General features: G+C 44.1%; 9 protein-coding genes and 1 non-coding gene across 12 annotated transcripts in view; 5 read left to right on the top strand and 5 right to left on the bottom strand.

The window, feature by feature from the left end:
• LOC105696242 (facilitated trehalose transporter Tret1) overlaps window positions 1–2,420 on the top strand; it is a 6,152-nt gene extending 3,732 nt beyond the window's left edge. The window contains exon 2 of the mRNA XM_012418569.2: window positions 411–2,420. Coding sequence (XP_012273992.1) covers window positions 411–1,753 — 1,343 coding nt within the window. The 3' untranslated portion in view covers window positions 1,754–2,420. The remainder of the gene's footprint in view (window positions 1–410) is intronic.
• Window positions 2,421–19,468: 17,048 nt separating this feature from the next.
• LOC105696333 (retinol-binding protein pinta) lies at window positions 19,469–23,525 on the bottom strand. 2 transcript variants are annotated; one of them, XM_012418738.2, is made up of 7 exons: window positions 23,398–23,525; window positions 21,257–21,638; window positions 20,640–20,792; window positions 20,304–20,412; window positions 20,091–20,201; window positions 19,900–20,002; window positions 19,659–19,810 (listed from the first exon to the last, which is right to left on the bottom strand). In XM_012418738.2, the coding sequence occupies exons 2-7, from the start codon at window positions 21,553–21,555 to the stop codon at window positions 19,659–19,661; spliced, it is 927 nt and encodes a 308-aa protein (XP_012274161.1). In that variant the 5' UTR covers window positions 21,556–21,638; window positions 23,398–23,525. The 2 variants fall into 2 exon arrangements, with proteins under 2 accessions (XP_023290810.1, XP_012274161.1); XM_023435042.1 differs by lacking the exon at window positions 23,398–23,525 and having other exon boundaries at window positions 19,469–19,810; window positions 21,257–21,555.
• An 822-nt stretch (window positions 23,526–24,347) lies between these two features.
• On the bottom strand, window positions 24,348–29,081 carry LOC105695633 (phosrestin-2). Its single transcript, XM_012417380.1, has 3 exons — window positions 28,938–29,081; window positions 26,161–27,897; window positions 24,348–25,944 (listed from the first exon to the last, which is right to left on the bottom strand). Exons 2-3 carry the CDS (start codon window positions 27,133–27,135, stop codon window positions 25,774–25,776), a joined length of 1,146 nt encoding a protein of 381 aa, XP_012272803.1. The 5' UTR covers window positions 27,136–27,897; window positions 28,938–29,081; the 3' UTR covers window positions 24,348–25,773.
• Trnaa-agc lies at window positions 28,316–28,388 on the bottom strand. Its single transcript has one exon. It is a non-coding gene; the product is annotated as a tRNA-Ala (tRNA).
• A 1,759-nt stretch (window positions 29,082–30,840) lies between the features above and the next one.
• Window positions 30,841–44,187, top strand: LOC105695640. Its single transcript, XM_012417393.2, has 2 exons — window positions 30,841–34,782; window positions 41,930–44,187. The coding sequence occupies exons 1-2, from the start codon at window positions 34,503–34,505 to the stop codon at window positions 42,298–42,300; spliced, it is 651 nt and encodes a 216-aa protein (XP_012272816.1). The 5' UTR covers window positions 30,841–34,502; the 3' UTR covers window positions 42,301–44,187.
• A 3,394-nt stretch (window positions 44,188–47,581) lies between these two features.
• Window positions 47,582–50,849, top strand: LOC105695839 (THAP domain-containing protein 5-like). Its single transcript, XM_012417815.2, has 4 exons — window positions 47,582–47,818; window positions 47,895–47,974; window positions 48,211–49,158; window positions 49,599–50,849. Exons 2-4 carry the CDS (start codon window positions 47,895–47,897, stop codon window positions 50,218–50,220), a joined length of 1,650 nt encoding a protein of 549 aa, XP_012273238.1. The 5' UTR covers window positions 47,582–47,818; the 3' UTR covers window positions 50,221–50,849.
• LOC105695833 (conserved oligomeric Golgi complex subunit 8) lies at window positions 50,835–53,892 on the bottom strand. The gene is made up of 10 exons (XM_012417801.2): window positions 53,686–53,892; window positions 53,485–53,556; window positions 53,292–53,416; window positions 52,939–53,214; window positions 52,640–52,853; window positions 52,399–52,559; window positions 52,036–52,311; window positions 51,670–51,858; window positions 51,426–51,581; window positions 50,835–51,290 (listed from the first exon to the last, which is right to left on the bottom strand). The coding sequence occupies exons 1-10, from the start codon at window positions 53,738–53,740 to the stop codon at window positions 50,943–50,945; spliced, it is 1,872 nt and encodes a 623-aa protein (XP_012273224.1). The 5' UTR covers window positions 53,741–53,892; the 3' UTR covers window positions 50,835–50,942.
• A 122-nt stretch (window positions 53,893–54,014) lies between these two features.
• LOC105695855 (alpha-ketoglutarate-dependent dioxygenase alkB homolog 7, mitochondrial) lies at window positions 54,015–55,240 on the top strand. The gene is made up of 4 exons (XM_012417839.2): window positions 54,015–54,448; window positions 54,520–54,693; window positions 54,752–54,879; window positions 54,942–55,240. The coding sequence occupies exons 1-4, from the start codon at window positions 54,200–54,202 to the stop codon at window positions 55,072–55,074; spliced, it is 684 nt and encodes a 227-aa protein (XP_012273262.1). The 5' UTR covers window positions 54,015–54,199; the 3' UTR covers window positions 55,075–55,240.
• Window positions 55,166–57,733, bottom strand: LOC105695846 (transcription elongation factor S-II-like). Its single transcript, XM_012417827.2, has 4 exons — window positions 57,543–57,733; window positions 56,830–57,007; window positions 56,363–56,727; window positions 55,166–56,249 (listed from the first exon to the last, which is right to left on the bottom strand). Exons 1-4 carry the CDS (start codon window positions 57,609–57,611, stop codon window positions 55,914–55,916), a joined length of 948 nt encoding a protein of 315 aa, XP_012273250.1. The 5' UTR covers window positions 57,612–57,733; the 3' UTR covers window positions 55,166–55,913.
• A 369-nt stretch (window positions 57,734–58,102) lies between these two features.
• On the top strand, window positions 58,103–65,894 carry LOC105696263 (putative Polycomb group protein ASXL3). Of its 2 annotated transcripts, none has more exons than XM_012418625.1 (8): window positions 58,103–58,732; window positions 58,910–59,169; window positions 59,391–61,298; window positions 61,981–62,262; window positions 62,636–62,758; window positions 63,054–63,977; window positions 64,302–64,541; window positions 65,134–65,894. In XM_012418625.1, the coding sequence occupies exons 1-8, from the start codon at window positions 58,474–58,476 to the stop codon at window positions 65,554–65,556; spliced, it is 4,419 nt and encodes a 1,472-aa protein (XP_012274048.1). In that variant the 5' UTR covers window positions 58,103–58,473; the 3' UTR covers window positions 65,557–65,894. The 2 variants fall into 2 exon arrangements, with proteins under 2 accessions (XP_012274048.1, XP_012274041.1); XM_012418618.1 differs by having other exon boundaries at window positions 63,051–63,977.
• The last annotated feature ends 2,408 nt before the right edge of the window (window positions 65,895–68,302 follow it).

Genomic DNA, 68,302 nt, shown 5'->3' with positions numbered 1-68,302 from the left:
TCCATGTATAAAAAATCTGTCGCTTGAGATATTCAGCAAAGATTACGAAGAAATATTTAGAAATTATTCTATGCTACTAGGGTCACAACGAGAACTGAAAAATATAATTTCCTTAAATAAAAAAAATTAAGGGGTGAGCCACCCCTCACAGGCCTTACTTCGGATGGTGGTTTCACCCCCTTAAAGTGTTTAAAGGCAGATAAAAAAAAACACGTGTCCCTTAGTTTTTAGTCTGCTATAACATATTATAAAAGAAATGAAATCGGAGAGATCGTTTTTAGTCTGCTATAACATATTATAAAAGAAATGAAATCGGAGAGATCTTTCATATCACCGACTTTCATGTCGAAGTTCATACAGGATGGACCGTTTCGATGAATTAATTCGAGTCGATGTCTTCGATGTTGCAGCTTGTATCGGAGTGATGTCCTGCGGTGGTCACCTGGGCTGGACATCGCCATCCTTGCCGTACCTGATGGGTCCAGACTCTATTTTCCCAGTGACCGTGGGTCAAGGTGCCTGGATAGCATCCTTGTACACGTTAGGGGGAATCTTCGGGTCCCTCTTATCACCTCTATGCGTGGACCGATTAGGGCGAAAGATCAGCCTGCTGGCATTCGCCCTGCCCCAACTGGCCGGTTGGGGTCTGGTGATAGCAGCGAGGAACGTGCCCATCCTCTACGTGGCCAGATTCGTCGCTGGGGTTGGCCACGGAGGGATCTACAACGTGGCAGTGATCTACCTAGGTGAGATCGCCGACAAAAGCATCAGAGGTGCCCTAGGAACGTTCCTGAAGATGTCCACGAACGTGGGGAGTCTGTTCGAGACTTCCGTGGGCGCATATCTGCCCTACTGGCAGCTGAACCTGGTGTCCTTATCGGTGCCTCTGGCCTTCATCGCCACCTTCGCCTTCATGCCGGAAACCCCGTACTTCTACCTCCTCCGGGGACGAGACGAGGAGGCAGAGAAGTCATTGATGACCCTCAGAAGAGCCAAGAACCCGGACTCCGTGAAGAAGGACATCCTGGCGATGAAGGAGGCGGTGACGGATGGCCAGAAGTCCGGCAGAAATCCACTTTTGGAGCTGGTCAGCACGAGAGGGAACAGGAGGGCTTTGGTCATCTTGTTGGGACTGAAGGTTACCCAGCAGTTTTCCGGGCACATGGCGATCGTTGCTTACACCCAGGAGATCTTCAGCCATAGCGGATCCTCTTTGGATGCTGGACAAGCGGTGGTGCTTCTGGGAGTCGCTCAGCTGATCGCTGGAGTGGTCGCTGCTGGTCTGGTCGACCGTTTAGGAAGAAGGATCCTGTTGCTGGTGTCCGGGCTTGCTGCTGCTTTTTCGTTGTCACTCGTTGGGCTCTTCTTTTTCCTGAAGTACCATCAGGAGTCGGACGTGTCATCCATCACCTGGCTGCCCATTACCGCTCTCATCATGTACGAGATCATGGTTGCTCTTGGGATAGGAACCCTCCCCTACGTCTTGCTGGGTGAACTCTTCCCGACTAATGTAAAGGGAGCTGCCGTGGCTTGTGGCATCATCGTCGGATCCATTTTCGCTTTCATGGTCAGCCTTAGCTATCAGAAGGTCAGCTCCATTTTTGGGATACACACGTCTTTCTGGATGTACGCCGTGTGTTGTGCGGCAGGGACCGTCTTTGTCTATTGGATCACCCCGGAAACCAAGGGCAAGACTTTGGAAGAGATCCAGAAGGAGTTGAACCCTCCCAAAAAGGCGGAACTTGATCCTTGAACTGCGGAATTGTGCCGGCAGGTGTTATCTCGCTGATGGGGTTGGAAGAGCTGGGGCAAAGAATGGAGCAAGGATTCCTTTGGTGCCCTTATGGAGAGACCATGCTACCTGGGTGACCATCACCAGGATTGGTCGGGATCAACGGATCGCTTTAGGATCTGGACACGAGATTTGGGAGGATCGAGGTCGTGTCCTTAGAGACTTCTCTGGATCTGGATCAGTTCTGCACTCGTGATAGACGATCGTAGGTCAGTTCAGGACCTAGGGGGAGCGGGCAGGACTTTGTTTCGCATTGGCTGGGAAATCAGTCTTTGTCGGAAGACGTTATTAGTTGGATGAGGTTTTTCTAGAGTCCTTGTAACGTCTCGAGATATGAAGGACTCGCTCAGAAACGGCGATTCTAACTATTACTGCCTCGATCTTGACCAGGATCATGGCAGTTCCTATTATCCTTGACTCTGTCAAGATGACGGAACCTGTCACTTGAACCAGGACGTCGTATTGATTAACGATGTCCCCTATCAGGTCCACCAGGAACCAGCCTTCAGGACTCAAGGATCTGTGATACTCAATAGAGGCAATCGGTGAATCTCCCGGGAGATCTATAGACACGTTTCTGCCTCCGACTTTTTCCGGATTTCGGAGAGATTAATAAATAACTAAATGATTACCGCTACTTATTTATTACACTGTACATAAATAATAATCCTTGGAATTAACAGAATACTATCTTTGGTACCATTCGAAGAAACTTTTCTTTGGTTCAACGAATGGTCGTCGCCATTCATCTCGGATAATACTTATTATTAATTTTGCTCATAATACCGTAGTCAGGGGATGAGATCGAGGTGGACTACCCTCCTAGGAAGGTAAAAAAAGTCCTCGGGAATCCTGGGGAAATATCAGGTTTGTAGTTATTGGTCGGGCGTTATTCTTCGACGAGTACCCGCGGGTACTCGCTTCGTCCGCGGCGATGGAATTACTTGCCAGCGCGAGGAGTAATAATTCCGGCATTGAGGTATTTTCGGCACGTAAAATATAGACCGAGCCCGAAGGCGAAGACGAGGGCGAAGCGTCCTGTGAGACAATAGAATCAGGAATGCCGACAGCGTCGAACCAGATAATCTCATCGAGATCGCCTTCTCAGCCGCCAACGCGGGATCGAACTTGAAGCGGATGGAATCGGATCCGGACACCTCGAACAAGTTCGGGACAGAATTGCGCGATTCGTGATGTGGAGGAAAGAAATAATTTTGTTATGTAGCGAGGAAAAAAAAAATTTCGCTACGTAGCGAGGAAAAAAATAACTTCGCTATGTAGCGAGGAAAAAAAATAATTTCGCTACGTAGCGAGGAAAACAAATAATTTCGCTACGTAACGTGGAAAAAAATAATTTTGCAACGTAGCGAGGAAAGAAATAATTTCGCTATATCGCGAGGAAAAAAAAAATTTCGCTACGTAGCGAGGAAAAAAATAACTTCGCTATGTAGCGAGGAAAAAAAAATAATTTCGCTACGTAACGTGGAAAAAAATAATTTTGCAACGTAGCGAGGAAAAAAATAATTTCGCTACGTAACGTGGAAGAAAATAATTTTGCAACGTAGCGAGGAAAAAAATAATTTCGCTACACAGCGAAATGGTTATTAAATGTCGATCGACAAAATGCATCACCTTAAGTTCAGGGCTAATGAATTAAGGCGATGTCAAAGTGCCGCCGAGGTAGCCGCTATGAAAAGTGCTCTTACATTCACTTCCTCCGACGTTCTCGAAAGATTTTGCGCATATTGGGCATTAACAAGCCCCTGACGACGCATTCTTTATCGAGAACCGGTAGAGCGGGATTTTTACAGTGCAGTGACAAAGTCATCGCCAAGCTTGGCCCCGGCAATCAATTAAACGCTTTCGGCACGGGTCGGGGTCAATTAGTATATTAAAGCGCCGCGAGATGGCGCAACCGTCGATTCGAAACTCTCGCGGAAAATACCAGAGAGTGAACGTCGAACGTCTGGCAAACGCCGGGCGAAAGAAAGGTAAGAAAAAGGAGGGACAAAAATGGGAATTACGCACGAGCAGAAAATTCATAACGCGGTGTACCGTGACACCGATTTTCTGTGGATAACGGCTGTTACTACCTCGCCAGTATCCATCTCGCTTTCCCCGTGTACTCCGTTAAAGGCGGCCATCTTGTCTTGAGAAAAATAATCCCGTCAAACATTCAGAGATAATCTGCAAAGTGTACAGAACTTTATCCGTAGAAATAAAGAGCGACATCTTACTTCCGTTTCAAATACGGCGCACCACGGAGAATGATGCAATTCTTAAACTGATTGCCGCAAACTTCTATAGTGTATCGTCATGGACGTGGTTCACGTCAGCGGGAATCAGGAATAGAATTTAAAAAGACGTGAATTCCCGTCTGCACTCGCGAATGTGTAATCGAAATCCCCCGGTAAAAGGAAATCCGGCCGCAAGATGGCGCGACTAACCGAGGATCCACTTAACTCGATAAATCCGGCAAAAGGCTCGCTTCGGCGTTAAGTTAATCCCCGCAATATCGCGTACCGTGTCTCGTAAGAGATGGCGGGGAAAATTTGAGGACCGGGCCAGTTAATCCGTCGTAGGGGCCATCAAAGGGCAGCGCGTCCTTCTTACGGCCGGCGGAAAAGAAAATGGCGTCCTTACGGCGTCGTTTGGACTTCTTAGGCGAGCAAATAGCCGGTTCACCGCGAACTCCCACTCCTGAGGGGTCAAGCCAAAGTTAAGCCCGGTAAGACCGTTATACGAGCCAGGGAAACGAGGAGGTCTATATAATATAGTTTTGTAGCCACGGACGTATGGTCGCCACCTCGTAAAACTGCATGGAATTAAAGATGGCCGCGAGGTGGCCCGTAAAGGCGCGTTCGTAAAGCGCGCCTCGAGGCAACGTGTCGAACCACCTCAAAGGAGGAAAAATATCTTTCGATGCTTTTATTAAGATGACACGAAAGGGTCATTCCATGCCTTTAAAACGTCTAGAGGTATTTATAAAACTTTCCTTCACATTTATAACCTCACCACGTGATCATGGAGGCCCTAAGAAAAATCCCGGTGCTCGTGAAATTTCATTTTTCAACAAATATATTTCTTTCTTTAGACTAGTCCAGAATCAAAATCACATTTTTTTGTGAAAAATCAAATTTCACGAGCATCGCGTTCTTCCTTAGGGCCTCCATAATCACGTGATAAGTTTCGAATGATTCGGTACACCCAGTTTTGAGAAAATTTTTATCAATATTCTGACGTTATATATACATGTTGTATATATGTATATTACTATATATATATATATATAATATAATATGGTATATATATATAGCCCCACTTTTGACGGTGACTTCCGGGATTTCTTGTCAGATGGCGCTTTTAGGAAGCTCGGTGGTATCTATAAGTGGCGGAACATTTTACGGGCATGGTTTGATTACCGAGAGCCAGTGAATGGTGACAGGCCTATTACCGAATGCTAATATAAGAACCAACCCCAAGATGGACTCGCTCCTCCACCCCGCAGAGACCGAGGGGATGCTCGACGATCGTCGAGCTCGTGCACCCTTCCTCTCCCGTGGAGTAATTATATGTTCGGGGGGAAAAAGGCACCAACCACCGAGAAGGCATGCCATTTCGTATGCATGAACAGCGAAACTTATGAATGAGATCTCCCCTGTTCAACCCGAGGAGTTTCGTTGTAACGCTTGCGGGAGAATTTCCCAAGGATCTCGACAAGACTTGAAATATCCAAATTTTGGATTTATTCCTGTATATAGCGAATATGTAACGAAAACGTATTTCATTTATCTGTGAAATTCGTGATAAGAAGTTATCAGCGACTTGAAATATAAAAATTTTGAATTTATTCTTGTATATGACATATATGTAACGTCCATCGGATTTCACTTCACCTTAAGGGGATATGAAAACGGCATCCGAAAGCTCAATCGTTCATAAAACTGGGTGTCTCAAATCGTTTCGTACTTTAAAACGTGAATATGGAGAACCTAAGGTAGGTCCTAAAACTCGGGAAATTTAATTTTTTATACCCTACTTTTAAAATGCCTAAATTTGAAAAGAATTGAAATTTCATGAGTTTCAGGACCTTCCTTGTAGTCTCCCTATTCACGTTGTTAAGTTTCAAACTATTCGGTAAATCGAGCTGGGAGAAAAGTTGAATAAATAAGACTTCTTCGACGCCACTTTGACATCGCCTTAAGAGTGACGACGCGCAATGGCCGTGCCAAACAGTACTTTTGCTCGCTCACGTTTTCACTCGGCTCTAGAAGCGGATCCTCCCCTGGCAGACAATGTCTAGATGTTTGAATAACGTTAAGACGGCAAAAAGGAAGGCAGAAATAGGTATTCGGAGAGTCCATTCAGCCCCGGGTAGTCTACTCCCTGTTATCCGTCTCCGGGGATGATGTATGGCCGTCAGCGGGTTATTAGCGATATTTGGAGCAACCACGGAGGCGAGGGAATTGTTCCCCTAGGAATGGCATATTTCCGGAAGTTCTGCAATTCCGCACTATGTTGCGAGTCCCGAGGGATGGACGACTCCGATATCATCGAGAGTCCGAGGAAATTTCTTCAGGGAGGATATTAATTAATATTAAGGTGATATGAAAGTGCCCCCGTTTATGAGACTTTTCCCCGGATTAGGTACACCTGAGAGTTTGAGACTTCGGCAGGTAATTATGGGGATTCCAAGGAAGAACGGTACCGCCATGAAATTACACTTAAGAAAAGGGACTCTTTTTTTTTTTTTCAAGAGTCGCGAAGTAAAAAATGTATTCTTATTACATGTTCATAAGTTAAGAAATATAATTTCTCAATGTGTGTACAAATTATTGAAACTAAATATGCCATTGAGATTTTCCAGAAATATTTCAAATATCTTCGAATGAAATCTGCGAGAAACGCCCTTGCTTTTGGATATTATCTTTACGTCGGCCAAAGCGAGGTCCCCGAATTTAATAAAAAAAAATATGTATATCCCTAAAAGCAACGTCCTACAAAGAATTGCCGCACTTCGCACCAACGGTGGAGCCTAAGAACACATCCCTTGTCCCTCCACCCTCTTGGATCCACTTCCTCCTTCTACGGCCGGGTGATAACTTCGTTGTCGGTTGCCTTTTGACGTCATTTTTAGGCCCCGCCACGAAATGCGTGGGATCTGTTTGAGAAGTACTTCGGAGGTACCGAGAAGACGGGGAAAAATGGGAGAAAGGCCCTTTTCTTAAAACCTAATTACCTCCTGGAGTAGGGAATTAATTGCGCTTCGCCTTTCGGCCCTCGATGTGTATATCCGACCTCGAAGAGAAATATCCAGGAATTGGAAAATCGGGGGGAATCCGGTTAACCCCGCGATTAACCTCGATTAAATCGATACTCGATCGATCTGACCGCTCGTGCGGGCGGGAATTATACTTTCAGATGAGACCCCTGTGAATTTCCGACTATACGGAAATTTGCCCATGCCTGTGGCATCGGGAAGTGGTTTCGTTTCCTGGTGCCCCAAGGATGGTCCTACTTGATTACACGTGTCCCCTGATTTCTACATCTGTTATCGACTCCACTTGTACAATGTTGCAGCTCCTGCATTTCCTTCCACATTAATTTACACACGATTGTGGGACAATTGGAACACTTCGCCAGGAGATTCAACATGTTGCAACTACTATACACTTTAATGTTGCAACTACTATACACTTTAATGTTGCAACTACTATACACTTTATTATCAACATCGACTCGACTTGTACAATGTTGCAGCTCCTGCATTTCCTTCCACATTAATTTACACACGATTGTGGAACAATTGGAACACTCCGCCAGGAGATGCAACATCAATTTTGTGTTTCTTATCGCTACTGTCGTTCGATCATACCCTAGGAAAATGTTGCAACTACTATACACTTTATTATCGGTGTTATTTATTTTTATTTTTTTTTAATCAACGGTATGAGTCTACATTTTATATATATTTCTCTTGGAAATTGACATCAGAGAAAGGGAGAGATAAATTGTGCAAAGGTTCACCGATGCAGAGAGGATAACGAATAGGAAGAGGCCGAGACGGGGAAATGTTAATTGGGGGCAGGAAAATAGGAGAAATAGTTGGAGGGTCAGCAGATTGGTCATCCCTAGCCGACTCAATCAACTAAATTGACAAACTTCCGAAGTAAACCCACGTCCTGCCCGACTTCTATCAGTCTAGCCAGGACGGCGGAAAAATATCAAAGAGCTTATCAGGGGGACATACCTTACGTGATTCGATTAATTAAATAAAATGTGATAATCATTCTGAATATGAAAATACGACGGTCGTAGTGAAGAATCGCTTTGGACAGCTCCCTGAAGAATTGGGGAGAGGATTCAACTTTCAGCCATTCCGATAACGTTATCGCCGATTATCGGAAGAAGAAAGGGCTCGTCTTTTGCCAAATGGAGGCGAATGCTCTCCTTCTTTGACGTTTCCCGTAATTTCTCCTGGGAAAGAGCGAGTCGAGGCGTTCCCTTCGCGATCTTCAAACGTCTTTCCATTGACGCTACGAAAAGCGAGGCTTCGTGGTAACATTCGAAGATACGTTTCCCTAGATCGCGAGAATTTCCCGAGGAAAATGGTAAGCGAGGCAATTTTGGCCGCACAATTTTCCCCCATCGACGATCCCAAAATCTCCTTTATTCGACCACTTTCATCGCGATCCATTTTATTCCAACCCTAACCCTCATTTTGACAAACATTAATTTCACATTATGTTAACTTGCAAGTTGGAATTATTAGACTTTTCCCTCGAGGCCGAAAAACTCCCATTCGGATAGTTTCCTCTTTTTCATTTTCTTTTTTTTTTTCTTCGGCATCCTTGAAGTCGGATCGCATTTTTAATATTAATTTTAAATAACCCAAATTCATTCCGATTTTCATTTTTCCTTCTCGGAGTGGCTTTGAATGGTGTGAAAATTATTTCAATTAATTTCTAACGATCGATTCTCGGGGTAGAGATGTACAATTTCAGCGGTGAAGTCACCTTTACCGTTGAGGTTAACTAGTCAATTGTCAATGCAGTTATCGTTATCACGTCCATTAATTCTCTTATCGATGCAACGGTTGATTGCATAAATAATCTAACGAGGAATCGTATAAGCTTTACGACTCGAGCGATCAATTTGTTTCTAATTTCGAGCTCGGCTAATCCGCACCTGTAGCTATAGCTGGTAATCGATTTCAATTAATCCGATCAATTGCGCAACGCGTTACGAAATCGGTGCTGGAACTATTACGAGTATAAGATTTAGTTAATATCCACCTCGGATGATTAAATCTGGTCTGTCTAGCCGTCACAGTTGATTCCATTGATTCGATCATCGATGAGACATTTCCGAGGCAGTCCAAAAGCTAAAGTGTATTGTGCCACTTCTGAAGGAATTAAAGACTTCGCCGTCATTACCGTAATTACCATCGTTCATTCTTACACGGGTACTCTATACTCATTAGAAACATTTTCCAGCCACGGCCAAAAATGTTGCACGTCGCTAAATTGCAACTTTTGACTTCCTCTTATTGGCACAACAACATTTGGAAAGCGAAGCCAAAAGTGGAGTGCGGACTTGGAGGTATGGATATGAATATAATTATTGTCATAATTTCATCCTAATTCCTGCTTTGAAACCTTTGATGCCATTTCCCTTGCGACATTATCCCCAAACTAAAGGAAAAGAGATCAATTTAATGTCCCCAGGTGAGCGGGAAAAATTAATTTCTGATTTTAATGGCGAAATTAATTAATTACCGCGAGGTCTCTGATCCTGGTTTGGTTTCGGGTTAACAATAATTTGTTGCAACCTTTTTCAGTCCCGTCGGGAGTTCGCACGGAGATGCCGTAACTTGGATTAGCGATTAATACGTAATCCCGATCCTGGATCGCGAAGAATTTCGCAGAGGAGACGTGGAGCAATTTTATTCCCCAGATGCCTAGGGAGAAAGCCAACCAGAACGGCCATTGACTCTTCCCGTCTAGGGAATCCAGTTTTTTCGAGAAACCTCGCGTGAAAGTAATCCCCATTGTATCGGAATCTGCCTTCATGGTGAAAGGAGTAATTCCCGTCGATAATGATCGTCCTTTTTTCCCCGATTATGCAGAATCCCTTGAAGGCACTTCCGGAAGACTCGGAAGTTCATTTATCCGAGTTAATTAAAAATGTCGCAATTCTCTTCATATTTCCGGAGTGAGAAATAATAATTCATGTATGAAAAATTATAATTATGTATCAAAACCAGGAGTAAACTCTATTTATCCTGTCCTAACAATCCAGAAAAACTGGAACCAGGATATGAGTAAAAAACGACCTCCATCTTTCTGGTCCCATATAACTCGCTTATTAATTTATTTTCGACTTATGTATTTTTACCACGCAAAATGAGAAATTATGAGAATGTCCTAACATCGAGATATTTCTCTGGTACGATGACATTTTCCTTTCCTCGCCTTCTTTCCGCCTATATAGTGTAAACAAAGGATGACTTCGGAAAATCCGTCATCTTTTGGTCATCTTGCCTGGGTCAAAAAAAAAATGAAGAGGTCATCCTGCGGGAATTCCCACCCCTTCGTTGAAATGGCCCAACTAATTACCGAATCATCCCCTGGGATCAGCCATCCCGAATAATTCCTCTTTGAAGACGCGTGCCAGGTCGAACGCGTGATACGGATACTTTTCCGTGATTAGGGGAGCACCAGGGTGGAGGGACCTTCCCGACATTGTCCCGAAGGAGGCGAAGAGGGTGCCGACGCGAAGAGGGGGTGCGACGATGAGTCGTCCCGGGCGGACATTTGCATTCTTATTCGATGGACCCTCATTTGACACGAGATCTTATCCGTCAGGCTCATCCGCGCCCTTGCCGAGCATTTTCACCTTTATGACGAGCCTTCTATCAACCGAGAAATCCCTTAGGTTCTCTCGCAACCCTTAATGCCTCTATATCTAGGTGCACTTTCGAAGGCGGGACACGTCGCGTTGGCCGAGCTTAAAGGAACGACTCCTAGCGATCCTTTCCGATTTCCCCACTTTTGCCGGATTCATTCCGCCACCGAGAGGGTATAGGAAATATCGGATCAATTCGTCGAAGGGCTTGGCGAGTCCACAATAATCCGCGGAATGGCTTCCGGGACGCAATTATACAAAAACGCGAGTTACCGCCCCTAAGCTTAAGGGGATGCGAAAGCTCAATCGTTCGTGAACGCTTTTCTACGAATAGAGGGGACTGAATCCTTTCAAACTCTACAACGTGAATATAGAAACTATGAGGAAGGTCCTGAAACTCTTGAAATTTCATTATTCATCATTCATTCATTGTTAATAAAAAAAAGTTTAGGAAATACCTATAAACAAGTATTTTAACCATTCGAACGTTTCATATATAGAATGACCCTTTCATAAAATTCATTATAAATATTTTAACGTTTCATATGCAATATATCGTATATAGAATGACCCTTTCCTATCACCTTAACGTACTCGTAATTAGCTGACATTTCTAAATAAAATAATTTCTTCGGATCCTCGCAGGAGTACTCATAGGCGAAATGTTTAAGTGCGTTTAATACCCTTTCATAAAATTCATAATAAATATTTTAACGTTTCATATGCAATGTATCGTATATAGAATGACCCTTTCCTATCACCTTGACGTGCTCGTAATCAGCTGACATTTCTAAATAAAATAATTTCTTCGGATCCTCGCAGGAGTACTCATAGGCAAAACGTTTAAGTAGGTTTGACTGGAAGGGATCTGCAAGTGATTGGGTAGACTCAGGGGTTGGCCCGAGCTAAAGCGGAACGTCGGAGCTCGCGAGGAGCGGAATAAATCACGTTCATTTAATTTGCCGGCGGCGCCAATAAGTTCTCTATAGATGCGGAGGCAGAAAGAGAGGAGGTCGGTCAGAGGGCCGGGGGCGAGGGGGCGAGATCGGGAGCAAATAATAAAGTTCCCCGGGTGAAACACGAAGAAACACCGCACTCTTTTCAACCTCTGATTTATGCGTTTGGCAAGCGATTCCGGAGAGGTTGACGACCACCCTTTCCGACCGTCTGACCGTTCCCGCTCTTTCCACTAATCTTTACGTTAAATATTCCCCGGCTTTCCGCAGGCCCTTGGTCTCCTTCCAAAGTCTTTGGCAGGAAACCCGCGAAGATCCACGGTACCGGAAAAAAAAATATATATCTAGACCCTGGATTAAACTATCGTTAAAATGAATCGATGGAAATGTGGAACTCAGGGGGAAAATAGGGACCACTTGAGGAAGAGGCTCCCTGGACCTTATTCCTGAGGTCGTACGATCTGCGTTAACGTGCGAAATCGAAAGTTTCGTGCACGACTTTCAAATATTAATAAATGGAGCGACTTCGCAACGATGCAATATTTTTTACGCATATTATTCATATGGGAAAAAAAAATTCCTACTAATGAAACAATCCTAGTCTCGTGCAGGACTTTCAAATGTTGACAAATGGAGCGACTTCGCAATAGTGCAAAATATTTTATGTATATTATTTATATGCGAAAAAAAATTCCTACGAACGAAACACATTCCTAGTTTCGTGCACGATTTCCAAATATTAATAAATGGAGCGACTTCGCAAGAGCGTACAATTTTTTATGCATATTATTTATATGCGAAAAAAAATTCCTACGAACAAAACATTCCTACAATTTCGTGCACGACTTCCAAATATTAATAAATGGGGCCATTTCGAAACAGTGCAAAATTTTTTACGCATATTATTTATATGCGAAAAAAAAATTCCTATGAACTGGAGAATCGAGTTCCTGGTATCTGGTCTTTGTGAGAAGGAGCTTCGATTAGTATCGGGGATCCCGATCGGGGTTCCTGGTCTGGGGAGACGGTTCCCCAGGGACGCGGCAGGAGCCCCGTAAGGGAGCAAGAAAAGGGGAGGAAGATGGCCGCCATGGTAGTGCGCAATAATAATAAATAAGGTGTATCACTTAGGGCGTCTTTGAGTCCCCGCAGATGGCGAGTATTAGATATCGGGTTGCCATAATGTTTCCTTGCGGGGCCCGCGCCGTTCCAGGGTGCACTACCCTAAGCACGGTATGTACCGCCTGTACTCTATGGGGGATGCAATGGCATAACTTGTCAGTCCAGGGGGTTCGGCGGCCACGTCCGTAATGTCCCCCTGGAATATTTCCTCCTGTAATGCCTTCTACGGTCTCCTTCGGGATATTTTCCCGATGGCCCGTAAACGTCTCGGCGACGTCTTTCGCGATTTCTTCCTTGACATTTCATGAAACATTAAGGTGAGACGAAACGCTCATTCTATACATGAAATGTCAAAACATTGATGAAACTTTTTCCTCGATTGAAACTGCAGTACATCATGAGACATCTTTCCAAGACATTTCTTTTACTCATCCCTGATTAGAACCAAGAACCATTTAAAAATACAGTACATCATTAAACGTCATTTTCCAACAAATTTTTATTTTTACTCATGTGTTTTCGATATTTCACTCATTTTGAAAGTCTCTAATCGAAAATGAAGATTCTCGAGAGGGAGAATTCTTTTTCCGCGTGCGGCAGGGGGTTGGTGAGTTTCCTCCGATGAGGGAGGAATTCGATCGGAAATCTGAGGAAAACGGAGATTCCGGGAGGGCGGCTTAATTAATTCATTTATGGTAGCGTTTGCGCCTTCATTCGGGGGAGGGTGGAAGTTGGGCATAAATTTTCCCCGTGGCGGCGCTTTTCCCGGAGCCGTTATTTTTCCGGGGGTGGGACCGAGGAACGCAACGCGGAATGTCGGCGTTTCGACGATTTGCGAGCCCGTCGGTGAACACGACTCGGGAACGGATTACAAGGGACGTGCCCAGAAGTTAATATAACTTTTGTCATAACCCCGGAGTTTAGCTGGGCGCGACATAAAAAAAGAGCGGCCTCGCCCCGTAAAGCCGAGCGGGACGTTAACGAAATTCGCGCCGCGAAAAACGCGGGAATGGACTTTGCCAGTGTTAAAAGGCGAGAAAACCGCCGGGGGGGGGGTGAAAACCACCCCCGTTATGCGTGCACCCCTCCGGGCACGCACCCCCCGAATTATAAACCCTGACGGAATTCCGACGTGGAAGAATTCTAATATCTCCCAGGAAAAACGAGGTATCCCCTCACCCCCCTAAGAAAAAGAACCGGCAGAGAAAATATTAAAAATGAGTTAACCTCTAAATAGGGCGAGAAATCGTTATCCGAGCAGTTTACCTTGATAAGGACAGCCTGGAAGAAAAAAAAAGAGGTTGTAGTACCCAGGGTAACGTAATAAAAGGGGTTACTTCTAGTACATCTGGTACTTCTGGAAGATGCATCCTAATACCCAGTACTCGAGAACAGTCGAGCATTTTCGTTGGCGATAGGCGAAGCCCTTGAATAAAAAATGAAAGCGACCGAGACGGGGCCGGAATCCGGAATGGAAAGCCACGGAAAAGGGACACCTTTCCCCGAGACTTTCCGGGCGAATATGAGGCCAAACTCCCGGAGGAGGTGGCCGGGAAAGACGAATGTTCGTATTGTATCCTCTTTTATTTCGCGATCCCGTCACGTCTCGCCCTTATGTCCAGCAAATCTCGAAAGTCGGACGGATTTGGCCGGTGGTCCGGTCACGGCCGGAAGCCGGCCTCTGGGAGGAGGGAAGTGGTTGCTCGGCAGTCCGCCCGGGTGCGCCACCGGCGCGCTCTCGACGCCCGAGAAAGGAAGTTTTCCCGGGGAAAAGAAAAACCAGGGACGCCGTATAAAATATTCCCCCAGCGTGGGGCGCATCAAGCCTTGCACACGGAAATCTCGTCCGGCACATCGTCAACGGCGTCATTTATCATTCTTTAAAGGTGCCCCCTCATTTCCTTACGCGTGGGCCCGATCTAATCGTTTCTTCTCTTATTTTTCCTTCTTTTTCTGCCCACGTGGAAAACTATTATTTCCTTACAATTACTATAGTTGGAATATCGCAGAAGTGAAACCACACAAATGGGCGACATTTGTTAATAATAATAATTATTATATATATATAGATTTACTCATGCGCAGTTTTGATGATAGGTGGGTGTCGTCGATATCTCGGACGGCTGGGGTGCGCACTCTTGTTTTCCGCCCTCTTGGAGTTCTCGGATTCTGCTTAAGGTGTCAATAACCGGGACGTTTACCCCGCGATACGTATATATATATATGTCTGTATATACGGCTATATCTATATAGCCGGATCCCATGCACCGGGTGCTCGAGAAGTAATAAAGAACGGCAGGACCCGTCATTACCGGCATCCAGACAAATGAGGTCCCGGCGTGACCAGGATGTCGACACAGCGGAAGACGAATGCTCGACGTCAAAGGGAGAATCGAAAACTTATTCAAATGGGGGACTCCCGCGAGAGGGATGACTCGATAGGAGCAGCACGGAAAGGGAGAGAGAGAGGGAGAGAAAGGTCGAAAACTTATTCCGGGAGGACGGTAAATAATGTATTACGAGTTTCCTCGCCCAGACGGATTCCGCGAGCGGAACCAACGCGGAGGATGAAATCCCCTACGGGGCATCAGCGGAATGCCGCTTTATCCGAGCCCGATATCAAAGGTCCTCGAAAGTCATCGGGAGAAAATGGCGCGTGATTGGTCGGATAAAAGAACCGGGATAAAAGAAGTAAGGTATAAAGTGTTTAATGGCAGATAAGAAGAAACACGTGTCGCTTAGATTTTCGTCCACTATAACATATTATAAAAGAAATGAAATCGGAGAGATACCTTCATTAGAGATACCCCATTAAAGTCCCAAATTCTTGGTGGTGACCTTCCTGCTCGCGGGCCAGCTAGAGACTGCCTCTTTTCCTGCGCCGCCGCTCGATGGCGCCACTGGTAGCCGTCTTAAATTCTAACGACTTACACTCGAAATAACGGAAGATTTTTCGTGCGAATCTATTCCTACGCGGTAGGGAATTGGAATGAACTTGTGAATCGGGTCCTAGGGTAGTGTGGCGGTCGGTCGAAGGACAAATTCCACGGTAAGGCAAGGAGGAAGCTCCTCTGGAAGTTATTCCGGTCTTTTCCGAGGTAGGGGGGGGCTGGAGAATTCCCGGGCGGAAATTCACATTTTCCCGCGCGGCGGGTGTAGGACTTAACCTCGAAATTAGTCTCCGTGAGATCAAAGTAAAGTGACGCAAGATGGCGGCGGGCGGGCGGACGTGCGCGGAATGGCCGCCGCATGCAAATGCCGCTCGCGGCCGTTAGCTAATGTGTCAGCGCGACCGTTGAGAAAGGAGAGAGACGAGGCGAGGCGACGAAGGGAGGTGAGAGAGAGACAGATGCCAAATTCAGTTCTGATTATTATACCACGGTCGGATTAAAATAATAGTACGATCCGGTACTGGGGAAAAAATAATCCTACTATTTAAAAGCCTCGGATATTAAAATATTTCAACCCAAATTTTGTTTAATTAACGAAAGGAAATAGGGAATTACACATTGAGCAATTAATAATACTCAGCGGAATATTAATGTCGAGGAGTTTATATTCCATTACCCAACTGGACGAATGTAAATGTCTTTACAAATAAACCTATATCCATCGGTAGGAACTAAGACTTCCGGTTTCACATTCTCCTGAAATAATGGTACAATTCCCGTATTGTTATCGTTGTGAAAATGTATAGGACACGGGACTAAATTAATAGTAAATAAATTTTATAATTATAGCACGGTTGGGAATATAAGACGGCCGAGGAGTGGGGGAAGGCTCGAAGCGCTGCCGCGCGGAGAATAGGGGAAGTTCGCGGATGACGTCATCGAAACTTTATCAGGTCTCCGGCAGAGGCCCGCCAAGTTTCCACGAGCGAAGCCGGCCTGAAAAAGGAAACTCGTAACTGAATTTATTTATCGCAAGGACACGCGTGGAATAATGTTTGCGCGCTCATTGCGGCGGCTTAGATTTTCCCGAAAGCTCGAACCAAAGCCGCCGCGGAAGTAGGACACTCGTGGGCGAAATAATCGATTAATCGATGAATCGATGCGCTAACTTACCTTCCGCCACCTGATTACTAAACCACGGACTGCCGGAGCAAGTTTCGAGGCCTGCAGCGCCCCCAGGAGTCGCTAATTTCCCGACATTTTGGGTAATGGCGACCACGTGATTACCTCGTTAGTCCCCTCGATTTATTCCTTCATTTACTTAATTCCACTTTTTTTAACGTGTAGAGTAAATACTCGGTGTAAATGCCCTCGCAAGACAAACAATCCTTATGCTACGAAAGGAACATAACCTCAAAATTTCACATTTCTATACCCAGCGGTTTGGGCTGGACGATGATAAGTCAGGGGGTTAATGATATTTGGATTTTGTGTATATATAATATATACACCCTGTATATATAGATTGCAGTCAGGATTTGAATTTTCCAAAAGGGCGCTTCTGGAATCTATGCAAGGTCGCTTTCAAGACAGTCATAATTGGCCGGAAGAAAGATGGCGTCCTTAACGACGCGTCTGGCGTCTTTCGTGGCGGCGCCGAACGTGGCAAAAGAGCGCACTAAATCCACGTTAAAGCTCGTCTAGACCCCAGACGAAGTCCATCTCGCCCGACTGGTCAACCAGGCCAGTTTCTGCAAGCTCTTCGGACGTTTCCCTTCCACCCGTTTGGAGAAATCTTCCCGGAAGGACGCGATGCTCGCGAAATTTCATTTTTCACATAAAAAAAAGAATGTGATTTTCGGTCCAGTCTAGGATAAATTAAAAGAAATTTCTTTGAAAAATTACATTTCACCACCATCGCGTTTTGTCCTTAGGGCCTCCATAATTTCCTGACAAAGTTTCAAATGATTCGGTGCACCCAGTTTGGAGAAGAGTTTTATAAATATTTTAACGTTTCATACATAGAATGATCCTTTAATAAAATTCATTGTACATATTTTAACGTTTCATATGTAACGTTTAATATATAGAATGACTCATTCGTATCACCTTAAATACAACGATTCGCGTAATACCTCCGACACCTGACCTCAAGTTCAAGGCTGCCGCCATCTTGGATTATTCCCCGACGTCCCAGCGGGCTTCGGCGATGTTTCTCATTACCAGGGGCTGTAAAAAGGCAAAGTTACTAGGCGCCGAGTTTTAACAGTCATATAAACTCGTCCAGTAATTCCGGGGGCTGCATAATTGAAATCCCAAAGTCGTAATTCGCGATCGCAGTCCGAGGTACGTGTGCGGAATGGGCGTCGCGGCCTCGGCGACGTAAAAGTGCCGATTAAATTATTAAAGCCGTCCCTCTTTAGAGGAAGTCCCTCTTGCGCTTCTCAGGTGGCGCGTCGGTCTAGGTTAAGTTAAGAACCCTCGCCGTTCCGTTCCGTTTGATTTCTCTCAGGGACTATAACGTCCGACGGGCCGCGAGTCCGTACCAACCTTAACCATCCAGTTACGCTTTTATTCCGCCACAGTTGGCTCCCTGGCTGACTTGCCGGCCTCATGACTTACCAATGAAGCAGTTTCGTCCGCTCGTATCCTCCGACCTCCTGGCGTATGTATGATCCCGGGACGCCCGACTAGGACGTGTCGCCGGCATTTTCTTATTTCCTAAGAATACCTTAAGATCACATGAAAGGCGCTGAGAAATTTAATCCGAGAAATTCTAACGACCGTTTAGGACCAACGTCGCCATCTGTGACGGTTAGCTGCAACTAAACTTTTGCTCTAAAAACACGTGTCAGCATTATCTTGCAATCGTTAGTGAAAATATTTTCTATATTTTATCGTGTATTATTAACTGTTCGAGCTACGTCCTGAAACTCTACATTTCGATGGTAAACCTTCAAGATTCGTAAAACATCGAAAATGGGCACGAAGGCAGCCATGTTGGATTATTACGAAGAGCACGATGTAAAATTATTGAAATCCCGTGAATTAATTATTCTAACGACCGTTTAGGACCAACGTCGCCATCTGTGACGGTTAGCTGCAACTAAACTTTTGCTCTAAAAACACGTATCAGCATTATCTTGCAATCGTTAATGAAAGTATTTTCTATATTTTATCGTGTATCGTGTATTTTCTATATTTTATCGTGTATCATATAACTGTTCGAGCTACGTCCTGAAACTCTACATTTCGATGATAAACCTTCAAGATGCGTAAAACATCGAAAATGGGCACGAAGGCAGCCATGTTGGATTATTACGTGGTGCGGATGATCGCTGTGTAGTCCCTCTGCGGTGAACAGGACCGAGACGGGAGAAAATAGTCTATCTCGAGTCTCGGCTTGTCTGTAGGCTGATAATGTAATTACTCAAGCAGCTATTCCGAGCACGTCCTTAATAATGTCTTACCGAAGACGAGTCTCACCTACGCTCGATCCACCCCACCGGAACTCACCCCCGGGCGGGGTAGCTACCCCAGGGGGTGAGTACCTCCGTAAATTAGCTCTGTTTTGCGCGACTCAAGAGTACACGTCGACGAGGGGACATTTTCAAAAGCGACCCTAAGGAAACGAAACTTTACCCGAGCTCGAAAATGGCTCGCTTAAATATCGTTTTAAAATAACCAAGTAATAATTAAAGGGATGTGAAAGTGACGTCAAAAAATTAAATTCAATGAGGGTCAGTCTCCACATTCGCGATAAATCAATAAGGGGTCACCATTGATATCGAACTTCCTACTTAGCTTGAATTATTGCTTGTTAATTTATTTATTACCTTTTCGTACGTAAGTTGACAATGTGAAAGGATTTATCGATGAAACCGAAATGATTAATCTCAGGACGGAAGTATAAAAAACCATATAAATCGGTAATGTGATATTATTTCCTGATAGCACCCATTTGAGATTTGGATTTTCCTTGGCAATCGATCAATCGATGTTCAATTGTTTAAAGCTACCGTCGACTCCGAACAAATCGAACCCGGAGACTGATTTCCCTTGCCTTTTGGATTCATCCACTCGATATTTCTCATCTTCCAAAAACCATTCGCGATTGTCGATCACTTTCTGCTTCCACTCGGCTGAAACGGAATATCTCGAAATTAAATTTACTCTTATCATTAACACCATTTTTAATAATTTAGGTATTACGCCCTAGTGTTTTATTTACCAGTTAAGGTCGCGATGGATGGCCCCTCGCCGCCGTAATCAGAAGGCAATACCTTCCTCGGTAAATATTTAAACAATGACTCCATATCAGCGTGAATCATTACCTGAAAAAGTGATATCACATTGGTAACGAGATTTCAGCCATTTAAATATTTTAGTATTAATTTATTATTAATATAACAGATATCCTACCCTTTTCTTCAGCTTCTCCTTCATGAACATCTTGAAAATGCTGTAAATCATGTCGAAGGTTACCGGAGTATTAATGTAGTGCATAGTCTTTGATCTGATTGGATAAGCATCCTAAAAATTAATAATTGCATCGTACAACCCATTCTCAGCTGGACGAAAAACGGAAATTACGTCTCCTTATACTAATTCCTGAAAATCTTTTAACTAATTTACCTGAAAACAGGTGAGCACCTTCTTAACAATGGCCGGGGTATAGAGGGAAGTGTGCTCGAGAGTACTTCCGGTCAGATCCAATAACGTATCCTGTCCGGCAACCCCTAGCCTTTCATGACAATGAAAGAAAAATTATTATTTATCAATTATACATATGTTACCATTTATATCAATTATACATTTGTTCATCAAAAGTATAATTTTCTCTTTGAACGCCACATTCGATCATTTTGTATCCTTCATCATTAAAAAAAAAAAAAAGTAACTTGCCAAACAATATCATTTAAACTGCTAATGAAAATATATATTGTCAAATATATATTGTAATCAACTGACCTGTCGTCTCCGAGCACGAGGAGGTCCATTATCATGAAATAGACCCGTGCCATTTCTAGAAAGGTGTATTTGCTAGGGTCAAAAATGGCTCCTCTCACTAGAACTATCCTAGGGCTTTCTGGAGTCTCCGTCGTTGGCAGGGGCAAGTACGACCTGGTTAGTCAACAAGAAAAATATTGTCAACAGCAAAAACAAAGAAATAAGTGAGGATGTTTTGCAAGAGATTTTTTGCAACTGGATAGATATGTAATTATGCATAAATGGATGATCCTCTCCAATGTTCCGATATACCATTCAAGAGTCACTCTATCTATTAAGGTGAAGTGAAAACCCCCTCAAACCATTCGATTTTAATAGAACACTTCTTTTTAAAGGTATTGGACCAAACTGTCCGAAACTTTGACACATGACTAGTGATCATGTAAAAATTGTTCTGACATTTTGAAAATTTGGATTTTCGACAAACAATTATTTTTAGGAAGCCCTTTTTTACCGACGTCGATCAAGTTACTGAACTTACATCCAGAATCCCGAACATGTCCTGAACATCTCGAAGTCTATTGTAAAATTCGATATATTCTTCTAAACAATGAGTTTGTACTGATCTATATGCGTACCCTAGGTCAAGGATTTCTTGGATCTTGGGATCGGCGGGATCTCTTCCCGTGAACATCTCCGGAAGATGGGTCCTGATTGTGTGATAAGTCTCCAGTTTTTCCTTCGTCCTCTCCAAACTGTGCTTGCAGCCCCTAAGAAAGCCTACCAGCCATTGTTGATCGATTCTTGCGCATATATGCGGCTGTTTTCCCAGCCATTCCGTGACGTAATGGACGTCCTTCTCGAGTTGTTTCTCGTCCTCGTTAAGTTCTCGTTCTGCGAGTTTTTTAAGAGCCGGTGGCAGCTCTCGAATCTCCATAGTTTGAATTATCCCCGGAGATGAACACCAGTTGATCACTTATGCGCAAATTGGAGCTCTACGAGACATCGGCCCTTTGAAACCTGAAAAATTGTAAAGCGACCTTGCCATTTGCATACTCTCCACCGACAAAAATCCAGGTAAATTAACATGAATTTTTACACACTTATCTTGTTTATACTTAAATTTCAGAAATGTTCGAGGACAATTTAGAACACCCTGGTAATTAATAAACTCCCATTTGAACGAGTCAAAGTCAAAAAAAGTGTCTTACGCGCTTCTATGCCAAAACCATGGGAATACGAGGTCTCGGAGTGAAACATTAATTAACCTGAAAAATCACAGATGGCGCAGGGGGTCCCTTGCAGTGAACTAGGGCCGCAGAAATCACGAATCCAAAGGATTTCCAGAGTTTAACTTGAATTTCTTTACAATTATTGCATGCCATTTGGTACAATACCCAATATAATTCGACAGAGCTGTCGATATGAAAACCAACGTCGTAAATGTAAGTATTTAGAATATTCTTCTTTACCGACGTCGATCAAGTTCCTCGACGTGTTTCACTCCACCTTTAGAATTCCTGGCAAGAGGGCACCCTTCGGGGAGGTCCTCGAAGATGGCCCCGCGATATGGAGATACTACACCCCAGTCGGAATCGGTACGTAGAGGAGAGAAGAAAAAGGAGGAGGAAGAAAAAGCAGGCTCAGGGTAATGCGAAATTCCGCGGTACCCTCCGAGTAGTACTTGTTAACCCCGTCACGTCGGCGCTATATGTCAACGTTCCTTAGGCAGCCGCCTTTCGTACAACCAATTTACTTGCGCGGTTCGGCCCCGCTGTCATTTCGCATTTTTCCCGGGGCTTTCAATGCGAGGGAAATAACGCGTCGCGGAATGTCGAATTTACCATGGGGAATTTTCTACCCAGGCCGCGGAAATCGCACGCGTAGCTATGCGGAAACGTGTTTCCGTTCAACTTGTTCGGAACAAGTGCGTCAATTGGCGGGAATCGCTGCTTCCTCGAATACCTCCAGATTCCGGGGAAAAGTTCCCCATTAACCCTTTCCCTGCCACGGCAATTTTTCCGATACAAATTTCATATCATAAATTTTATTACGATACAAATTTCATATCATAAATTTTATTATGCCGAAGGACTGGGAAATATATTTCAATGGCGGTACCATCTTCGCAATGGAGCAATTTTCTTACAGTACTGGATACATACCCAAGTGTCCGCCGCCGATCTTACTGATTTTCATATATGTTGAAGAACACAAAAATCTAAGAGACACGTGTTTTTTTTTTTATCTGCATCGTCCACATTTAAGGGTGGAAACAACCCCCCCAAGGTTTGGCGAAAATTCCATTTTTATATTCATTTTCGTTTGAGCAGGGGAGGGATTTCGACGAAACTTGGCATAAACGTTCTAGCAGATGTTGCAAACTAGCAAACGTTCTTTTTAAAAATTAAAAAAGAAAGAAAAATGAACATTTTCATCGATGCATCGTCACGGCAATGGCATTGAAATCTCCGCTGTATATTAATTTCCCATTTTACGAGGAGTCGTTTAACGCCCTTAGAAGAGAATTAATATCCAAATTCTCAATGAAATATGAATCGTCGTATTGAAAATGAAAAATCCACCGATTCGTTAGGAAATTATTGTCATCCGATGATAGCGATGATGCGGCACCGGTTGTCACACTGACGGCGCCCAACAATGGCGCCGGGAGTTCCTTTATTGCTGCTTCCCGAGTTACTTATCACCTTCCTCGCGAGGGTACGTTTAATCATTGTCACTTCTCGAGGTTATTAGGATAGATTTTGAGGAATCTTACCGGAATATTCGAACAGGAGTCCTTAAACTGTCTACGATCGCTCCTATTGCCACGTATCGTCTCGCACTGCTGTTGGAAAAACTGCTCGAAAGGAGACCTAGGCCTCGATACTGCATGACTTACGTCACGACCACGTGACAGTCGGTACGATAAATCGAGTAGTACATCGGAGCAAGACCGCAATATCATTTCGCTTTTTTTCGATTGGCGGCAGAGGTCAGGCGATCAATTCCAATTACTAAAGGAAAAAGTTGGTCGACTCAAGGAGAAGAAGAAAAAAATTTAGAAAAAAATCCTCCGATCATTTACATTGTCAAGGTACACTGTCAAGATATACGGAATTCGTTATGTGGATTCTTAATGCCGTGGGATGAACATTTTTCATTTGTCTAGTTTAATCTCTAGTTTGGCATAAATTTAACGTTAAGCGTTAAATGTTGGAACCTGTCCTTAGAAACGCTTTTAGGAGTCCTTATCGGACAGATAGGTTTATCTTATCGAGATTAAGAGAGAAGTTTCGATTAAGCCGTAAGAAAAATCATTTGTAAATGAATGCTCCGAAGTTAACCTAAATTGTTATGAAGAACCAATGTCTTGCAGTGGTCTGGAAAAATTGAAAAAAAATAATTATCCCGTGCTTAAGTTCTTCTGGTAAAACGTCAACCCCCTGATAATTTCACGTTTGAAATACGGACTTTCGAAGAGGTATCATTTGTTCATAATGGAGAAATCTACTGTACCTACCGATGCTACACGTCCTTCGAATGTAAGGACTATGGATCGATGATAAAGCCTCAGGTCTCTTTGCTAATCTGTAATACCGATTACAGTTGTCCCACGATTTTCAAATTGACCATACCGACTGATGTTAAACGTTATTTTTAATGGATTAAAGTCTATACACGGTAATATACCGAGTGCTGGTAAAATTCTATTAAACAACTCATGGTCGAACGGCGCCGAATTTCGGCACTTCAAATTGACAAACATTAACAATATATCCGTCGGTTATCTTTACCAATAAGTACTGAAAATCGCTGTAATTACATGGGATTGAAAAAGGGCCTGCTCTCGTTAATGCTTTTATTTAAATAAAGCCGCAGACAGTTAAAGTAACGTAACACATTTAACCGAAACTATTGTTAACTCATTACAGAAGTTTCATTACCGTGAAGAAAAATGACTATTGCAACATAGACGTAAAGATGTCATAAAAACTATTAAATAAACATAACAATAACACTAGCTTCGTATAAACAAGCGATACATTGGAATCGTCCACGATAAGGTGATTGTTTCACGATACACCTTGGATTTGTCTCTTATCAGTCATCCGATTAATTGTTCTTGTTCCGCAATTATGACGTTTATAAATAATCATTCCATCAGAGGCCTATTTGAAACTCACATTCCGTATATACAAGTCAATCGTTCTATCGCTACGTGCGGTCATCATGACAAAACGCACGTAAAAGCTAATCACTTATCAAATCGAATCGTACGAACGAGATTACAAGGATCAGAGATCCGAAGGTCGACTCTTTTCGAGCCCAAGAATTAATTTGCATATCGGTCCACGTCTTAAACCCCATTTTTTGACTTCCCATCGACAAGACCACGCAAATCGATAAATGTCGCCACCTTTATTCGTCTTCGAGTAAAGCTTGGCGTCTCTTCATCGTTCGCAATGATGGTCAAAAATGATTAAAAAAAAAGAAACAAAAAAAACGAGCCGTCGCTCATCGCAATCGCATCGGTACCGCCATTTTTGGTTCTCCAAGAAGAAGAGGACCATCGTCAGCAAACCGAGTTTCTTAATTAATTGCTGGCTTTATTCATCTTTAAGTAAAGCTTGGCGTCCCTTCATCGTTTGCAATGATGATCCATGATGACAAAAAAAAATTAAAAAAACGAGCCGTCGCTCATCGCAATCAAATTGGTACCGCCATTTTTGGTTCTCCAAGAAGAAGAGGACCATCGTCCAGCAAGTCGAGTTTCCTAATTAACTGCTGGCTTTATTCATCTTCAAGCAAAGCTTGGCTTCCCTTCATCGTTTGCAATGATGATCCAAGATGACAAAAAAAAAATAAAAAACGAGCCGTCGCTCATCGCAATCGCATCGGTACCGCCATTTTTTGTTCTCCAAGAAGAGGACCATCGTCCGACAAGTCGAGTTTCCTAATTAACTGCTGGCTTTATTCATCTTCGAGTAAAGCTTGGCTTCCCTTCATCTTTCGCGATGATGATCCAAGATGATGAAAAAAAAAAACACAAAAAAGAACGAGCTGTCGCTCATCGCAATCGCATCTTTACCGCCATCTTTGGTTCTCCAGGAAGAAGAGGACCGACCATCGTCCAGCAAGCCGAGTTTCCAGATTAACTGCTCGCTGGGTCGACGACTTCCATCTGGAGTTCCTCCTTGGTGGGTTCTTCAGTTTTCTCTCCAGCTGGTGCCAACTTGACCCTCTCCGAGGGCTTCTGATGCATCAGGATGAACGGCAGCTCCGCGGCCAGTTCCCCTCCAAGAGCGCCCAGGTACAACTTCACCTAGGTCGACATAGATACACATTCTAGTTAAGGCTAAAATTTCACTTCAATTTCATTTCAGTGAGATATTTAACGAGGATTATAAGAAAAAAATATGAAGAAAATATTCTGTGCTGATTATTTTATTTTTTTGATTTTTTATATGTAGAGCATGTACAGACAATGAGGCCAAAAATCGGATGGCGAGGCGAAAATTCAAGAAGAGGGTAGAGATACCTTGACGGCGTAGGAGACGACGATGCCGAAGGAGTCCCTGACGTCGGCCGAGGTCAGGAGGGTGCTGGACGCCAAAGCCGACTCTTCCCTCTTCATACGTCCATCCATAGCGATTCCCCTTCTGTTCCTGTTGTTCTCCAGGTCGGGCTTAAGATACAATACCTTCTGCAGGTTGGAGCCCGGACTGATGGGGCACCCATCCTGGGTCTCGACGGCGTCGATGACCGTCCTGAACTGGCCATTCTGGAAGATGACGACGTCTATGCCCTGCTGGACCAGCGCCTTGATCTTCTTCACGAGCTTGTTGCTGTTGTTCCTGACGGATATGTTGACGGCGATCCTCTCCCCATGGTGGTACAACTGCTTGTCCAGGGTGACTTCCAGCTCCAGTTCACCAGGACTGAGCAGGAAGTCCTTCCGGACGACCGTGCAAGGCTGACGACCCTGTTTCGTAGGCGCGTACTGGATCTTCCTGATGCCCAGGGAGACGGTGCTGCGACGGTGGGTGGCATCTCCGTCGTTCTCCCCGCTGAAGACCTTGATGTAGTAGCTCACCCCACAGGGTTCCCCAGTCTCGTCAGGACCTGGTTGCAGGGTGACGCTGGATGGCGAGCTAAGTGGGAACTGGAAGGTAAAGGGCACCGCGTTCGGTCCCAGCTTCCTCAGGAGTCGTTCCTGCAGCTTGGTCAGGGTGGCCTCCCGCTTCTGCACCGGGAAGACCTGCTCCGAGACCAGGTAGAGGTCCTTCTGGAAATTCAGGCCCATCACCTCGTCTTCCTCTCGGCCGTAGCGGAAGCTGCAGACCAGCTGGCCCCATATCTTCCGCTCGCTGTTCACGTAGTCCTGGTCCAGGAGGATGACTCCGTCCACCGGCTCCACCCCCGACAGGTAGTCGATGAAGTCTCTCTTGCCCAGGTAGACGGCGATCTTGCCGTTGGGCGAGCACTTCTTGAAGACCTTGAAGTTGACCACCATGGTTCCCTGGGTGCTCTTCGCCGGTGGTCCGGGTCTGGGAACTGGCCTCCAGGGACTTCGATCAGCCCCTTATATATCGATGCGCCTCTTCGTGACGTTGCTCACTTCCCGTGCTTCCTAATCCTTTCAGCGGATGAAAGCTGGCTGTCCGGGTGTTCTCTCAACTGGCAGACCTTTCGGCTGTTTCACTTCTCCTCGGCAAAGTTTCTGGTACCGACGTCACCGAGACCGTAGAAATCCTGGATTAGAAGCTGACGGTCCTGCTTAACCCTTTCGGACACGGCATGTTAGAAAATAAAAAGGCTCGCGTTGCGGAGAAATTTAATTTCTTTTCAAATTGAACAAAGTCGCGCATTAAATTTATTTTCATTTATTTTCATTTATTTTCATGCCTCAGTGTTAGAGGCCGAAAAGTGGACGCCATCTTGGGTGGTTTTGGGACGCGGCATTTCTTTTTTCTTTTATCTCGTCTCGTCTTCGTGTCGGTGATAGTGGATTGGGATCACCAGGGGATGTTTTACATCAAAGCTAGGCGTAATGTCTGTATTTCAAGGCTCCTCTTGCTAGACTAATTCGGAGCTGGTCAAAGGCCCGAGGTTGGGGGCGATTTACTACTTCAATTAACTTCAATTACTTTCACCCCTGGAGGACTCGTTAACGGCTTTTGACTTCGTTGGGTGAAAACGGCTTTCCTTCCCTCCACCCATGCACGCGTTACTTCCATTGCCACTGATCTTGCCTTTTGGACAAAATTGCTACCACCTGAAGAAAAAAAGGATCAATTAACCGATACAAATAGATACATATGTTTAGACACATTTTTAGATATTATAGTAATCTATGATTATGCATAGCCTATTTCATAACGTGTCTTCTGTGTTTAAGTGCAATTGCACTTTTTCTCCGCATTTTTAGTGACATTTAAGCGGCTGTAAAACGTGAATGCCGCCAGCCTGCGGAAACGACATTGGCTCGGAAATGCGAAGCTTCCCTCCACTTCCGCACTTGAGGAAAAATCGACCATACTGGTGAGACGGTGGATATGCAAATGCAGTCGGTATTGGCATTTCAGGGACGCTCCTACTATCTACCTCGGGAACGAGGAGATAGCAGAACTTCCTTCTGTACAGTGATGTACAGATCTCGGTTATTAAAAAAAAGCAATAACAAAAAAATAATTTGGAGGCGCCGGGTATCGATCCCGGTACCTCTCGCATGCTAAGCGAGCGCTCTACCATCTGAGCTACGCCCCCTGATTACTTTATTCTTGTACCTTGACCAAGTACACCTCAAAGTCTATTTACACGGTCAATGTGTTCCACTAATTATTCCACTTATCATTTCTAATGCCGGAAAATCGATTTGCAAGGCTAATTCCATAACCGCAGGCACTCTCATAACAATATTTGACCTTAGACGAGATCGATTGCATATTTTTTACTAGATATGAGACATGTCCAATTTAACTTAATATTTATTTCTTGACATTTTGACGTTTTCGATAACTTAACTTATTATCGAAGTAACACATCATATTTTATTTCTTATCTTTCTAGCTTACTCTTAATATTTTCCCTTTATTCGAAATAATCGTGGAATGCAACATTGCGCAACAGAAGGCAACAATCTTCGGGTGATTGTGTTCCCAATGGAGGTCTAATATCGACATGCGACAATCGATTCCCTAGTCCATGAGCGGATTGTTATTTCTTTCGTAAGCAGTACATACAAGAATTACTGTCAAGGCGAATAAAACCGCGGGATTTTGTAATCTCACGGATCTTTCAAGAAAAAGCACTCACTTGAGTGAATTATTTCCCACGAGTTCAGGTTGGGAAAATGTTGAAATTTTCGGTCCGTTCAATTCATTAAATGCATGCTGCATCAAGTAATTAGTCGACGGTTATTCTTCGACCCATGATGTCCTTGATTATTTTCCCCGATTCCTTAAAAAGTGGTTTGCACTCGACATAAGTGGACGCATGTCGTGACGCAAGGCACGGAATTGCGAGATGCTTTTTACCTTTTTTTTTTTTTCCCATAATTGCGAGGTACAGGCCCCTGGCTACTCGAGTGCACCTGAGATACGTGGACGGCCTCACGTATGACGATGTCCGAAACGAGAACTTCCTACGGCGCCGCCATCTTGAATTTACAAACTGGAAAAGTCGTCCCCTTTGTGTAGCACTGAGGGAAAGAATCACTTTTTAGAAAATAGGAAACCCTTATGTCGAATAAATACTTGATCGACTGTAATAATAAAATTGATTGAAAGAGCACCTCGAAGACATTAAATACGTAAACGATCTCACGTTGCCAAAGTCCGAAACGAGAACTTCCTACGGCGCCGCCATCTTGAATTTACAAACCGGAGAAATCGTCCAGCTTGTGTAGCATACACTGATTTAAAAGATCACTATCTTAAATAATAAGTTACACAGCCAATAATCTGCAGATCTTCTCAGCTGACATCGTTTATTGAGACGACTCGCAGAGTGATGTTCCTCCATCGGAATTCGCAAGGCACGTCTACAGAGTCGCGTTTTTGACACCAATTGACACCAGGAGATCAGTTTTACTTTAACGAGATGCTAAAGCCTCGATATCCAGACACTCGTTACATCGTCAAATATACCCTGAGACATCTTCTCCTGGAATATCAAAGTTGGGGTTTCTGACAACTGGGCCTGGAAATTAAACTCAATTAGAGATATATCGTAAATAAGGAGGAATAAATTACCAAGGATTTAGTGCCAAAATCGTGTAAAAATTGAAAACGAGTAAACTCGTCAACAACAACACTCCATAAATAATATCGTCTCGGTTGATTAGATTCGAGTTTTATGACTCGATGTCGACGAACTTTCTCGCCGATAATTCACTCCTTGTCGATACACGACGCGACATCAGGGATCTGCTTTATCGACCTGCAAACATTTGAAATCCCCTTAGGGATATAATTCTTATATAGAAATATATATGTAATACATAATACACTTTTCTCCAGGTCGGTGAGATCAATGTTTAATGTTTATTCTGTTTATACCACCTTGCGCGTACTTCGTGAATGCGCCGAATATAAACTCCCTGTTATCAGAGAACACAGGTCGAGTCGGGAAGCTTTTTATCAGTTCATTCTCATCTCGGGGTGCGAACTGCGCTATCTTTAAATCCTCAAACTTGGGGCTATTGCCGAATGACTCAACTAGGATCACGAGTTGACATAACCTCCTCTTCTCCAGGAATTTCCATTAGTACCTCTGTCTAAATTTATCTCCAGGTTATACGGCACTGTAAATACATGACTTTTTGACTAAACCATCTCTAGATTATCGTACGAATATTGTTTACAAACCTTTATACCATTTCGCCGAAAATTTGCAACAACGTTCCCTCCACCTGCGCATTCGAAGATTTATTAGACGTTTACTAATCCTCGCTTGTATTTCAACGGTAATTAAGGACATACCATTTCAGTTGAACGAAGTGATAATATCTTCACAATCGGTGTTGCGAAACAATGTATGTCTGTCTTGGCCATTTAGTAAAATTCTGTATAACAGCTAAATGGTCAAATCTTCGTTCCCTTAGCTTTATTGTACAATCCAGCAAGCCTTTTTCTAAGCGATCTTTTTTTTTTAAACGCCCAGACACGCTGTACAGTAAAACTCATTAAATAACCGCTAAAAAGCAACGTCGGCAATGTATATATTTAAAAAGATCTTCAATATCAACGTCGATAAAGTATCTCGACGTGTTTCACATCACCTTAAGCGCGGAGAGTGGGAAAGAGTTGGAAGGGGTCAGATAAGTCGGTAAAGGAGAGAGCGAGAAAGAGGAATATAAGGATAAGATAGAGAGATGGGGGATAAGCAGGAGCGAGAGAGAGGGAACGTGGCCACAGTAGTGGCCAGTCATGTATAATACTTTCCTCCAGAGACCGGTCTGGTCATTCGGAAAGACCGCGTGCCTTGAATCGAGTGTCGTCGGAGAAACGCCGTACGAAGACTCACATATCGTAATCTCCCGTAAAAGATAAACCGATCGGGTAGTTAATAATCAAAGAGAATAATTTACCCCAAAATATCGGCATCTTACATCCTCGCGAGCGTGAGAAGTTCCGAAATAAAGTTCCTCTCGGCGGAAATCTGGTACGGGGTGAAGAGGCAGCCGCCATCTTGGAAAAGCGTAGCCCTCTGTAGGTGCACCGATTTCGGTTAATTCTGACGTCTTTCGAGTTGCACAAGTGAAAAACTCGCCAGTAAATATCTCGAAAAGGTCCAGAAGGTGGATTGTGTAAACCTGGATAACCAATCGATACATCCGCGCGGCTTAAATCCTGCAATTCCTGCGGACGTTTCGTAATAAGCGGGGATCGAGCAGTGCGCAGTAAGGTGCGCAGGAGAGCTAAACTCTTCGCGCAGATGGTGGATGGAAAACTTGAAAGTGATCGATGTCTTCCCGTTAAAGGTACATTGACATTCGGGATTAATCGAAGATAAGCCGATAAATCGCCGAGGGCTTCTACGTCCACACGAAGCGACGTTAAATATTGGTAATTCGATAATATTCGAGGCCTTGGAGAAGAGCGATTTTCGCGGGCCTCATTTCGCAAGCGGCATCTCAGGTGACGGCCTGCGCACGAGATCTGCGCAGTAGCGCTTAAAACTGACGGAGGTGAGTCAGACGGTCGGAAGCGACTTTAACTTCGACAAAAGGAAAGGGAAAAAGAACCACGCCGACTCGTAAACACACCAGTTGGCACTTCTTGTACATACAATCTCTGGACTCCACGTAAGAAATAAAAAGAACCACTTTCACAGGCTAACATTTGTCGGAATAATTGTTACAGCCACGTGGTTAAGGAAACCTGCGCTCGGAAGCAGGATCAGCTGATGAAGAAAATCCCATATCGATTCGTAAACTAACTGGTAACTCGATCTAATCTAGTGCGACCTTGAAATTTTTCCGACGCGAGAAGAATTCTGACGTCCGCGCATGATCTACTGCGCATAAGAGGCACGCAGTGTGACTAAACCTGGCGGGAGAAAACCAGGAGGGACTGTTCAAATCTACGGGAACGATCCCACCGGCTCTTGAACGACCTAACCTAACCTAACCTAACCTAACCTAACCTAACCTTCTATTTTGTACAAAAAATCTTCCTCCGCGGGGGAACGATTTTCCTGTGCGCGCCATCTTTCGCAAGAGGCGCGCGGGTGGTGGGTGCGCATAAGTCCTGCGCAGAGGGGCTAAAAACGGTGCGGCGAGAAATCGAGAGTGCCGCGAATCGATATTAGCCGACTCGTCTCGCGGGAAAGGCAAACGCTTCGGCGGGACTCGCGTCGCATCGTCGTACTTTGGCGGCCCGCGTCTGGGAGACCGCGTGTGGGCGCATGTGTGCCTTCGCCTGCGTGTGTCTGTGCGTGCGCGCACACTTCGACCGCGTGAGCGCCTTCGAGTCCTGCGCGTTCGGCCTCAGCTCGAGCAGAGCTCTGCGGAGGACCCTAGAGGGATCCAAACTGTGCAGCGCGCCACCGGACGAGGACCGGCCGGACGGGGAAACGAGGACGCCGTTCGTCCAGTGAAAAATCGACCCGCTGATCATTCCTCGACGGTGAACTCGGTGCTAGACCCAAGATATGAAGAGAAGTTAAAATCCGGCGGAATAGGGACCATCAGTTTTGGGAGTGGATTTATGAAATCAAGAGAAGGTAAAAAAAGGTCATATAGGAATCATTAATTCTGGGAGTGGATTTCAGAAATCAAGAGAAGGTGAAAAAAGATCATATAGGAATCATTGATTCTGGGAGTGGATTTCAGAAATCAAGAGAAGGTAAAAAAGGTCATATAGGAATCATTGATTCTGGGACTAGATTTTAGAAGTCAAATGGAGATAAGAACGCACCAGTGGGAAAGGAACCATCAATTTTGGGACTAGACTTCTAGAATCAAGAGAAGATAAGATTACACGGGTGGAAAAGGATCCAGCTTGTGGCTGGACTTCAGAAATCAAGAGAAGAACGTACCGGTAGAAAAGGAACCATCAATTTTGGGACTAGACTTCAAAAATCAAGAAAAGTTAAAAACGCACCGTGAAAATCGCTGACTCCTCGACATTGACTTCCTGGTAAACTTCGATCCTAGGCTTCAGAAATGAAGAAAAATTAAGTCTGATACAAGGGAAACCACCAATCCTGTACAAAGAAGCTTGTTAAAAAAGCACGTGATCGGTGGACGAAGATTCCTGGACGCATTGTTTCCGAGTTTTGTCAATTAGAACATCCGTGAATAGCGTCCAGACAAGATTGTATCGGATTTTGGATACATCCTTTCGTCGAAAGCAACAGCTGATATCGCCGATTCCTTGACATTCGCTTCAGGGATAAGCTTGAAGAATCGAAAAGTTGTTAACGCCCCGGTATATCAGCCTCTTCTTTGGCAACCGAACCCTGATAAAAGCTAATTATTTTCGAGTTATTTCTGAATTTCATCAGGTAGAAATTCTGAAAATAACGTTTAAACAGAAGTTTCGAGAGGTCCGAGTATATGCGAAAGGTAGAGGCTTGTTTGAGAGTTTGACTGCCTAGAAGGACGAGGACAATAACAGCCTGCTGAAATTCCCGATTCTAGGTCGTGGTACTCGGTACACGTACTTTGAGAGGATATATTTCAGCGATAGCTGAAAGTTCCTCCAGTACTTGAAACCGGAAGTCTGGAACACGGTGACGAATTTTGGTTACACGGGACACCAACGTACGGATGTCGGGCCGAAAAAGTTAGGACGCGAAGAGTTGTTTGGACCTTCCGGACCTTCTGGGAGCAAACACTTAGAAGGTAAACACTTCGGAACGACGCGAGGAAGGAAACGAGACGTCTAACTTGCACGCTACGAAGAAGAGCCACCAGGGAAATCCATACACGAGAGCCCCCCTCGACTCTAAATCGGGAACCAGGAAATCCAACCCGAGTAAACGTGCAAAGTGCTGATCAAGAAATCCGGTAGGCGAGGAACTTCTACAAAGAGCTGACCTCCATCAACGCGAACATCATTGGGGACCTAGAAGACCTTTAAAAGCTTCGAACTGGTTCCAAAGAGCTGACCTCCATCAACGCGAACCTGAACAACCTTCGCTGGTATTAGCGGCAATTTGCGTAGCTGATAGAAGTAGAGGAATCAGCTGCTGAAAACAAACTCGAAGTGTCGATCAGTTAGGGGTTCTGGAGATCATCGAGGACCTAGAAGACTTTTAAAAGCTTCGAACTGATTCCAAAGAGCTGACCTCCATCTACGAGAACCTGAACAACCTTCCCTGGTTTTAGCGGAAATTCGCGGAGCTAATAGAAGACCTAGAAGACCTTTAATCATGGCTGCTGTCATGAACGTTCCCAATGTTACCCAATTGACGATGGAGTCGATCGAGCGAGCCGTCGAAGGTGGTCTCGAAGGCAACCTGACGCTCGTCCAGGTCGTCTCCGAAATGGTTCAGGAATTGGAGAACAAGAGGGAGATGACTGAAGCTGAATACGAACAGTTCCTGGCTGACGTTTGGGTGGGAGTGGTGCTGACCCTAATGGTCCTCAGCTGTGTTTGCTGCATGTGTTCCTGTCTTCTTTACCACAAATTTCAACAGTGGAAACGCCATGGTAAGCCGAAGACATGACAACCATTGTTTCCTCCCCACCAAACCGTACAATCGCTTTAAATATAAAAAAATATATATATATAAAATGACCCTTTCATATCACCTTAAAATTTGAAATTATTCAGTTCATTCAGTTTGTAGGCAATTTTTGTATGATAATTTCACTTTTAAGTATATACAAACTGGGGGAAATAATATGATACTATAACACGTGATTATGGAGGTCTTGAAACTAGCAAGAAAATGACACTAAATCCCTAAAAAAAAATTGGAACTTATGGGTAACCGTAATATTGTCAATAATTCCCCCAAAGTATTCAATGAACAGTGAAGCGGTTCATTCGATTATTTCATGAATGTCCGAGAGAATAACGTTGAATTTGTTGGCCTCGATATGACAATATCGGGATTGTAATATAATTATGAATCACGCGATTGTTGGATTAATCTAGTGGTCCTATATGCGGAGAATGACGGTTAACGTTCTCGACCGGCGATCCTCGTGGCGGATAATTATTCATTGCCATTGGGGCAATTAAACTGTAGTACAACACTGAGAATGTCAAGTATCTATTCCGATACTGCTCGCTTCGGTTTAACAGCCGACGTCATTGACGGTAATGCCGAGTTAATCGAGAAGTAGCCATAAGCGGTGTACTCGAACCGAACATTGGCCACGTACGTAATCCCGCTAAATAATTTATCAACAATTGATTTTACCCCGAATACCTACGGACAAATTTTATATTCCCCTCTACTATATTCTACCATATTGTAAGGAAAGGAAATAAGAGAACACCTTGTTCAATTTTGTTGCCTCCATAGATTAGGGTGTGGGGTCTGTACATCCTATCATCGTATATCATCTTATATCATCCTATATCATCCAATGTCATTCTATATCATCCTATATCATCCCATATCATCCTATATCATCCCATATCATCCCATATCATCCCATATCATCCTTTATCAATAATTTACGCTGCGGAGATTTCGTCGCCCATCTTGGTCATACTTCGCACCGAGTTCATTGACTAAGTCAATGTCACGCCTTCTTGGCAGACCAATGAGACGACCTGTCGATAAATCGGCCCGTTTAACGAGCCGCCGTTTACATTTCCTATTAGGGAGGGGATTTATACCGAGCGGCTTAAGGCAAGCTTCGTTGTCACCGCGTTATCACCGGCGCCGTGGCGAGGTGAACAGGAAGTGCTTTGAAAGTTGCCGGAAACGGCACTCCATTTTCGGAGTGAAGACTTAAACCTTTGAGGCACGGTATTTTAGAAAATAAATAGACCGATGTTGCACGGAAATTTTCTATTTAAATTGACAAAGTTGGTTGATTTCTATTAATAAAGAAATCAGATATATATATGCCAAAAAGTGCCACGTGCGTATGACATTTTCATGTCAGTGTCAATATGGAAACTATAAGGAAAGTCTTGACGCATGAATGACACGTGAAGTTTTAATTATTTAATAAATTGTTATACAGATATTTTCTGGCTTTTACATATAGCGATGTTTCATGAGTCTCGAGACCTTCCTTATAGCCTTAATATTGATATTTAAACAAGCTGGAGCTCCTGGGCTGAACTTTTCTTATTAAATCTTGTTTTTGCGATAGGAAATTTCAGACCGGCCTGTGGGGAGATTGTAAATACCACCTGAAAGGTGGCGCAATTCGCGTATCAGTGATAACACTTGCCAAATGCTCGCCAGTGGAAAGCTACCATGAAATTTTCCTTCCAAATTGTTCCAACCATTCCAGAAAAATATCATCTGAAAATCCGTCCACGGAACGTATATTTAAAATAATAAAAGCACGGATGTTAACATTCTTTACTGAAAAGGGATATTTTTTAATCTTCCTTGGCAGCCTTTAGTCGATAAACTTTTCTTTTTTCTCGGTGTAGCAGACCTGCGGAGTATATCTCAGATCTGAGATCGAAATTAATAACAAATTAGATGACTGTGTCGAGCAGACCAATTTTCGGAGTACCTATCACTCGATAACATGTTATTGGATTTGATAAGGCCGAACGATCGAGACCATTGAAATCCTCTCCGAGGGAAATTATTAATCGACACGGTTCCGCTCAGTCGCCCTTGTTTTTAAATTTCTTATTTATCCTTGGCAGCTATCTTGTTATTGTCTTATGAACTTAAGTAATCTCGATATAACCAGACCCCACCTGCTTTTGTAATCTTATAGAACTCAGCCGAAGGGTTCTCTCAATTTCACATTTTCTCTTAAGGTGATGTGAAACGCGTCGCGGAACTTGATCGCCGTCGGTAAAGAAGACTTTTCTATATTCCTATTATAAATAGTCTGGGATGATACGTGACTATCCACGATCAGAGCAATCCGCCATATTGAACGGTTTCACGGGAAATCGATTAAACGGCATGACTTACGCGGCGCATTCTTATGGAAAGTGATTTGCGCAATGATCGGCCTTAGGCCTTTGTCGCACATCACAAAGGATAGCTCCGAGACGGCGACTGTGAGTTTATCACGGGATATATTCGTTATGCGGAATTAACTTTCTGGAAGTATTTAGGGAGCCGATAACGATGGACGATACCGAGAAGGTTAAGTAATCGCCGGAGGCGCGGCGAGACAAAGACATTATTCCCCCTTATCACATCACTGAAATTTCCCATCCGATTTGGAAACTGAAAGTAAAGGAAAAGAATTCCTACGCGAGTTAAAGTTGTAAGGGAATATTTTATATTCAAAGTTAAACATTAAATGCAGCTAAGCGTTCTGATTAGCTCTTCAATTCGGCATTTTTTACGGAGGGGGATAGTGTCATTGCGATTAATTTCCCGGCACCGTTTGCGTTCCCTAAAAAACCGCAGTCCTTACGGGGCGGGAAAAGTTCATTGAGGGATTTTCAGAAAGGATAAATAAATAAATAAAAATTAGTCCCGAGGCAGATAGACTCTCGGGGGGATTTATGAACCGCGATGTTACCTCGTCGGTCAGAATTTCTGGCGTCACATCCTTTTGTTCCGATAAGTCTCGGTAAAGTCGAAGGTCCAATCGATGCGTTAGGTGTTCCCGATCACCGATTCATCGATTCATTCTACGTATTACCGGTATACGGATTCCCGAACGTACGTAACACGCGTCTCGAATCGTAGAGAGATGAACCGCGAGTGACGAGTCCACAATAAATTAGCATATCTTGCAAGAGACAGGAAACTACGGGATCGAGATAACGCAGCGAAGATTACCGTAGATAGATACCAACGAGTCCACCTGTACAAGGAAAAGAAAAGACGAAAATTAATTGATTCCTTTCGGTTTCGAAAAGGGACATCCAAGTGACGTTTGAATAACGCGGGCTTTTCGGGGGACCACGTGGCCTTGACGTTTGGAAGAGACCACGTGACAGTCTCGCGCTACCACGTGGTGATATAGGACCACGTGGTCCAGTTCGTGAAAAGGATAAAGGTCCGATCTTTTCGACGATTTATCGATTCGTGGCACATAATCGAGCAGGGATTCCTAAAGACGTACGTCAGACGCCTCTCGGATTGTAAAAAGATGAAACGCGAGTGACGAATCTACTATAAATTAGCATATCTTGCAGGAGACAGGGAGCTACATCCCGCTACCTGAAATAACACAATAAAGGCAGCTGGGAGATACTCGAGGGCCCAACTGTATAACGTGTATGAGGAAAAGGCAGGAGAAAAAAAAAAAGCAGCGCAATCACTTGTCTTCTTGTTTATTCTTATCATACTTGCAGATACCTACTTCTTTTTCCTTATTACCGGTGCTGATTTATTCTTGCATCTTTAAAATCTCGGCCGTATTTGAACAAAGGCAGGGGTGAATGTTTAAATATTCAGGTGAACATTGAGGTAAATTAATCATTGATCGAGGCAAGAAATAATTATTACAAAAGTAGGGATGTATTTATCTTATTAGAGTCGCGGATACTGGAATTTTTAATACCTTACCGAGAAGACGATTAACCATCATGAAGGAAGGATTTACGAGAATTAATGAGGCATTACCTTGCGACTTTGACAGCTACGAGAGTCCAAGTGACTTTTAACGTTTGAGAGAGACCACGTGACTTTGACATTTCAAAGCGACCACGTGATTTTATCATTTGACAGAGACCGTTTAAACTAGATCACGCAACGTTTCAAATAAACCACGTAACTTTGACATGTATTAGAAAGGATGCACAGGTGGGAACAACGCATTTTTTTTTTTTTTTTTTTTTTTCAACAAACGGAATTACCCTATCGCAGAGTTTTGCGGTTCACCTTAAGTCAGAAATTTGAATTCGTTAAACGAACATCGATTTGAACGCTAGGTGCAAATCAGATGTAGAAAAACGACGAACGGGTCGGAAACGGAAATGGAAACGTCGATTGGTTCGTGGTAAAAGGGCCGGATTAGTGTCGGGATGAATATTGATTCGGTGCGGACACGAGCGGATAATTGATAAGATAAACCACTGGTCTTAGAGGGTTTAAAATAAATGCAAAGGTAAGGAGAGGCTTCGAGTACTTCGGCGAAGTGGAAGCAACAACAGGAGCGCCTTCTCTCATTGATGTCACGTTTAAATTCAGACTTTGTCTTAGGTACGTTACTCGCAAACAGATGTAATCGAAGCTAAACCGATATGTTCCGAAAAACAGATCCCCCTCTGAAAACAAGGAAATACATATTCAAATATCTATGCCGTGAAGACATTGCCGCAAATGAATTATTCATCGTGACAGTCGGCGATTTCACTTTCGACGAATCAAAACGATCTAACGAATGCTGTTCTGTTTACATTGTTTTTAATATTCCCGCGTTAACATTTATGCGCTAAGAGGCGTTTATTACCTAAGGGGTGCCGTTTATTGCACGTCTGCGGCATCCGCCATATTGGAAATGTCATTTACGTGCAAAAACCTGGAAACACGGGAAATTACCCAACTCTGGATATCCTCCACAATTTAAACAATTCATTCCTATCATTCTCCCTATCGACGATAATCTGTCGATGATCTCGAACGATTTCCAGCATTAAGATCCACGATTTCCTGAGTGAACGACCCCTCGGAAGAATCTCTCAATCATTTCCGCCGAACAATTACGCTTTGAATTCGTGATAAAATTCATTTCTCCCCGAGTGGACCGCGTGGAATTTAATTTCAGCCCTTTCACCTGAAAGGAAACAATGCGAAGTGAGGCCCTTTCGTGGCGTCCTCGCAAATCCCCGGATAATTTAATTGCCGAGTCCGGGAAATGGCGGAGTTTATGCAGCTGTAGACGGCGATCTTATTTCGCGTGCGAATCGCAAGGCCGCAGTTGGTCTCCTTAAATAAACGTTAATCTTCCTAGACAGTGGGACCGTTTCGGTATGAACCGCTAACCATTCGGAATTCTCGCGATTACGACTCGTTTGCGTAGCTGGTGTCGGCGAGGTCTCCATTTCTAAAATCGGCGAACAGGTAACTGATAAGGGACGGTACTTCGACTTTGTTCTTTCCTTCCTTCTCGTTATCTGTTTGTACTCCCAGGTCGTCGAACAAGTACAGTGGCGGACATGAATGCCTCCCCTGTAGATACGACATCGCCTGTGCAGGATGGGAGGGCATTGATGTCTCCCGGTGTACGTTCGCATGGTGTGTCATAACGCATGGGCATCGCTTTAAAAATTAGCCTAATTTCGGTCTCAACACAGATTTGATCAAATAAGAACTGCATATCGGTGCATTATCAATTTGACCTTATCTCTGAATTATTGCACGCTGATAAAAAAATTAATTCATTGAACAAAATCATCTCCTCTTAATGATTTCGTTCAAAGTATGTATGATTGTACGCAACAATTATACTCGGTGATAATAATGTTCTTTGTAGAAACGTGTAATTTAAGTAAATGCAGGTGCCGATAATGACACCTGCTTAGCAGGAGCTCGTGATCTAATATAATATTTATTGCCTTTTCGCAGAAATTCTTGAAATAGCATGCCAAGTGTATATATATGTATACATACACGTGTCTGGAAGAAATTCCACTCACGAGAAACGACGTTAGTACAGCTGTAGCATCTCACGAATGGCGATGAAGCTATACTACGAAATTAGAATAACATCCGCAATAAGGATAATTTTATGCCCGGTAATAACAGTTTCTTTTTCCACGGTTATGGTTTTTCTTTAGCCGTCGCATAAATGATCCTACATACAAGTATCTCGTAAAGCTCACATTCCTCTGACGAAGGCACGCAAATTCGAACCTTACCGCCGACATGGTCCTCGCAGCATACATTACTTATGTTAATTGCGATTTCTGCCTTAATGAAGCGCGATATGGAAAGAAACTTGTCCCACAAAAGTTGTGCGTAACAATCTGCGGAAGAACTTTTGTTTATTGAAGTTTCTTCTTCGAGGTGTCGTAAAAGAAGGAAGCCGCAAAAACTCATCGCAAACGGCAGAAGACTTCGCTGCAATTCTTTCGCTTAACGTGCCATATCGTGCAATCGTTTCGATTGCAGGCACTGCCAAAGGCCTTGAACGTTGACGTTTGTTTTTTTTTATTCATAAAAGTGGAATAATCTCTGCTGAGAGAATCCAATCAGCAAGTCAGATGAGCATCGTAAAGAACGCTCCCAATGGTGTCGCCTTCTCGTACCTCCTCGTCTCCCATTAAACATCAAACATTCGGCATTCTCCCTCGAATCCGAGATACCGCATAACATTAGGCACGTTTTCTCGAAATCCCAATTATTTCCATGACCTTGCTAACTTTTTAATCCCACGAAAGAAAGGAAGAAAAAAGACAGCATGGCCATGTCAAGTTAAACAAGAGTTAGGAAAAAATGTCCCTGTCCTTGCCACACAACATCACCAGTTAGGGATTCCCGACGAGTCCCTTATCCCTGTCCTGCCACACAATATCACCAGATAGGGATTCCCAACAAGTCCCCTATCCCTGTCCTGCCACACAACATCACCAGTTAGGGATTCCCGACGAATCCCCTATCCCTGTCCTACCACACAATATCACCAGTTAGGGATTCCCGAGATTTAAATTTCCCCCCAAAGTTGATCAACCGATAGTAAGTAGATTCAATCTGTACTGGAACTTTTAGGTGATGGATCCGTGTTTCTGTTCCAGTTATGGAGAGAAGAGCAGCCGCGGCGAGGGACCCTGAAGGCCGAGGTGTGGACAACGAAAGTCTTCCATCCTACACTTTGGTGTCCGGACTACCGAGTTACGACGAGGCCCTGGAACAGCTGAAAGTGATTCATGCGATGGGACTGAACTTGAACGGCAACTGCAGCGAGACCAAGTGCATGGAGGCCGGACCACAGAGCACAGCATCCGAGATGGACCACTCACCGGCATGTGGGAGGAACATGTCGCGACTGTCGGTCGCAGAGTTCCTCCAAATCTACAAGATGCAGTCCCAGGTCCACGACCAGCAGCTGGCCATAGCCATTCCTCAGGTCGCGATAGCCATTCCTCAGGAGAGTGCGAAGGTCTAACGATTCCTGCATCTATGTTGATGACAATTCAGTCCTACGGGAGATGGTCATCAGCATCGGGACGCGTACATGGCAATTAGCTTGGTACATGGCTTACCGATGGACACTGGAAGCTCCACTACTGGATGATCGTTGTCAACGTTGTGACGCACAAAAATGAGTAATCCAGAAAGTGAAGTCATGCAGTGGACTTATGCCAGGGTACTCATCCACTGGGTGATCGTCGATATTGAAACAATCCACGGCTGCTGGTACCATCGTGGGAATTATGCCAGCGTTTAATCTAGCTAGTCCAGCATCCCAAAGCCAGGACCAATGAATGGGTCTATCAAAGATAGGGAAAGATTAAAATCGGATGTTTTCCTGTCCAGGTCCAGTTTTATGAACGTCACGTCCAAAGACACTTTGTTGTCCACACCCTTGGGGTTACATCTAGACATTGACGATGATGAACAAAAAACCGTGGACCATAATGCCGACATTTTACTCTAAGTGTTTGGTTCTATGACGACGCATCGATTCGATGCGTAGACAAAGTTAATCCAGGACGATTTTAACAAATAATTACGGATGACGCTTAAATGTTCGCGGCTCTAGGAATAAACAAATCGAGAAGACGGACAATGTCGTTTGTACTAAACACGTAGGCTAGGTAGAATTCTTATTTCCAAAGCGACAGACTAGTAGGTGCAGTGGAGTTAAGTTGTAAAAAGTAGTTAAACAATGAAGTTTGACTTTCCAATCTACTGTGTTGTCGTTGTCGGACGTCGGTAAAGAAGATTTTTTTCTAAATACCTACGTAGCCGACGTTGGTTTTTATATTGACATATGTGTCGAATTATATTGGGTATTGCACTAAATGGCATACTCCACCTGTCGTTTTATCGCGTTAAGAGTCTATTTATTCCACACCAGGGCTCTGCCACGATTCGAAATAAACTTCGCGGAACATATTCGAAGTCCACTTATCGCCAGGGTCGGTGACGTATTTATTGTCCAATGAACGTCGTTCTTAACGCGAACTAAATTCCCGACCTTTGCGACGAATAGCACATAATATGCGGTAATGCCTTTTCCTCCTTCCTGTACTTACCATTATTGCCGTTACTCGTTAATACCGATTTTCCACGGATTTTCTAATACGGAATGGTGGAGTTCCTCAACTCTCGGAAGCAGTTCGAGAATTTCGAGCCACGGACTGATTACTGGGACGAAACTAACCTTTAACACATTCGCGAACCGCTGACGTGAATTCACGTCTTCTCAACTTCTATTCCTGGTTGCCGCTGACGTGAATTCACGTCGTCTTAAATTTTATTCCTGATTGCCGCTGACGTGAATTCACGTCCATGACGACACACGATTGATGTTTACGGCAACCAGTTTCAGAATTTCATTATTTTCGCCGGTACTCAGTATTTGAATATTAATATTGACTCTCGTTGCAACAACTGTTGAGCAGAAGACGCGTCCTTCGAGAGGAAAAATTAAACAATTCCACAATTAGCGGTAGTTTGAATGATCGCCATGTTGATTTTGATCATTGTATATTCTTTCGTTTTTCTGTGAGTAAGAGGTGTGTCGTTTTTTCTTCCTAAGGTTAAGACTCGAAATGACGTCCCCGCGACGTAAAAATGTGATATTATATTATATTTCTAGAGTATTGAGTTAGTTAACGACTATTATATTGTAACATTATTGTAACATCGAGTTAAACGACATCCTAATTAAGTTGACAATACTGTAGCAATCAAAAGAAAGTTGGAAAAACAAAATCGCCATTCCCTCGGTATGTGTTACATCGTTAAACAACCCTTACTATCCAGCGGGTGTATTTTCTATTGAAATCATGGATCTTTTGAATAAATATTCTATTAAGAAACGAAACTCCCTAAAATGAAGTTCCATTTCCACCGATAAATCGCGATGGTTTTAGAATACTTGGTTGCATGTATATATGGACATCATCATGCTTACCTCGCTGGTGCTGCCGTCGCCATCTTGCAGACGTAGTTGGAACTCCATTGAACACAGGAAGGTAGACAGGAAATCTGGTGTACCGACAGCCGCTCTGAAAACAATACAGCACAAATTCACTCTGCCAGATGTCGCAGGCATTGTCCAAAAAGAATTTTTAACTCAACATTCATAACAAACTCCACCAAAAAACCTCAGAAATAAGATAAAAGTTTCCCCTACATTATCGCAATCATTTTTTACCCGCAATTTATACAAAAATTGCACTATTTACCTCATCCCCACATTTCTTTCGGAATATTTATTTAACATGGATGAATTTATTCCGCAGCGTAAAATTAATCAATAAATTAATAGGAGAGAATGCGTCAATGATTCTTCGCTAATGCAAGATCCTGCAAATAAAGTGGTCACGAATGAACGTTTTTCGAGCTCTACTCTGGACAGAAATGCGATATTGTGGGATATCGTATTATGAGGTGGCCGTGTGATATTATATCCGTGGGTGTACGATAAGTTAATTTCAAAACAGAATCCATGTCTCAAAACATTCACTGTTCACTGGAAGTTTGTCTCGGGGGACTTCCCCGGGGACTTGGGTATTGTGGAATTATGCTTAGAAACGCCGACCAATGAGCTGCGAGGAAAGTGACGTCAGTCGACCAATCAGCTGCGTCGACGTCATCGACGCTAACACCTGATTGGCTGAATAAGCAATCTAAGGGAAGAGTGGGGTATCATGCAAGTGTATATAAAGTGCGAGACTGGTAACTCCGGTACATAATATCTGCATTGCGTTAGTTTGGCAGTTTCACAAGCGACATCGCCACGACATTGAAAATCCTTAATTTGGTCAAGTTCGACGAAACTATTATAAAGGTGTGTACCGAATTAATTAATATTTCATTCTTTCCATCGTAATATTTGCGACCCTCGGGATTTCAAGTGACTACGAACCACGAAACGTTGCTTAATGTCTGTCAAACTGAGGATTTCCTCAAATTTTTGCGAATCTCTCCTTCGACCGGTGCTTTTAAAGTGAGGGGGAATTAAATTTCACGGATTTTTTTTTTTTTACGAACGCGAACTCGGTACTTAGAATTGCTACTCGGAAATTAATGAAAAGGATTTCCTTCGTTGAGAATCGATTGCCTTCGATTTCATATGACAAAGAATAATGCAAATCGGTAATATGTGACGGTCGGCCTTAATATTCTGCCAACTTTTTGGCGATTTACAATGATTTCCAGTGATTTCTGCTTGCTCTTTCCGATTTCCGCGTGATTTCGAGAATTGAAATTTATCATTCCCTGAGTGAATCCCCCTCGAGTGCGTTCCGTTGGCTCTGTAATTACTAATAAGTTAGCTTACTAATAAGCTTAGTAATTACTAATGGTCGAAAATCTTGACTATATTTTCAGATGGACAAGGCTACGCGAGATAATAGAGCCAATCAATTAAATCCAGAGCACAAACCAACCGGACCAGGACGTCCGGCTGGCTACAAAGGAGATCCAGCAAACTTGGATAATCGGTCTACTCAATTAAATCCGAATAATGAATTATATAAAAAATAATAACATAAAGAGGATCAACATGATACTGTTTCTTTTTAACAACGTACCATAATCATTGTGGAATCATCGTGAATTCCCCTGTCAGTGTCATGTACATTAAATTCTTAACATGTATTGTCGAACATTGTGAAATATAAAAAGTTTCACCTTTAAAACTTGTCACCGTTTATTCGTTTCCATCTTTAATCCAATCGATGTATATACGAACATACCTACACGCATGCCCAATATTAGGATTAGAATTGCAAAACTTCCGATGCGCTATTGCGTCTATGCTAAGGCATAATGAGGTATCGGTGTCTCACTCTCTCTAATGCAGGCCATGTATGCTTTTCCTTTTCTTCAAAGGCACGCAAGGACAGCCATAGGCTATAATTTCACTTGAAAGACGAGAGCAAAATCAACTCGAAATCTGAAACCAACGTTAACATTGCGCTCAGAAGGTGTAACTACTTTCTCGCAATAAAAAGGAAGAGACAATGAACGCGTTCAACAATTGCAAGCCAACTCTCAATAAACAGCTAGGGAAGCTAACTCTGAAAGGAGCTATATCATCTGCAACGGTTACTCAAAAAAACTACACACAACCTAAAGGGAATCCCAGTGATGATTGCGAGAATGATATTAATGATTTTTTCCAAAAGTGGAAAAAAATAGTCGACGACAAATTGGCAGGGTAATAACAATCTTCATTGTTTCGTTAGTCCATCGTCTCTTATTCGCATCGATGATTTGTTATCGAACATGTTATATGTGTAGGAATTCGAAGGACGAACAGGAATCGACCGTTGCTTTTTCGCTGTCCAAAAGAAAGAGAGCACTTTTAGACGCCAGCAGTTCCCAATTAATCGATTCATTTAAAAACAATTTAAAGGATCTCGGAACTTTATGTACTCAAAGTGATTCATTGACTGCCACTCGGAAGGGAGAATCCCCTGGAACGGATTGTGCCTCGTTACCAGAGGAAAGCATGTACAATGCTTTCCTACCAGTCGCAAAACGTAAACCCAAGCTAAAATTAAGGTATTTTTCATATTTTATCTCACATTGGAAATACATTTAAAACACTAAAACTACAAACATATTATTCTTTCAGGAAAAGGGGTATGAATTCATGTTATTTCAGCAATTCAGAAACTGAGTCGGAAAGTGACCTCCCTCTGGTGAAAATGCGAAGATACGTTAACAAAAATATAAGGAATGTGACTAGTAAGACTGTAAGACTGTAAGACTCCGATAGCAGTCTGAATAATATGTCACATGATATAAAACATCACTTGTTACTGGACACCGTTTAGGGTATATCAGTTACAGTGCTCAGACGTTGAAATTTCAAGAAGACTGCATAAGTGGGATCTTGGACAATGATACAACACCATTAATTAATAGAGAAATTTAGAAATAACGCTGTTATTAATGAATCTCCCAATTATTCAATCTTGAATTTAAATTTAATTTCTCACTTATTCACGTTGGTGCATAAACCAGAAACGACCACGCCGTGCTAAAACATAGTTCCAGAAACGGCACATAGTTCCACTTTGGAATTAACGTCACTGACACCGTAGGCACTGAAAAATTAATATTTAATACTCGGGAAACTGTTAAATAAACATGTTAAAATATCTACAACAATTATTCATTGATCACAGACCCTACAGGCCGTTTTATTTAAAGTAGAACCTAATTCCATCGTACCGATTCTCAGCAGATTTTGGGCGACCCCGTCTGCCTTTCTTTAGCTGTGTCAGTCTTTAATTTCAAATCTCGCGTTGCTAAGAACGCCTTCGTGGACAACCGAAACGGCGAAAAAGCGAATTTGCTCGAGACTGGCCGTAATTTGGCGGAATATCAGGCGACTGTGCTTTGAGAGGTTAGGAACGGTTACACTGAGCGGAAAGGAAAGTTGGTATCGAAGAGGTTAGGGACGGCACTGACAAGATATCCGTCGTCCCCAAAGAGAGGTTAGGAACAACTGTTGAAGTCTGTTGATTTTGGCCGCAGTTTTGAGTTAACTGTTCATAACTTTAATCCTTTCAGATGTTTGCGATGCAGAGTTGCTGTATCAAGGGCTGCGAAAGTTACAAAAACATTGCGTCGAAAAATATCGGCTATTTTAAGTGAGTCGACTCGTTCCTTATCTAACGGCAAAATTACTTTCTAGGTTAAGCATTGTTTATCGCGTATCCTTGGTTAAAATTGCAACCTGATTGTACCCTTTACTGTTACTTACATATTACTTAACGTCAATTAACCTTATAGTCTTTGCTTTGCCACTGTCAAATCCCTTTTTTCATTTCCGATATCTACTGTGAATCTTTTGAAACGGTATTTCTGTTATAAATGTGCATTTTAGGTTCCCTTTACATGATGAGATCCTGCTAAATAAATGGCTCAAGCAAATCGGTCAAACCGATTGGCATCCGACGGATCAGGAGCAGATATGTGGTGCCCACTTTCAAAAGAAAGATATCGATTCGCATCCAAATCGGAAGTATCCGTGTTTAAAGCCCAGTGCCGTACCAACAATTTTTCCTGTACATCCAGTCGTCATTGAGCAAGGATATAAAAATCGAAAGCCGGTCGATATTAATGGACAGTCGGTAGAAATGAAGATCTTAAATTCGGTTAATGTTAATCCTAAACTAACTGGCACTTTACCTGTTTTGCCATCGAGCCCTTTGATTTTAATACCTACATTAATGAACCAGCCTCCGAATGTGAACCAACCTTTAAATGTTGGTCAATCTTTGATTCATTTAACTCCTGTCACTCAATCCAGATTAAGAAAAATTCTACCGAAACCAGATCACAACAGTTTACCGAAAACTGAGAACATCGTTATATTGCCTAAGAAGGATTTTGGGGAGCCTATTACTTCGACGCCGAAAGTGCACACAATTGTCAATAAGAATCCATCAAAGATGATTGTTCAATCTATTCCTGGAAACAAAAAACCAATACTGAAGATTACTATTAATAAAATGTATCGCAATGGCACTCGACCTAAAGAGATTGAAACTCAGTCTCAAACACTTTCTTCAATAGGTTCTAACAAAAGTAATCCAAGTGAGATCGTTTCAAAAGCAGCAATGGAAGTGAATGTTATTGAAAGCGAAAGATCAATCCCTGTAAAAAACGTTCAATCGATGTATCAACCACCTGTGAAGCCTACGGTCTCTATACCACCTTCTGAAAACAGTCCCGTAACTATGGCAGTCAATAAAATCGAAAAACATAAACAGGGAAATGAAACTATGACGGAAGTTCCAGACCGCACAAAGGGTGCATCTCAAGATCATGCGTATGTATTTACTACATTTACTAGCTGTAACTCTGCCAATACTTTGACATTAAAAACAGGAACCTGGACTGAAACAATAACGATTAATATGGTTTCGGTTCAATCTTAATTTTTTTTTAACGATTCGGATTCCAGTTTAATAAAGAAAAAAGGACTGATTCTATTTTTTTCTATTCCTTTCGGTTTCTTCCAATTCTTTTGGTTCCTGATATTCAGTTGTTTTAGTTTTAAATGCTCATATGTCGTACAGTTCTGAATCGTCGCATGTCTTATGAGGTTACGTACTAAAGAAATACTGAATTTATTATTTAAATAAAAATAACGATTTCGATTCGGTTTTTGTTTTTCAATAAGGTCCAGCTCCCCAGCGAAAAGTAACGAATTCAAATTTACAGCCATCTTTTAGTCAATTTCATTAGAGCAATATTTTACTATCATAGGTACAGCGCCTCGTCAACCTTGAAACTGAGGCACTTATATTCAAAGGCTCAAGAAGATTGCACTCAGTTGAGAATACGTCTGCAAATGTTGCGACAAAAACACAAAGAAGAACAAGAGGAAATTAGAAAGCTCCAGAATCATTTGATTCAACTCGGTAAGAGGGTTCAAACGACACCCGACGAGCCTAACATCTTGAACAATACGAAGCCTCAAAGGAAAAAGAGAGTCTCTTTATTGGATGACACCGAACGCGAGGAAGAATTTGAGAAGCTCCTTCGCGAAGTGAGGAAAATTAAACAGGAATTCAAGAGAAACAAGCAAGCGAATTCCAAGCCAAATACAAAAATAATCAAAAGTGGCATTAGACCTGAGATTAAAGAGGAGAATGACATCAAATTGACAAACCGACAAAAGGATCAAACGGTTCTCAACATCGACGAGAATGAGCTGTCAAAATTGTCAGATGTCGATGAGGGGGAAATAATTGGGGAAATCGATGACGACTGCGACGACATCATCGATGATCTTGACGACGACTCGATGGACTTGGAGTTCAATGACGAGGAAGAGGACATGGATTATCAGGATGAATATTTGGATTCAGATTTAATTGACGAGTGAAGGGGAGGCTGGCTTCGCCAAGGACAGTTTTGATTCCATCTCAAGAAATGGTGTAGTGTTTGTACTATCGGAATGCATATAATCAACACCGACACGTGTGTTCACGTGCACGAAACTGTGGCAAGTAAAACATCATTTTGATTTTATCTAAAAACTCTTAATTACTTCCCACCGTCTCGGAGCGTTTCATTGATCTATTTTCATCCATAATGAAGCATCTGATTTTTTGTAGATATAATATCTTGTCAAGTCTGTGTAGAATTCAATGCGAGTGACACAGTTTGACAAGCTGGACAATTTTTAGGTAGAACCAGCCAGATGTTTATTATAAGGATGATATTATTACAAAACGAAAGTTTTATAAAAGTACTATAACCTCTCTTCCCAAGTTTGATAGGTTCCTTCCGTCAAACTGTATCTCTCTTCGTGGAATGTATCTCTTATGTTGTACTTTGTTACGAGATGGTTAAGACTTTGAACAGTTTTTCATTATAACCAACAATGTGCAGCCTATAAGCAAACTTTTAGTCTGTAAGTTTTTTACAGTAGGCAGAGAATTCAATTAATGATCTGCTGCACATTATTGTACGACCCTTGGATTATTAAAGCATTCATTACGAACACTGCAAGCAGTGTTAGATTTATTACCTCTGCGGATATGTAATATGTTTGATCATATAAAATTCAGTTTTTTTTTACAATGGCTAATTCCTGTTAGCTTCTTAATTATTCATAATACTAGAAGTATCGATATTTGTGCTGTCACCAGTCAATTCTTGTACTTGTGATGCCATTGTTTCAGTTAATGATTCACTTGCAGTCATAACATCTTCCTTGACAAGATCTTTTGATTCGGTAAAAATCACTTCTTCCACTATTGGAGTACTCTGAACTCTCTCCGTTGTATCCGATTCAATTTTAACAATAGTTTCATTTGCTTGCGTAACTTTCGATTGATCCTTCTCAATCGTGGGTAATTTTAGTAATAATGAATCTTTTGTTATACTTCTCACTGGCAAAAGCTGAGCCAACGGTTCAAGGATTACCTTCTCATCCAAAAATGTAATTCCCTACAGAAAATAATTATGCATTATTAATGATCCATAAGGTGATATGAAAGTGGCATCCGAAGAGTCTCATTTATGAAACTTTTCTCCTAAATATATTGACTCGTTTCAAACATTACAGTGTGAAATCATATGAACCTCTTTTTGCAATTCTCCGACAGAAATGCCCAAATGGGTTGCTACTTCGTTCGGTGGAAAAATTGCTTGAAGACAGTACTGAACGTACGGTACCAAGTGTTCGCTCAATGATTCTGCAAACTTTACCATGTTTTCCCTCTCAGCAGCTGTAAATGCCTGTCAATTGATTCGACAAGATATATATGAATTTCTGTCACCTTAACAGGTTGTACATATTTTTTCAAATGTATCGATAATAACTTACTTGTTGTTCCTGCTTATAAAATACTAACATTGCTTTTGCTACCATAATTAAGGAAGACTGCAGTCTTCGTGTACACGGATCAGCTAATGCTATCGGAGCACATAATCTGAATTCATTAAACACGTGTATCAACCCGTTGCAATATTCTGCCAATGGATAGAACTCGACGAGCTGTTCAGGTGGATTCTCCTGCAAAAGGAAATAAATCGTGATCAAAAAAGTAATCATCGTTACAGTGAAATGAAACCCCTTGAACTAGTAGATTCGAATAAGACACATTTTTTTTTAAGGCTATTGCACTAAACAGTCTGTAAAGACTCGTACTGTGATTCATCGTAGCTCTTGCAAAGTGACTTCACAACTTACCGATTTAACTAGAGTGTGAGTCTTCACGTCAGTTCTTTGCAGCTTATTAATCAAAGTAAAAGTTTCCATGTCTTTCTCAAATTTCCTCGTCGCCCTGTATACATTTGTATCAAATTTATCACGAATCACGCGGACAAATATGTCGGACATACGTCCTGTGAAATCTGCTCCGACACGTCCAAATGACAGTCCGAAGTATGTGCACTGACCAAGAATAGAATCTATCGACGTTACATTAGGCAAATCGTGCTCCAGTGTCCGTAGAAACTGAGATATCTGGAGAAGAATTTTATATGAAAGTGTTTTTCAAGGGTAAGAACATTAAATACTGATATTCATTGTATACAATTTATTAGGGGTTACCTTTTCTTCCAGCCAATGGTAAAAAATCGCAGACTCGTTTATAGCAAAATCTCTGCTCATTGACAAGTGGCCATCATCGTTAAACAGTGCTCTGTATTGGGTTATTATGTTAAAAAGATGTATCCTCGATAGCTCGATTGTCTTAGTCAAATGAATGTTGGCTGGAAGATAATATAATTTCATTATCATATTTCTATTTAGATTCCGCTTATGTATTATAATCACAAGGTATGTTCCTTACGATCATCCTTCGGAATGGCATTCAGTAATCCCTGGAGCCAACTATCTCGAGTTTGAAGGAACTTAATGCGAAGTTCTGGTTCTGTAAATGCTTCCATAGAGCGCAGAAGTCCGACCAATTGCAAACATCTTGGAAGTGGTAAATCTCCTCTTAGAGATCCAATGACTTGTCTCACCATTCCGGACCAACTGTTTTCAATCTCCGCTACAATGGACTGAAATAGTACAAATGGTTATTTTCTATTGTGTAATTATTTTAGTCTGCCTCTCTACTCTACCAGTAATAGAGTATTGTCATACCAAAATAATCGGAATATCGGCATGTTTAGTACCAAGCTGTCTCGCATATTGAGAAAGCTCCAAGGCCTCATTGTACTGATTGCTCCGTAAACAGGTTTCCATTAACTGTGGCATTTCAAGAATTTCTAGCAACTCTGCGTTCTTTGTCAATGTCAAGCTGTTAAGCCTCCAGTGTGCATTAATTTCTTTAGAGGTTTCGCAAAATGATTGGCACTTATCCATGAATGCAGGAATCTTTTGAACGAGACGATCTAACCTCTCTTCGGTTTCATTGAACTTTAAATCAAACAATGTTACTTAGTAATGGAAAAAATTCTTTAAAACCTATTTATAAACTCAGAGCACTCATCTACCTGGTGAAATATTACTCGAGAGCTCTCCGCAGTGCGAATGAAGGTCTTATAATTTGTAAATGCTAACTCTTGCGTTTGGTGAACCACCATATTCTTTTCATCGGTCAAGTGATCCGGTTCCTTATCTAAAACAATATAATTACAGTTACAAAAGTGCTGCGTCTATTCTCTGCTTTCCACGTTTTTGACGTACTTAATTGCTCGAGGTCGAATCCACCAAGCTTCGACAGATATTGATAAAACTCCGGGCTCTCTTTCCAAGAATCTGCAGAAAATTGAGGTATTAGTGTAAATGGAGGAAAAAAATCTTAATAAATCTAATCCTTAATAAGCAAAATGAATGTAACGACATCCAGAATATCATCATATCAAATGATATGATCCCTAACCTCACCTGGTGCTCCATTTGGAAATAACAGCTCCACGACCTTTTCCGTCTCAATATCCATATTTACTTATTTAATTCACCCAACGATTAATATTATACAATCATAAGTTAATTATTACACTTCATTCTGCAAATTACAAGGAATATAACCAATGAATTCCATCTGTCAAATATTGCAGATTCTTGGAGGTCGCCATTTTGAAATTTCTGTCATCGATAATAATATCGAAAGATGGCTAACTGTAAGTTCACTACAGAAATCTATATTTTGCTTAGGTTAGTGGAGCAGCACTGAAAATGATAGCTGATTGCAAATCGCAAAGCAATCTTCCACTTTGTATAACCAACTAAAATTGTAGTCAATTGTAGTCTTCTGCTTGTTAATTATTGAAGAAACTACCTGCGCTATTATTAATGTTAAAACGGTCTTTTGACGTAGTACAAGTGAGCCAATGAATTAACTTATTGATTTTGAGGTTAACCTAAATTTATAGAATTTTGTAGTAGCCCAACTTGAAGTATGTTGAGAAGAAAACCACTGTGGACGAAAAGTTTAATAGGAAAAGTAATTGAATTTACTAAACGCAATGCATCCTCAGTTGCATCTGTTGGCACGGGCGAAGAGATTGAAAAAAACTGGAGAAGCGAATTAAAACATACAATGAGGATACATCTTGATTTTATTTCACCAGAGGAGGAAGAGTCGTTATTTCAGGAAGTGGAACCGTACATGAAACGTCTTCGATACGAGTTCGATCATTGGGATGATGTTTGTACATTTACGTCCACTTGGTCAGCCCGTATTAACTTGCTATTAAAAGAATCTGTTCACTTCCACAGGCAATTCATGGTTATCGTGAAACTGAACGTGCTAAATGGAATGCGGACAATGTCAAGATCATCGAAAGAGTAAGAAAAGTAGCTTTTCCACCCAACATGCCTCAACTTGGATTAGTACACGTCTTGGATTTGGCAGCCGATGGACAAATAAAACCTCACGTCGATAGCACAAGGGTAAAAACCATTGTAAGAAAATTTATGAGGATATCTTGATAGTCCTTCGTTATTACAGTTTTGTGGTGACATTATTGCTGGTATTAGTTTACTGAGTGATTGCGTGATGAGGCTTACAATGGTCGGGCATGAAGAAAAATGTAGAGAAGACTTTCTTTTACCAAGGAGATCTATGTACATAATGAGGTATGTCTTTGCATTATATGCCATTCCACGCATTAGTCTCTTAGAGTAATTTCCATTTTCAGTGGATTAGCGAGACAGAAGTTTAACCATGAAGTATTGGGGCCTAAAGATTCAATGTTCGATGGAAAAGAAGTACCTCGATCTCGACGTATATCCATAATATGTAGAAGTGAACCGGACAGTGAAACCAGCTAGTACAGTTTAGTCGAGTACAAGGGTTTCTGTAAATAATGTAAAATTGACTTGTACAGTAGACTAAGAGCTGTGTCGAGATGTATATAAATTGTTGCATGTAATTCGTGTATTACACACCAATTTATTCGCGCAGCACATGGCGAATAAAGTAATATACAGAATTTTATATACTCTTACGTATTAAGTTCACGGTATAAGATTTTTCGACAACCCCATAAAAATCGTTTAAAAGTTGTCTCATTCAATTCATATGCAACTATGAAATCAGTCATCCACATATATACTGATCCGATCTGCTGTGATTACTTCGAACGGTAGGTCAAATGAATCTAGAATCTTAACAGTGAGATATGAAACAACACTGATATATTATGCTTATAATTCATCATCGGTTTATCATTTAAATTATTTCGCGATTTTTATATTTCAGATTCAGCACTGATAAGGAAAAATTCCCAAGTGTCTGCCGTCGATCTTATTGATTTTCATACATGTCGAAGAACACAAAAATCTAAGAGAGACTTTTCTTTTTATCTGCAATGGTCCACATTTGAATATGAAATCAATATGAAAATCAATACGATCGGCGGCGGACACTTGGGAATGTTTCCTTGTGAGACTAGTCTGTCGAGTCTATAAGGGTTGCGACAATTCCATACCTTGTACGCTAAATCACAAATGAGTTTACCGCAGACCTAAATCGCGCATTCATGACTTCGCGTCTCGTTCGAACGACTCATCGGACAGTGATAGCAATCGAGCAAAAGCACTTTCCCTTCGAAGATACTTCTTGTCAAGTAAAGACGAGCAAGGTAGTGGCTGATCGAGGTAACTTAAATTTAACAGAACTTCCATCGGTTCCCGCATTCGTTACACATCACAAATGTGGTCATCGGTTCATCAGCGGATCGCGTTTGAACCTGATTGTACGTGCAATTACGCTTCTTGCATTTTCCACACTTGAGCAGATCAGTTTTCGTGCCTTGGACCGTAGCAAGTTGGGCGTCATTAATGGCTTCTTTTTTAAACTTGTCTCGTAGTTGCTTTATCTCGTCACTTGCCATTTCTTCTGCTGTCATTACGGCTAAGCGTGCCGGTGTAATAGCTCCGACAAGGAAATTCGTCCTCAGGGTGGGATTCTTGGCATCCCGTAGGTTGGCGACTCTGCTTCGTACCTGAAATTTCCCAAAATATCAGCTAAGATCAAAATAATTGTATCTTACTTTTGAGTATCATTGTATCCGTTTCAAAATAAGGTCAAAGAAAGGATCATGGGAAATAAATTTACCCTATTCTTGTATCTGTTGTCAGTGTTTTTGAATTCTGAGTAAATAGCTTCTTCTAACTCCTCGGCAAGTTCTTCAGGGGATGCACAGCCATCAAAGCTGGTGCCATCGACTCGTAACGCCGCAGCTAATAACTCTCTGCACTTCAATCGAACTGCATCCGTCGTAGAGAAGGTGGTAGAAGGGAAAGATGTCTGTTTTCTTGGTTGGTCCTTACTAGCCTTGTCTTCCTTCATTTTTACATCACCACCATCTCCAGCATCTTTATCCTTCTTCTGTTCGCCATCCTCTTTGCTCTTTTCGGACTTCTCCTCTTTTCTCTTCGAACTACTAGAAGAGGCGGTATCTTTACCATCCTTATTTGGACCTATCCAAGAAATAACAATTATAAATCCACCCAGTCAAACTATTTAAACCCCTACGAACATATCGACATTAAATACACCCTTCAAGGAATCACTTCACTAACCAGAGAGGAACTTTTTCCAATTTTTAATAAGAGTTTTGGACAGCGATATAACCTCTTCGTCCCTGCTGGACTTCCGCAGAGCATTCACGGTCATTCCGATTCTCGTTTTCGTAAGCAGCTCCAAATTGACCGGTAGTTTTTGTAGTACTTTGAGCAGCTCCAAGGCTTGTTCCTGGCCCTAAACCATCACATATAAATTAATATAATTAGCATAACTAATAAGAGTGGTACAAACACGAACTAATTAATTCTAATCCTTAAAAACCTTAAAAGGATTCCAAGATTTGAAGAAATAAATCCACAGAAATTAATAACAGTTGAAATTGAGCAACATCGGGGCACAATACTCCGTAAACATGTGGCAGTAATGAAAAGTCAAAAAATCTTTATTCTCCCGCCTTAGGAATATCCCGGAGCAATGTATACACGTTCTATACAGCGATCCCGCACTCTGTGTTTACAAGCATAGGAAGTATAGGAAATGGCAGTTTTAAGGGGGCGGGAGCGCGGCAAAACTCGTCGTGGGAGACTTTTTAGAGCAGCGGGATAAGTACGCGGCTCGAAAATACGCACAGAGGATCATAATTACGACTACTAGCGGAATATTCGGCTACATGGAGCGCTCGTAGACATCTTTTCGGCGATTATGCCGTGCGCGCTCGCGCGTCCCTCGGTGAGGCCAAGACCTACCCTTAGTTTACTCACTCACTCACCGTCCCGTCGCCGCTCGACATCTTGTTAAGCTTCTTCTGGATTCGTAATACCTCTTCTTCCGCACTCATTTTCCCCGAGTACGCTGACCCTTTCAGATAAATCAACGAAAACTCATACGGGGACGCCTGGAAAAGCGCACGAGCAACCACTGCGTACACTGCCACTCGGCCAACTGGCGAGGCTCGACGCTGATTGGCTGAGCCGCCCTAACCTCCTCGGCCAATCACGTGACTCCGTTTCTATCGGCTCAAGGTATCTTTTCATTCGCTACCTTGCTGCGAAATGAAATGCGAGAAACGTTCGCAGTTCTTTCCGTATCATCTTTGATAGTTAACTACCCATTTCCAAACACTCAAAACTGTTTCCCACGTGTAATTTCACGGCGATTCGGTAAATGAAAAGACACCTTCAAGTGGGTCGCGGGGTGCGACCTTTCGATGAGATGCGAGATGCCTCATGGATTTCCGAACGCAGCCAGCCCCCACTAGTGGCGCCACCTGGCGGCAACCGTCGCCGGCGGCGTTCGGTACGCTTAATAACGCGGAGTTTGATCCGCTGCTTTCCGTTCCTCCCGACAATATGGCTGAGCGAAGCGAAACGTCGCGAGTCCTCCGGCAGGAGAGTTCCCTCGGGGCGTAAGATAAAACCGCGGAGTTCCGGCGCGACGTCCGCGGCGATTAGGAGCGCACACCTCCACGGAGCCCGGGCTGGAGGATCCATGGGCAGTTTAACCTAACTCCTGGGGAATCTCGCCGAGCGGTACGCCACTCGTCACCGAGGATGTCTTTCTTTTTCGAGGTAGGACTGTCATTGTCGGGGCGAGCTCGCTGACGAGCACTCGGGAGCATGCAGTGACCCCGCCACCGCACGCATGTAGCGCGTCCGGAGGGGACTGCTTTCCGTCTCCCTTCTGGAGCGCCTGATGCGGAGATGGACACCGACCTGGAGACCGCCAAGGGCGAGGGTGGCGGAGAGACTGGCCCAGGGTGCTCCGGATACTCCAGCATGGTGCACAGCAAGAAGGTCATCAAGCATGCGCTACGCCAGCAGGCCAAGCGCAGGAGGAAAAACACCACGATAGCCTCCGGCAACTCCCGGACGCTGCCACGCATCGTCGTCAAACCACTGCCTCCTCCGCCTCCCAACGATCCACCCTCACTCGTCAACAATACGCAGCACAATAATACCGGTAATTCAATAACTGCGTATGCCGCAAAGGATCGACGTCTTGGTAAAGATTAATTTAAGGATTGGCAGACTTTTAAGAAATTTATTACGCTGCGATCGTAAACTTAGTTGCACCACTCTTTTGTGACTGGGGAACTTGTTCAAAAGTCATTGAAATATTTCCGTTACGTTTTGACAGTGCCCGAGGAACCTGCAGCTACAATGAGGGAGGTTCTGGCCAGCTTACCAGGATTCAGCTTGAAGTCAGGCCGGAGAAGATCGACGAAGAGGCTGTCTGCAGCGGCTCAGCTGGAAGCAGGGCTTGTGGACCTGGAATCACCAGCGAGTATACTTGCGAGTACCAGTTTGCGTGCTCTGTTGAATCGACATACCTTCCAGGGCCTTCCGCCTCTGTATCAAAGAAAGCTGGCACAGCTGTTACCTGCAGTCGATAGGCAGGTTCGTATCGCATAGCTGTAACCATGAAGTAGTATATAGAAATATAATGCCTATTTAGTTTGCCTCGACAGTTTAATAAATTCATACTTCCTGACTGTAACAAAACACTAAAGGAAATTGATACCTCATAGTGGAAGATTATTCACAGTTGTAAACTTTGACACATAAAACGTACTATCGAGATGTATTTTCAGGTTTTGTATAATAAATAATGTTTCCAGGACGCAGCAACCTCAGGACTGAATAACGAGTTCTTTGCCCGAGCCTGCTTGGAGTGGCGGAAACGACTGGCCGAGGGGGAATTCACTCCGGAGAACCAGCAACGACTGAAAATGGAGGCCGAGAGGGACAAGAACAAATTAGATCCGTGGAAGCTGAAGCACTTCGAGCCAATTTGGGGAGAGAAGCGGGAGCCCAAACTGAGGTCAGGGTTGCATTGTGCCCCCGAGCCACGAACAGGAGGAGCTGTGACAAGGGCGAGTTTGCGACTTCGTCTAGAGGCAAACCTCGAATCTGCCGAGCATGCACTTGCGATGGAGCATCCACCTGTAATAGCTCATCCACCTGTAATGGATCATCCTCCGGCAAGGGAACACCCTCCGATGAGGGAACACCCCCCTGTGAAGGATCATCCCCCGGTAAGGGAACACCTACCGGTAATGGAGCACGCGAAGAGGAGGTGTAAAACACCATCTCCGACGGTGGCACCGGCCGTGGCACCGACGGAAAAGGTGGAAATCGAACCGACGCCGACGCCGACGCCGGTTGTCCCCGATGTTCCGGAAAGTACAAACGAAGGTGAACAAGTGCAGCAGGCAGAGCCGTCGCGGGAGTACGAGGAGACCGACCGGATAGCCAGCGAGGACGAGGCCAGGTTGGAAGAGGCTGCGAATCTCGAAAGGGATAGGATCGAGATGGTCGTAGATGAAGGAACGTGTCCGGGTGCTCTGGAAGCTGAAGAGAGCCCGGACTTGCCCGAAAAACCGAATGGCGAAGAAGGGCACGAACCAAGCGAGCTCTATCAGAACAGGATAGCCGAAATGCCTGGAGAAGAGGTGTCGTCTCTGCTCGATGAGAGTCCTACAGAGACGGTGGACGACGAGGTCGAAGAACATCCTGAAGAGCAGTCGGCTTGTCTGCCGCAGGAGGAGCAATTGCAGGCAACCGTTCCATCTAGTGACCAAATGATGCATGCTCACGGTGGAGAGACGTTGCATGTTCACAGCGAAGAGGCGTTACATGTTCATGGCGAAGAGGCGTTACATGTTCACGGCGAACAGGCTATGCAGGCTCCCAGTGAACAGGTGATGCATGCTCCCAGCGAACAGTTGTTGCATACTCCCAGTGAACAGTTGATGCACGTTCTGACCGAACAGATGATGCACACGCCGAGTGAACAGATGCTGCACGCCCAGAGTTCACAGCTGATGCATTCCTCTGGCGATCAGCTGATGCACACTCCTAGTGACCAGTTATTGCATAACCCTGGTGAACAGTTGTTACATAATCCTGGCGAACAGATGCTGCACAACCCCAGCGAACAGATCATGCATGCCCCTAGTGAACAGGTGATGCATCCTCCTGGTGAACCGATGATGCATTCTAGTGAACCGATGCTGCATTCTTCTGGGGAACCGATGCTGCATTCTTCTGAGGAACAGATGATGCATCCTGGGGAACCGATGATGCATTCTTCTGGGGAACCGATGATGCATTCTTCCGACGAACAGGTCTTGCATGCTCCCAGTGAACAGGGGATGCACAATTCTGGTGAAATGGAGATGCACCCTACCGCCGAACGAGTCGACTGTGCTACCCAGATCTTGAGAGAACATGTTCCTCAACTCATCGATGAGGGCACGTCGCACATCCAGGAGGAACGCGTCTCGCAGATGGCCGACGAACAGGTGTACCACATGCCCGTCAACGAGGACAACTCCAGCATGGACAATACCCCACCTGGCGAACAAGTCAGGATCGCGGAGCACATGATCGGCGAAGAGCAAAGTATTATCAGCACTCAGACGGAGAGCCAGGGCGCGGCGGAACATGTTCAGGAAGGGGAACCACATATCCCCGAGGGCATGGAAATCGACAGCGAGACGCTGCAACGCATCCATGAACTCGAGGTGGAGTATCTCACTTTTTTTATTACATTTCAAATTGAAAATAGAACTTGTCTAGGAACAGAATAGATGTAGAAATAGTTGTATCGAATCCTTATTATTTGAAACTTTCATTGGAGAACGGAGGGTTAAATTTATTGTTCAGCGTACTTTGAGCCATAACAAAGTAATGGTTTATAAAATACGAGCCTTATGCTGCGGCGAGTCTCGTATGTCTTGCTGACTTTTGCAAATTCTTAGGCTACTCGGTCAATGTGTAGGTATCCAATCAGTAGATATCTCCCTGTGCTAGTAGCCCGTACTTTGTTCGCTCTACGGTTAGTGATACCAGTGCGCAAGTAGGATCGATTCAGTTACAATTCAGAGGTGTTTCTATTAATTAATGTAGTTACAAACACGTGATATACCCTAGTACACATCTTAAATTAATTACAAGGTCTTGCGACAAAAGTCTAATGACACAATTTTGACAGTTTTAAGATGATGGGAAAGTGCCAACAAAAGTATCGTAGGACTTTTCAACCAATTTCCCAGTTTACATGTTCATAATATTATAATAAACCACATAGATTGTTAATTTAATCTAAATATCAAGTGTCGGAGGACTTTCCCAATTTCCTAATTTACGTGTACATAATATTATTATAATATAAACAGATTGTTAATTAAATGTAACAATTTCTAGGTGTGTGGAGACATGCGCCAGGCTTACGAGGAGATCTCAGCCTGCCCGGAGGAGATAATCTACCCGATCCTGGAGGGAATGGAGATGGGGACGAACGTCCCGGAGGAGCCGGGACCTCAGGGTGTGACGGTGCAGACGGAGGACGTCGTCCAGCACCAGGAGATGGGGGCCGGGAACGAGGAGGAGGCCCTCCGGGAGGCGAACAATTACGTTTGCTCGGAGATGCTCGAGTGCAACTGGGCCGTTGACCAGACGGTCAACAATGTAGCCAACATCAGCAGAGTGAGTGCGCGCCAGAGCTGTCCTTTAATTATTTCGCCGGGTCGAAACTGGTCGCTGTCTCTGGACGGGGCCTCGAGTCCCGATCGCACGGCACAGCCTGTGACCTGGGTCCTGAGTTAGTGCCCTATCTGGACCGTTTAGTGCCCCGACAATGCTTTCTTTAGGGGGAGAGATTTTCACTTAAAAGTAGTACGTTTTAACCGGAGACTTGGTGTACCGGACATTCGATGTCACCGCAGCGGCGCCATCGGCGAAGGTGACTCCTTACTCCTCTTTACAAGCGAAATTCAGTGCCAAGTTTGGCTGGTTGAAGACGAACAGGGCGCGTCTATTTTCTATACGGCTCGTCTATATGAGGGTTTGTTCTATTCAGGGACCGGAGGTGTATCCTGGAGCGGCGCGACTCGGCTGGTGCGATCCTGACGTCGGCTCCATCTCCGTCGTCTCCAACTGGCCTGTCGAGCAGACCGTGAACAACGTCGCCAATATCAACAGAGTGAGTGGGGAATGGGTATACAGGGTGTTACAGAACTCAGACACACCGCTACAGGGTGACATCCTCGGTGGAAGTGGAGGTGATAAGGGCTGTACTGGGGTTTTCTCGCGGTGCATAGTATTACTGGAACCATTTGTTGATGAACTCTCAAACGGGTGCTTTGATCGGCGGGACGTGTACTAAGAGAGATGCTTTTCAATTAGGGTGATAGGAAATACGCTGGGAAATTTAATCCACCACAGTTCCTGGGAGCCGAGGGTAATATCTAAGGGTACGAAATTCTCCTGACAAGCAGGAGGAGCTGCAGCTTCCCTGGTCGCTGGTGGCGGCGGCACTGGACAACTCCGTGGCAGCGAACATCACGGTGACGACGCAGGACGAGTGCGGGGAAAACGCAGCGGCTGGGGCGAACGCGGTGACGACGGCGCACCGTTTCGTCGCGACCGAGAGCAGCGTGGACACGGTGAGCTGCATCCAGCTGCCGGTGGTCCAGGGCGGGCCCTTCCACCCGGAGGCCCTGACGATCGGCACCCCGGTTACGAGCTGCCTGATGAAGACGATGCAGTCCTCGCAGAGCCCGCCGATGATCGCGTTCCCGCAGCTGCAGTCGATCCGGTTCGTGCAGACGAGCTTCCACGCAGGGGCCCAGGGTCTCTCGACGCCTGCGGCGGCCTTGCCGATGCAACTGCAGCAGCAGCAACCGCCGCCGCCCCAGCAGCAGCCTCAGCAGCAACCCCAACCGCAGCCTCAACCCCAGCAGCCGCAGCAGGTCGGCATCGTCCGCGCCCAGGAGGAGGTGCCGATCTGCCCCGGCGGGCCGGTCCCCAGGAACGCGACGAACAATGGCAACGCGAACACCAACAACGGGAACGTCGGCCGCGGCCCAATCCCCGGTAACGTAACTACGGCACTCGGCGTGCAGGCGCAAAGCCGCGGCCAGAGCGCGATAGTAGTTCAGCACCAGGCACCCATTACGGCACAGCCCCGTCAGATAGTAGCGACTATTCAACAGCCGGGGCCGGGGCCGGGGCCGGGGCCGCAGCCGCCGCAGTACCCGCCGGTCGCGGCGCCCCCGCGGTCCTCGAGGTCCACCGCCCAGGGCGGCCAGCGCGGCTCCAGGGCAGGCGGCAAGGAGCAGGGCGGCGGCAGGTCGAGGAGCTCCACCAAGGAGCCCCCCGGCGCCGTCAACCTCGAGCGCAGCTACCAGATATGCCAGGCGGCAAGTTTTACATCCCTCTCTCTAATCTTGCCTTAGTTTCCTCTCGCAGGCCGAGTGGACGGTCCCCGCGTCGCCCGGGAACTCTACCAGGTTATCAGGAAATGCATCCGCGGTTTGAGACAGACATATGTACTAAAAAAAAAATCTGTTCGACACAAGGAATTTTTATTATTTCGAGAAAGTGGTTTCCAGTGTAGAGGGAGAAGTTTAAGGTAGAGTCGTCTTCGAGTTCCTGGGTGTACGGGGGTCGGCGGGGCTCTGGAGGGGGAAGGGAAGAATCAGGTAGTCCTGGAAGGATGAACGAGGTTTATTTCGGTCCCGCAGGTGATCCAGAGCTCGCCCAACCGGGACCAGCTGAAGGCGCACCTGAAGCCGCCGCCCAGTTTGTTGGCGAGAGGTGACGGCGCGTTCACCACCGCCAAGCAGGGGGGTCGGACCATCACCACGGTGAAGCCGCAGAAGCCCCAGCAGGCGAGCCAGCACATTAAGCAGCAGCAGACTAAGCCTCAGGCCGTCATGCTGAGGCACGTCTTCGCCACGGCACGGCAGACCGTCCCTACGGAGGTGCGGGGCCAGTTCTGTTCCACTACCTTGGGTCCGCTCCACCTTGGACAGTTCGCGCAGCGGATCCCTTCCGCGCAACCCTTCCCGGAGAACCTACGCCCGTCCGCCACGTTCGGGCCCGCTCCGCCTATTACGATCTACTCCGTCTCGTCTGCCCATCCCTTCCTGGAGAACCTCCGTCCGAGTGCTCCTTCCGGCTCGTTCTAGGTAGGACGAGGTGGTCGATCATGGAGAACCTCCGGTCGAGTGTCCCTGGGTCGCTCTAGGTAGGACGAGTCGGTACTCCTTCCTACTCGTTTTATCTAGAAGGACTTCCCCAGCACCCTGAAGAGCCCACGTGGCCATTCTTTCAATGGATCCCATTTACCCCTCATACAGAACTTGCCTCCGTTCACCAGGTCCTTTTATCCCAGACGCGTTCTCCATGTTAAGACCAACCTCGGACTCCCCTCCAGCTCGTTCGCCAACCTGATACCAATCTCGAAGAACTCCCGGCCATTCTCAAGGTCCCTCTCTCTCTCTCTCCAACTCCTTGTCCAAGCTGGAGATCCACGGTGACCTCAACTTCCGTCTTACCTGCTTCCGTCCACAGATCACGGAGACCAACCCCGGGATGGCGCAGCTGGGATCGAACGGGGCCACCGGGCTGGGCCAGTACATCCTGGTGCAGAGGACCGGCGTCGGGGACGGGGCTCCTCGGGCCTCCTCGGCCCCGCCCTTACCCCCTCACATTGCCGGCGTGGGGGTAGGCGTCCACCTGGTCAGGGGCAGACCCGCCAGCGCCGGAGAGGGCTCTCACCAGGCCGTCACCCTCAAGCCCAGGGGTGCCTCCGACGGCAGGGGTGGCGGCGGCGCCGAGCCCGGCGCCCCCGGGGTCATCATGGGCGGCGACCCCCCGCCACCCTGCGACTGCAGCATGCGCGGCGCCATGGTCGTCTGCAGACAGTGCGGCGCCTTCTGCCACGACGACTGCATCGGGCCCCAGCGCATCTGCGCCACCTGCCTCATACGTTGATACGAGCGCCAGGGGACCCGGTGCGGCGCTGATCCTACGGAGACGGGCACCAGGGTCAGGGTGCTGAACGCCCGGCAGAGGGCTCGTCGGCCGGCCCCTTCTTCGGGCATCGCTCTTCCACATCCTGGGAACTTAATGACTCCTGCTTAGATGGGTCTCTTGCGTCTTAAGGGGATGCGATAGTGCCATCCGAATGGCTCATCGTTCATGAAACTTTTATCCGAAGTGGGTACACCGAGTCGTTTCACACTTTACTACCTGAACATGCAGGCTACGAGGAAGGTCCTTACCCTCACGAAATTTCATGTTTTATGAAAAATCTTGAAATTAGGTGTAATGAAATTATTAAACAATTGACATTTCATGGGTGGCAGGACCTTCCTTGTTGCCTACATATTTACATTGTGAAGGCTGAAACGATTTGATACACTCGGTTCGGAAAAAAGTTTCATAAACAAAATTTATATCACTTTAAGGTGTTATGAAAGAGTCGTTTTATATGTATATATATATGGCTCTTTCATAAAACCTTAATAATGTAATGATATTGGGGACTCTTCCTTCCAGCCTGACGTTCAGCACCCTTGTTCGAAGGATACTCCTAAAGCGAAGAGAGTAGCGGGGATACAATACTGTGAGAATCGAGTAACGAGTACATTTTGTAATATGTTCTCTTTTATATATAGACATACATATGTACAGAGTGTCCTAAAACGCTCGTTGAGGTGTTAAGTAATTTTAAAGGGTAAAGGAGGGCAACATTTCCAGTCGAATGTTCCTTTTCCATTTTTTTTTCCCCCGATCACTGCTGATCGAGTTATAGCGCAATGAAACTGACCAATCAGGAAGGCGCGGGAAATTTGAAAAATCGGCCGCGTGAAGAGGGCCCTGAATACGTTTCAAATTGTATAATATTATAATTTGTACATTATATAATTTCATTTTAAATTAAAAATTATGTTGCACCGGTCCTGCACGTGAAACGGGATTGGTCATGATTAGTTTCTTAATAACTCGGGAAATAGTGATCGGAGAGAAAAGTGGAATAGGAAGTTTCGATTGAGAATATTACCCTCTTTCCATGTCTAAAAGGGCGAGTGTTTTGGGACACTCTGCATAGAAGGTGGGTCTGATGAAAGGTCGACAATCTTTGGGGATTAGTTACTGCGAAGGCGCATTCTATGACGAACCGCAAATCGCAGGCAATAGTACTGATATACAATCATGTATCGCGATGAACTATCGAGTCTGTGATCAATAATTGTTTCCCCGTCTCTTTAACTATGATCGTTTACCTGATTAGCCGAATAGAGAAATTCTCGCTAGTTAGGCTCGCTTCTTCTTCTGGGACCTTCCGTAAGACTCACCCCGTATATATATCAGGATTATAATTTGTGCGTTCAAAACCTACGGCTGGTCCTTCCATCGAGGACTTGGAAGGATCAGTTCGAGTCGACTGATTACCATAATAGAAGCTAATGCGTGGCCGATGCGTTTTTCCAACCCTTTATCCCGGTCGCATCGTGGGTTCTTTACCCTAGACAACTAATCACTCGGTAAGACGGTGAACGGGACATTTTAATATTGTCATGGCGTTACCCATGGTGCACCTCGAGGCGGAGGATCCTCTCGCGTTCTTTCCGAACCCTCGGCCATCGCATGCTAAACTCGTTAACGTTTAACCGTTTAATTTCGATTAAGAGGATGCATTAGTGATACCCCGTGTGAGGCACCTTTCGTTAATAAGTTCCTCACGGAGAATGAATGAGATTGAGATAACGCGGAAAGCACTCAGAAATTCCTCTAGTCCGCGCCCTTGTACTGAGAATCAATGCGTAAGATCTCCTGGGAGCCCTCCAGGGTGTATACCCGTGTAAATAACTAATCGCTCCCCTGGCAAATAACCGATCGACGGTATTTCTTTTCTCATCGAGACGCCATCTCGACGGCGAGGTAAATCCTGGATCCGTGTAATCGGGGATGTCTCCGGCGGCCTTCTTCCGTGCAATCCCCCCGTTTGCTTCGAAGAAGAGACTTAATTAGGATACAAAATCGTACGAGACATTGTATGAACTTGTGGTGTCGATTATAAAGTAGGGTAAGGAGACTTTTTCATATCACCTTAAGGCCGTGAAATTCCTCTTTTGGCGTTCAAATGATTTATTCCGCTTTCTTTTCAATTATGTTATACGCGGTTGCTTAAGAATTTATTTGTTCACTCCCTGGTAATATGTTGATTAGTTTCTGTAGTGACTGCAGGTGAAATTAGGTGGAATAATGGGGAAAGAAAAAAAAATCATTGTCTTCAGGTGAGGTGGAGTTCCGCGACAAGTACATTTCGACGCTCGCTGATTAGGACGGCTTCAGATGATAATAGAATCATGGATATGGAATGTATAGATCCCGCACACTGATTTTATTCAACCTGGATATAGGTGAAGATTTTATCATATTTATGTATGTATGTATGTATGTATATATCGGAAGCCGCCCTTACATCCTCCCTGGTTTCTATACTTCTTCCATCGTGCCGCTTTCCTTATCATTGCTCTTAACCGAGTTTCTTTTCCGACGATTCGGGGATATTGCACGGAATATCGGCTTGTAGGAATACGGAGTGTTGAAATCGAATTATGTACATAATATTGACTTAAAGGGCGCAGTTGGTACGAGATTAAGGGACTCGCTTAATATCAAGTTTTCACGACGTAGGCTTACAAGAAGGAATAAAGAAACGAGTTCCGAC

Source organism: Orussus abietinus, unplaced genomic scaffold (genome assembly GCF_000612105.2).
Source record: "Orussus abietinus isolate OABI.00-Male unplaced genomic scaffold, Oabi_2.0 scaffold55, whole genome shotgun sequence".
NCBI lineage: Eukaryota > Metazoa > Arthropoda > Insecta > Hymenoptera > Orussidae > Orussus > Orussus abietinus.
The sequence above is the reverse complement of the archived record's forward strand: the minus strand, read 5'-3'. Positions and strand labels throughout refer to the sequence as shown.

What these genes read in the sequence shown, in the direction of transcription:
- LOC105696263 (XM_012418618.1), top strand. Translation starts at nt 58,474, where the DNA reads ATGGACACCGACCTGGAGACCGCCAAGGGCGAGGGTGGCGGAGAGACT. An exon ending in TACGCAGCACAATAATACCG is followed by an intron (nt 58,733 to 58,909) that starts GTAATTCAATAA and finishes ACGTTTTGACAG; the next exon opens with TGCCCGAGGAACCTGCAGCT. An exon ending in GGCAGACCGTCCCTACGGAG is followed by an intron (nt 64,542 to 65,133) that starts GTGCGGGGCCAG and finishes TTCCGTCCACAG; the next exon opens with ATCACGGAGACCAACCCCGG.
- LOC105695833 (XM_012417801.2), bottom strand. Translation starts at nt 53,740, where the DNA reads ATGGATATTGAGACGGAAAAGGTCGTGGAGCTGTTATTTCCAAATGGA. An exon ending in ATTTCCAAATGGAGCACCAG is followed by an intron (nt 53,557 to 53,685) that starts GTGAGGTTAGGG and finishes AATTTTCTGCAG; the next exon opens with ATTCTTGGAAAGAGAGCCCG. An exon ending in TCGGAGAATTGCAAAAAGAG is followed by an intron (nt 51,291 to 51,425) that starts GTTCATATGATT and finishes TATTTTCTGTAG; the next exon opens with GGAATTACATTTTTGGATGA.
- LOC105695846 (XM_012417827.2), bottom strand. Translation starts at nt 57,611, where the DNA reads ATGAGTGCGGAAGAAGAGGTATTACGAATCCAGAAGAAGCTTAACAAG. An exon ending in TGTCGAGCGGCGACGGGACG is followed by an intron (nt 57,008 to 57,542) that starts GTGAGTGAGTGA and finishes GTGATGGTTTAG; the next exon opens with GGCCAGGAACAAGCCTTGGA. An exon ending in ACAACAGATACAAGAATAGG is followed by an intron (nt 56,250 to 56,362) that starts GTAAATTTATTT and finishes GGGAAATTTCAG; the next exon opens with GTACGAAGCAGAGTCGCCAA.
- LOC105695633 (XM_012417380.1), bottom strand. Translation starts at nt 27,135, where the DNA reads ATGGTGGTCAACTTCAAGGTCTTCAAGAAGTGCTCGCCCAACGGCAAG. An exon ending in TCGTCTCCTACGCCGTCAAG is followed by an intron (nt 25,945 to 26,160) that starts GTATCTCTACCC and finishes ATGTCGACCTAG; the next exon opens with GTGAAGTTGTACCTGGGCGC.
- LOC105696333 (XM_012418738.2), bottom strand. Translation starts at nt 21,555, where the DNA reads ATGGAGATTCGAGAGCTGCCACCGGCTCTTAAAAAACTCGCAGAACGA. An exon ending in CAAGAAATCCTTGACCTAGG is followed by an intron (nt 20,793 to 21,256) that starts GTACGCATATAG and finishes TTGACTAACCAG; the next exon opens with GTCGTACTTGCCCCTGCCAA. An exon ending in AGGAGAAGCTGAAGAAAAGG is followed by an intron (nt 20,003 to 20,090) that starts GTAGGATATCTG and finishes TCACTTTTTCAG; the next exon opens with GTAATGATTCACGCTGATAT.
- LOC105695640 (XM_012417393.2), top strand. Translation starts at nt 34,503, where the DNA reads ATGGCTGCTGTCATGAACGTTCCCAATGTTACCCAATTGACGATGGAG. An exon ending in TCAACAGTGGAAACGCCATG is followed by an intron (nt 34,783 to 41,929) that starts GTAAGCCGAAGA and finishes TTTCTGTTCCAG; the next exon opens with TTATGGAGAGAAGAGCAGCC.
- LOC105695855 (XM_012417839.2), top strand. Translation starts at nt 54,200, where the DNA reads ATGTTGAGAAGAAAACCACTGTGGACGAAAAGTTTAATAGGAAAAGTA. An exon ending in CTCACGTCGATAGCACAAGG is followed by an intron (nt 54,694 to 54,751) that starts GTAAAAACCATT and finishes TCGTTATTACAG; the next exon opens with TTTTGTGGTGACATTATTGC. An exon ending in AGATCTATGTACATAATGAG is followed by an intron (nt 54,880 to 54,941) that starts GTATGTCTTTGC and finishes TTCCATTTTCAG; the next exon opens with TGGATTAGCGAGACAGAAGT.
- LOC105695839 (XM_012417815.2), top strand. Translation starts at nt 47,895, where the DNA reads ATGTTTGCGATGCAGAGTTGCTGTATCAAGGGCTGCGAAAGTTACAAA. An exon ending in AAAAATATCGGCTATTTTAA is followed by an intron (nt 47,975 to 48,210) that starts GTGAGTCGACTC and finishes TGTGCATTTTAG; the next exon opens with GTTCCCTTTACATGATGAGA. An exon ending in GGTGCATCTCAAGATCATGC is followed by an intron (nt 49,159 to 49,598) that starts GTATGTATTTAC and finishes TTACTATCATAG; the next exon opens with GTACAGCGCCTCGTCAACCT.